General features: G+C 42.4%; 1 protein-coding gene and 1 long non-coding RNA gene across 2 annotated transcripts; one reads left to right on the top strand and one right to left on the bottom strand.

Annotated features, from left to right (window-relative positions):
- Nucleotides 1-11,394: 11,394 nt before the first annotated feature.
- Nucleotides 11,395-27,642, bottom strand: SFT2D1 (SFT2 domain containing 1). Its single transcript, XM_072141277.1, has 8 exons — nucleotides 27,444-27,642; nucleotides 24,226-24,312; nucleotides 22,375-22,460; nucleotides 17,143-17,224; nucleotides 16,580-16,615; nucleotides 15,065-15,123; nucleotides 12,635-12,664; nucleotides 11,395-11,919 (listed from the first exon to the last, which is right to left on the bottom strand). Exons 1-8 carry the CDS (start codon nucleotides 27,504-27,506, stop codon nucleotides 11,880-11,882), a joined length of 483 nt encoding a protein of 160 aa, XP_071997378.1. The 5' UTR covers nucleotides 27,507-27,642; the 3' UTR covers nucleotides 11,395-11,879.
- LOC140121561 (uncharacterized) lies at nucleotides 27,363-40,123 on the top strand. Its single transcript, XR_011854126.1, has 5 exons — nucleotides 27,363-27,730; nucleotides 30,300-30,397; nucleotides 36,200-36,266; nucleotides 36,355-36,446; nucleotides 39,739-40,123. It is a non-coding gene; the product is annotated as an uncharacterized lncRNA (long non-coding RNA).
- Nucleotides 40,124-72,089: the final 31,966 nt, after the last annotated feature.

The following is a 72,089-nucleotide window of genomic DNA, read 5'->3' as shown; positions in this document are numbered from 1 at the left end:
AAGCACTTTTTTTGGACATTGTTTGTTTCTGTAACATCCAGATCACTAAATGAAGCCAGTTTAAGTCATCTTTATTTGTTCCAGCCACTCATCTATGACTTGCTATAAGAAGTCAATTCTTCACTGGTCAAAATTATTCAGATTCCATGACAAATTATGTTGTCTTACAGTTAATGTAGAATCTGCTATGTTGTCTTTTTAGTTTGATCACTCATACAATATTCATAATCCACATTGTACAAGAACAAGCCTGTTTCTTTAAAACGATTTCCTTATTGAGCCATATTCTCACACCAGTAAATTGTATACTTTGTTTCACTTTGAGTGAGGTAAGGTGTCATTTTGTGGAACAGACTGTAGTTTTTCTTTATTCAATTTTGGAATCCCAATTTCTTTTTGACCACTTAATTTTAAATTTTTTTATGGCTGGCGAAATAGTAGCAACCTAGACGTTTTTTTACCAGGCAAAACATTCAATATAAAGAATAATCATGACATTTTCTATTTTACATGACATGTTATTTTTTACATTACGGTCTGCTGGCCAGTTCACAGCGAGCTGAGAAATATGGTGGCCAGATACGTAGCCATATTTCCTATTGAAGTCATGCAGTCTCCAGGGGAAGGGAAAGAAATAATAAGAAAAGATAACATGTGACCTGACCTACCTTCCTATTCAGCAAAGTGTATGATGAATTAACCCCTTATCACCGATATTTGTATTGTCACAGGCTATAAATTTAAATTTTTTGGTAAAGCAAACATATGAGGGATTATTATTTGCAGGGTGAGATACACCGTATAGATAATTAATTGTGGGGGTCTATAGCTTATTCACAAAGTTTTACCAACTGTTTTAAGGGGGACACAAACAAAATTATCAATTTTTATTTTGGATTTTTTGCATTTTTTTTCCTACTCACGATAACATAAAAATAATATTTCATCTGTATTCTCTGGTTCACCAAGATTGAGGTGATACCTCATTCATATAGTTTTTCTCATCTTTGCTCAGTTTTACTGAGCAAAACCAATATTGGAGAAAATCGCATTGTTTTTAGTATCAACAACTTTTCAGGGCCATAACTTCTGTATTTTTCTATTGACATGTCTGGCTGAGGGCTTATTTTTTGCGAAAAGAGTTGGTCTTTTCATGGGGTATTTGATGAAAATTTCTATATTACGTGAAATTTTTTGTGTTTATTTTTTACATCATTCACCAAGTGTGTTCAATATTGATTTAGATTTATTGTACAGATTGATACAAAGGTTATACCAAATATGTACTTTTTTTGTGTTTTATATACATTTATTTGCATTTTAGATGTAAGTGGGCTGATTAAGTGATTTTTTTTTTTATACCAATATTATTTTTACTGTTTTTTTTCCCCACTCTTGGGCTTGAACAAGCGTTCATCCGATCGCTTGTTTAACACCTTACACTGCACATGCTCATTTACTTACAGTCGGGTCCTGCCAGGAGGCAGAATCCGGTGTGAAGAGGAGCCGGCAGCCTCGTGGCACATCCCAGACCCCAGGGCTGCGACAGGTGGGATTGGATCCCCTGGAAAGCTCACCGCGGGGTCCGATCCATGGGGGAACACACTTACACGCTGCGGTCATGCTTCAGAGTTTTTCCGATCTCGGTTGTTAGTGCCTGGTCTGGGCTGTGATGATACAACCAGACACCAGCACTTGCGGGACCCGATGTCCATCAAACTTCTTTGAACACGATGACGTAGAAAGGCGGTGTGTTAAAAGAAGTGCCCTTAATCACTTTGGTGGAGTGGAAACTCCGACACAATTAATGTGTGTCATAGCCATTTTTGGGTGCTGTAAACTGGAGGAAAGTAGACGGAAAGAAATTTGGTCTAGCAGGGAAACAAAACTGTGATACTGCACTTAGCTTATACTAGCGTACCCGTAAAAACAATCGCCACATTAGGATGTCTGCTGCCTGTTCTTCTGGCATCCAATTCCGACTAGAGCTGTTGGACAAGGTCAGCCACTGAAGCATTGCTGCAGCGGCTATTGCTGCACTCAAGGGCAAAGTGCTCATCCTGTTCTCCGACTGCTAGACACCTTTCTGGAGCTCGGGACAGATTTTGGTCCCAGGGACAGAAAATGGTCTCTGCACCAGAAAAGTATCTGCACAGCGCAACAATATTAAATATGTATCTCCTTTCCGAGCTAAGCCCTGAGGGAAAGTATTCACACCAGCTTAAAGCTAGGTTCCAATCTTGCGTTTTGAAAAACTGAAGAGAGATACGTTGAACAGAGGCAACAGCAAATCAATTGAGCTGCTGTTGCTCTTTCATCTTACAAAAAGTTCATACACTAAAAGATTTAAAACAAGTTATTGGATTCAGAATGTGGCAAACAAAATTTTTCTTCATACAAAAAGAAGTGTTAAAATCTATTGAACCCCCAAAAAATTTGATATTGACTCAAGGAATAAAAAGAGATGTCATTTGGAATGCACAGTGAAAGCTTGAAAAACGAAGCACACAAGAATAAAGGCACTAATGCATTTTTGTTAATTCTGTTAATTTCCCCTTATACAGTATTTTTTCCAGCTTCCCAGTACACTGCAAAGAAGTCCATCGGCAAGAAAGTGTTAAATACAACAGTTCTCTATGGAAGGCACGAGGAAAGGCTGTTTTCTTCAAACACACACTTACAAAGGCTTTCCAGGTACTATAAAAGATCGTGGAAGCAATCAGACCTTTAGCACAATCCTAATCACCCAGTCAGAAAAACCACAGGAAGAAGAACCCAACAGCAGAGTTATCAAACTTGGACACATTGGTGCACCTTTGTCAGACTGTGCATGTTCTTCATGGCTAAAACGGCTTGCACAGGTATTTAAAGAAGTGTCTGCGCTACATTGTGTCACACACGACTCTTTTGTGGTGCAGCTGCGGCCCCTATGCAACACAAATTAGGGGGCATGCCGTCGGACAGTATGATTGATTTGGACCGAGCGCCGTATTTGAATTTTAAATTGTGTAGCACACCCTACTTTAAAGGTGCACCACAAAATAGATGAGGAACTCGTCGGGCCAGTGCGGGATAGCGACACATTCATGATTTATGGCGCATGATCTTAGAGAATTGCCTCATGCAGCATTATAGACGTACAATGCACTTTTAGCGAATTTGCAAGTAAATGTGCCCCATTGTAAGAGAAGATTGATACCAATCTGACAAGTGCCAGGGGCAAGACCTTGCTCACAGAGGTCAGATATGAGCCATTAGATATATTGTCTTGTGTCGGATGACACCAGTTCAAGAACCCAAGCATCTTATATGTGGACTGCGCAAACATCCTGGAACTGGTGAAGACAATCACATACCCACTGAGGATCAGTTAACAGAGAAATTTTTGTTTCGGCCAGACCAGAAGGACTAGGTGTCGGATTGGCTGGATTTTTTTCTTGAACAAATAGTAGTAAAATGCTTAAAGGCATAGGCATGTGGATTGTCTGTCCAGTTATATGGAACAAAACAGGTTTGTCCTAAGTAATCACCTTAGCACTATGGTCTCAAGTAAAGGAGAGCTTTATCACAGTGCTTCGATTCTGAGTCAGCAACCCAAACCTTTAATCAAATTGACAGAGCAGATTGCAAGTGCAAAGGCAGTGGAGGGAACGGTAGAGGGAACCTAGAATTAAAGAAGAGAATGCCCAATGTTGTTCCTGCCAGTGAGTAGATAAATGTTGAAAAGCCCAAGAATCAGCTTTAAAAAATATCCTCTTAAGTGGTGTAGAGCACAGATGGCTATTTTAGGCAGGATTGAGCATTCCTTACAAAGAATGTTCAGGCATCAAGTCTTCTGAGAAAAAGAACAATAACCTGGGAAGAACAGGGGTCAGAGAGAAATGAGGGGAGAGGCATTAACAAAGTGGGGGTGTGGAATAAACATCCTGGTACCCCTTATTTGCTGTGTGACTGAAGTAGAGAGAAAACCGCACATCATGGCCTAATAGACTACATTGTAGCACAAAGAAGAAAGGTTACTGGGAGTATACATACTGTATGTGAACTGGGCCTAAAATATATTCCCATAGTGGGACAATTGAAAAAGCTTTTTTTTCCTTTAATAAAAAATAAATAAACTTAAAAAAGCCCTCAAAGCCAAAGCCCCCATATAAATATAAAAACATGAAAACCACACAAACCCCATATGAGGTCCATAATGACTGTTACAATAAAATAATTATTGAACCCACACAATGAACAAAAAAAGTAAATTAAAAAAAAATATATATATATATCGTACTGTTATAAAGCACAACATGTCCTGCAAAAAAATAAGCTACTAGACCAAAAATTGAGTTAATGAGTTAGGTCAATTGAAAAATAGCAATCCAACATTTTTTTCCCCACATTAGGTGCTATTCTACAAAATTAGTCAATTACAGAATTGATGGTCTTTCTACCCCCCCCCAAAAAGGAATACATTTAGCCATCCCAAAATGGTATCACAAAAATGCATCCCATCCTGCAAAAGTAAATAAATAGAAATAAGCCCACACATGACAATATCAACAGAAAAAAAGTATTTCGCCCATGAACCAACTAAAAAAAAAAATAAAATAAAAAATAAAGAAAAAATGAAAAAAAATAAATAAATAAAGAAAAAGGAAAAGAAAAATTCTGCAGGGCAAAACTGGCTAACGCAGCTCCCCCCTTCTGCACCTCACTGTGCACCCATACAAGTAATGTGGGGGGTCTCTGTACTGGGGAGAAATTGCATAACAAATTTTAAGATGGGTTTTCACCATATCTATTGTAAATGTGTAAATACTTCCTTCTAAAATCAACCAATTACATCAATAATTGCAGCTCCAGACCTTGTGGTCTACACTAGAGGGCTTCCCTTTGCTACTGTTGCACAAAATAGCAATTCAGGTTCTGAACGCGGCCAAATATGTACCTCACTTAATTGACACTATAGCTGATTGATATGCCCCAATACCAAAACCCAGCATTGCCGCAACTGCAGGGGCTGTAGGCAGTACATGGGTGGGAATCTGCGGGTATCTGCCTTTTCTCAGATGTATATGCAGATGGGATATTGGCTTCCTTTACAGATTTACAAGCTAAATATGCAGAATCTACAGGTATCTCCAACTACAACATGCATTGTGATCACACCTAATTAAAACCCCTTCCCGACATTTGACGTAATAGTACTGCATGGCGGGAGGTGCGTTCCCGCAAAATGTAGTATTATTTCGTCAAGCTTCAAGTTTAGCTTCAAGTTTAGCAAAAGGGAATTGGACCCCCCCCGCGGCGCTTACCAGGGGGGGGGGGGGGGAGGCGCTCCTCCGATCGCAGCCCCGGGACTGCCGGTGCCCGGGGCTGCGAGATCTTCATCCCGGTGCCGGGTCCCTGCCTTCTGGCAGGACCCGGCAGTAAGACACTGGGCATGCGCAGCATGCTCAGTGTCTTACATTACACAGTGCAATAGATCTGTATTGCACTGTGTAACCTGTAAAAAATCTTGAACAAGTGATCAGAAGATCACTTGTTCAAGCTTAGATGTCATTAACTGTAAAAAAAAGTAAAAATAAAAGTTTTTTAAAATAAAAATAAAAGAAAGTGAAAGTCCCCCCAAACACCACATTTCCCTGTACACAAGTAATAAAGTATAAAAAACACTAAATCACAAAAAAACCCCACTTATTTGGTATTGCTGCGTCCGTAACAATCTGTACAATAAATCCTAATCATAATTGGACCCCCTCGGTGAATGTGGTAAAAAAAAACCCCAAAACTTGCCAAAAATTTAAACTTTTTATCAAATTGCTTTACAAAAAATGTTCTAAAAAGTTATCCGAAAAAGTTACAAGCACCAAAATGATACCAATGAAAATAACAACTTGTCACGCAAAAAATAAGCTTACAACCAGCTCCGTCAACCAAAAAATACTATAGTTATGCTGCTATAAAAATGGAAATACTAAAACAAATGCCATTTTTTCTATTCTAGTTTTCCTTCAATAAAATTGGACAAATATGAAATAAACTATATAAATGAGGTATCACCGTAATCGTAGTGATCCGTAGAATAAAGATAATATATTATTGTTATGCTACAGTGAACACCCCCCCCCAAAAAAAAATGCTAAAAATCCAAAACAAGAATTGATGATTTTATTTTTCTCCACACGTAAAAAGTTAATAAAATTGCTTCAATAAGCTAAAAACCCACTAAAATGAAGGTTTTTTTTTTTTACAGTGCATCTCATCTCGCAAAAAATAAGCCATTATGTGTCTAAATTGCTTAAAAAATAAATAAAGATTGTATCGCCTATTCCCAACGCGCGTTGTTATAGAACGGTGCGGCGGGTAGTGACTTGCCAACACTGTTCAGACACAGTGATCGGGGCAAGATGGCGGCTGACCTGACAGCCATCCATCCTGCCCCATGGACCAGAAGGGTTACGTCCCCCCCACATGATCGCTGCTACTGGCTCATCAATTCAGACCAGCCAATAGCAGCGAATTTACTTATGACGTCAGTAATACCGATCACCATGTCTGTAGACACGGTGATCGGGGCAGGGTGGCGGCTGTTCCTGACAGCCACCAATTTTGCCTTGCGGTCCAGAGGGGTTTTGTTGCCCCCCTCTGTCCATGTTTGCCGCTATTGGCTGGTCGATTTGGTCCAGCCAAAAGCAGCAATATTCGTCACAATGGGCATCGCTAGGGTGAATAAGAGCAAATTTCCCTACGAAAAAAACAAGATTTGGTACAAAAGCGCTGGCCGTGCACATTGTACAAATTATGCTGTACAACTCTTACGAGCTGTTCCAATGTGCAGGTCCTGCCGTATCATTTCTCCATTTTCAAGAGAAAGATATTAGGAAACTAATATTGGGACAAGAAGGACGGGGCCCCAGTACCTCTGGTTTAGATGTTCCTGTGTTTTGCCAGGACAGCATTTTCCCGGTGAATTCTGCTGCTTCTAATGGTAGGACTCAATAAAGAGTCTGTTCCAAAAAAGGAGTTAGGATGGACACTATGGGGCACATTTACTTACCCGGTCCAGTCGCGATCCAGCGGCGGGTTCTCCGACGCTGGTTCAGGTTCTGCTGGGATTCACTAAGGTCCGTGTGCCGATATTCACCAGGTGTCGCTGCTGCGCCGAGGTCCGCTGGAGTTCACCTGCTTTTTTCTGGTGTATGTGAGTGCTTGATCTTGCGACACAAATGGCTTTTTAAATTCTGCGGTTTTTCCGAATCCTTCGGGTTGTCCGGTGGCCACGCCCCCCGATTTCTGTCGCACGAAAGTCGGCGCGATTGCGCCAAAAATCGATCACGTGCGCCACAATTCCGTGAAATACAGCGCAAAGAGGAAATATTCGGGAAAAACCCGACGGATTCGCGGCTGCGGACCCTTAGTAAATGTGCCCCTATATACTACTAAGAGACCTGCGACAACTCCAGAGTGACAAAAGTTTAGTTGGTCCCCTGGTATATTCTACCTCCTTATACGCAACACATTCACAATTCACGCCCAAGCTGTTGTGAATTCATTTCGGTAAAATGAATAATTGTAACAACTGTTAGGTTACGTTGCTCCCTATGCCCCTCCATTATTTCATAAGGGGCGCCACATAACGGGCACTGAACTTTCCAGAAATAATTGCAATTTCCATCTTGGACTCCATTGCACATGATATTTGGAAACCACCTATATGTTCAAAATGCTCATTTCACCACGTGTATTACACTATACCACATATTACACCTTGCTATATTCCCCAAGGGGTGTACATTCAACAATTAGGGTCACTTTTCGGGTTTTCCTCTGTTTTGGTACCACGACGGCTCTCCAAATGTATCCTGACACATATGAAGGATTTCTGTCAAATTTGGCCTCTAAAAGACAAACACCCCTCTTTTCCTCTACTGTGTGCCCATAAAGCATTTTATATGCACATGTGGGGTACTTCTACATTCGGGAGAAATAGTTTTACACCTTTTTTGGGGTTATTTAATATATTATCCCTTGTGGCTTACAAAAATTAGGGGTAAAGTGACATTTATAGGAAAATGTTCACCTTTTTAATGTTTAGGGCCTAATTGGATCATTCACCTGTAGGGGCAAATACATATATTACACATTGCAAAATTCTCTAAGGGGTGTGCATTCAAAAATTAGGGTCACTTTTCGGATTCTTATCTGTTTTATACCACTAGGGTTCTCCAAATGCATGTCAAACATTTCTTTCAAATTTGGCTTCTAAAAGGCAAACCTCCCCCTTTCCTTTTACTGTGCGCCCATACAACATTTTATATACACGTGTGGGGTACTTCTACACTCAAGAGAAATAGGTTTACACATTTTGGGGGGTTACTACATTTTTTTTATTCCTTGTGGCTATAAAAAATTAGGGGTAAAATGACCTTTATAGGAAAATTTTTAACGTTTTCCTATTTAAGTCCTAATTAAATCAAACACCTTTATGGACAAATACACATATTACACCTTGCTAAATTCTCCAAAGGGTGCACTTTCCAAAATGGTGACACTTGTTGGGGTTCCCCTCTGTTTTGGTACCACTAGGGCTCTCCAAATGCATCCTGACACATGTAAAGGATGATTGTCAAATCTGGCTTCTAAAAGGCTAAAGCCCCTCTTTCCCTTCTGAGCCCTACTGTGCACCCATACAACACTTTATATGCAAAAGTGGTGCAGTTCTATGCTTAGGAGAAATAGTTTTACACATTTATGGGGTTGTTTCATCTTTTATCCCTTGTGGCTTACAAAAATTTGGGGTAAAAGTGACTTTTTTGAGAAAATTTTCACCTTTTTCCTTTTAGGGGCCTAATTGAATCAAACACCTGTTGGGGCAAATACACAAATTACACCTTGCTAAACTCTCCAAGGGGTGTACTTTCCAAAATGGTGTCTCTTGTTGGGGCTTTCCTCTGTTTTGGTACCATTATGGCTCTCCAAATGCATCCTGTCACATGAAAACTTTTTCGGCCATATTTGCCCTCCAAAAACGAAACGACGCTCTTTCCATTCCAAGTGCCCCCCTGTGTCCGTACAGCAGGGTGCAGTGACAAAATGGGTATTGGCATACTCAGGAGGAATTGCCCTCAACATTGTAAAATGCATTTTCCTTTTTAACCCATTGTGAAGGTGCAAATTTTAGTGTTCAATGAATCTATAGTAAGATAAAATTACATTTCTCTAATTTCACTTTCATTTATCTTTCACCCTCATGAAACGTTCATAGGGTTAACAAAATTCCCAAAGGTTGTTTTGAATATTTTGAGGGGTGTAGTTTCTAAAATGGTGTCATTTGTGGGGTTTCCTGTCATGTGGGCCTTATAAAGTCACTTCTAACTAAATTGACCCTCCAAAAGTAGGTTTTGATGATTTTCGTGAAAATCTGAAAAATTGCACCTAAAGTTATAAGCCTCCTAACATCCTAAATAAAGGAAAAGATGTTTGAAAAATGATGCCAAGTTAAAGCAGACATATGGAAAATGTTAGTTATCAAGTTATTTTAGTGATATGACCAATTTTCCAAAAAGTAGAACATTTTGAATTTGGAAAACATTGTTTTTTTCAAAATTTTTGCCAAATTTCCATTTATTTCATAAATAAATACTAAACATATTGATTAAATTTCTCAACCAACATGAAGTACAATGTGTCACAAAAAAAAACAAATCTCAAAATCAACTGGATATGTTAAAGTGTTCCAAAGTTATAACCATTTATAGTGACACAGGGCAGATTTGAAAAAATGGGCCGTGTCAGGAAGGTGAAAAGTGGCTTCAGCGTTAAGGGGTTAAGTCCCACCAATATCCACTGATTGGTATATATAAAACACAAGAAGGTTTATTCTCGACTGTCTACATGCATCTCATATCACAAAGAGTTGAGCATTCCTCTTACAGGGTTAAAGTAGGTGGAGGGAATTCATCCTTCCTCTTCAGGATGGAGACTGATGAGGATATCCTCTTTCCTTCTCTGGGTTTCCCCCTTAGTGAATAATGAATGGGACGTGCACCCGACACTGCCCTTCCACTATTTAGGTCCCCGAAAGTCGATTTTTGGCACATGTATCCCCCCTCCAACACATTACACTCTTTTGGGAACAGGTAACAGTTTTCCTTTTAGATTTACTCTCCTTACAATTGCCAAGTAATCCTGAAATATGCCTACTTGGGTTACTGATGAAACCTGGTCCCACTACCCTACCATAGCATCACTACAGGAATCGCTTTTCATGGCCAGAAAATGTATGGTTTGATCCTAATATTCCCACACTAAGGATGTGGAAAACCAACATCTATCAGATGCTCCCCTATGAATCTCTGTTAATTCTTCATTACAGTTTATGTCAACAGAATTTTTCTGCTAAGGGGAACAACATTTTAAATAACAACTAATTACAAATTAGCTTATATTTTAAGGACCCATTTCTATATGAATGATGCCGATTTCTGGAATACCCCTTTAAGGCGCCAAGACGCCCTCCTTCCTTAGACTCCCCTTTCGAATGATTCGGTTTGATACCTGTCTTGGAGGAGGAGAGTTGACACTTGTATCTGCATTAACCTGGGTTTCTTTTAAGTGAGTGAGAGGTTTTAATTTCTGGAAAAATCAGTCTAGAATGGTTTGTTAAATTTGTTTACTGTATTTGCACAATTCTTCGGCTTGGCACCCATATAAATTATGATTCATCTCCGATTACTACCTGAACATGGAGATCTACATATATCAATGTCAGAGCAAAGCAGAACTCTGCACAATCCACTGTTCGTTATCCTTATTTTTTCAATAAACAGTTTAAAAAAAAATTATAAAAATTATGCTATTGAGCCAGAAAGGCGATGGGTTTTTTTTGTTACACCGTCTCTCCCCATCCATCTGCATAATGCAGCAAACACACAATATTTTTGAATAATCCCTTCTCAAACATGTTAAAATGTGAAAACTGATAAACCTTCCAAGGCTAGGTTCACACCCATAGACATAGTTTTTGCCATCTGCACAGTATACATTGCAAAACGTACATTTACAATCCTGCTCCCTACTTTTGAGCAATGTGTTCACTCTGCATAGACCATTGAAATATAATTGGGGTATAGATGCAATGGTACTGCATCTCCAGTCAAGAAGGTGATCTCACTGCACATATAGAGGACAGTAAAGCCACTAGGGAGACACCTGATGTGTACTTACAACGGAATATAAAAACAAGATGTGAATATAGCCCAAGAGGAAATATTGTCTCTTTTGACATTGTTTTAACATAAAAACCCCCACATTTGACACTTGCATTCCCCATATGTACATTGTCTCACATGTGGTTATTTCTCTAAGAAACTTAGAAGTTGACAAAAAGATGGCCAAAAATTTTGCAGTTACAAAAGGTTTAATAGAGGAATTCAGACAAAATCTGAAATATCTACAATAGTTTTATAAATCTAAATGTATGTCTGTCTCATTTATATAACTATAGTACATTTATGGTGCTCTGCTCCTGAAAAAGCAATTTACATGTGCAATCATCATCCACCAAGTAGATTTATTATAACTTCAAATATTTACAAACCTAGTACAACAATTAAACATTTGGGGGACTAAAAGTCCTGAAATAAGGCATTTTGGTCAACATATTAGAAGAGTGCACTTATTTTTGTTACTGCATAAATATGCATGATAAAAAAAAAATAAAAAGTTAATACAATACATTGTTGCTTTAAACAATATCAATTTAGAGAATCAGCACTTTGTTATTTACAAAAAATGTAATATTTTGTTTTTATAGAAAATATAAAACAAAAAATGGTACAAGTGTAACTTCCTGACTTGTGGAGCTGGATTTGCCTTCTTGAATTCTAATTCAGACAGGAACTGAAGCATTTTATCACGGCATCCCTGTTTGGGGCGGGGAAAAAAAATACTGATAAGCAATTTTTATTGTTAAAGAACCAAATGTGTTTGTAAAGAAAGTCTGTGTTCCGTAAGGGGTTTATGTTCTGCCTGTTCTATTGTAAGGCATTTTCTTGCTTTCCAAAGAATAAAATTTAGTTGAAGCTAAAAAGTGTGTGTGTTACATGGTATTAAATACAGTGTGTGAAATTTTACCTGGCTCTGTAATATATTCACCGCTCTTTTGGCCCCCCCCCAAAAAAAAAAAATCATCAGGGGGTGGGTTTGGACAAGCCGGCAGTGACTAGCAGAGTGAATATATTATATTTACCTCTCTCTGGGACTCAAGCTGTGGAATTTGGCAGAAAGCCATGTAAAGTTTCACATACTTTCAAACATCATATAACACAGACGTTTTTTAAAACATATTTGGCATATACAGTACTTTGTCTATAGCAACTTGTCCCATGTGAGTTACCCAAAATTTGCTGTTAAAAATTGGGCACAAACCAATCTAACAAAAGGGCATGGCTTAATGGAGAAATGAGTGTAATGCAACAGGTGTCCACAATAAGTACACCAAGTAATAAGTGGTGAAAGCTTAGACTAAGTGGACCAAATGGTGTGCATCTTTATCAGTAAAATCTTCCCCATGGTCCTGCATGCAGCAGGCCGACCTAGTCTTCAGCCTGGATTTCGATAAACTAGCTTGTGCACTTACCTTGCAAAAGGAATAAAAGATATGCTGTACCTAGAATAGAAAAAAAAAGTTACAAAATACTCAAAGCAAGAAAAAGTTGCCATTTTCATAATTTGACACAACCGGGACTACACCAAGCAGCCAATTTTGATTCCAGTACTGTACACAGAACAGAGATGGAGGAGCACCACCATTATCTGTGTAGTTGCAGCTGTGTGGAGAAATATGAAACTTCAGATCACTCCTAATTTTCCTGGAATGCATATACAGGCAGTCCCCGGGTTACATACAAGATAGGGACTGTAGGTTTGTTCTTAAGTTGAATTTGTATGTAAGTCGAAACTGTATATTTTATCATTGTAGTTCCCGACAATTTTTTTTTTTGCCCCAGTGACAATTGGAGTTTCAAATTTTTTTGCTGTAATAGGACCAAGAATTATCAATAAAGCTTCATTGCAGACAATTTTAAGCTGATTATTGCAGTCTGGGACTATTTTAAAGCATCCAGAGAGCTTCACCAGAGGTCACAGTGGGCAGAGGGGTCTGTCTGTAACTATGGGTTGTCTGTAAGTCGGGTGTCCTTAAGTAGGGGACCGCCTGTACAAGTAAATAAACAAGGCTATCTCTGCATTTTTTTTTTAAACCTTAACTACTTTGCCCCTTTTTTGATTTTGTGTTTCCATCTGCACTCCCCACCTTCTAAAATCTATAACTGTATTTTTCAATGTAAATTGAATTTGCGCCAATTCCTTGCAAGCTTGTTTTTTACACCATCAATGCATGCTCCAATCAACACATCTCCTTTATTCTTTGGGTCTGTAGGATCATGGAGAAACCTAACTAATACAGCTTTTGTGTTTAAATGCATTTCAAAAAAGTGAAAACCTTCTGTACCAATGAAAAGATTCTTCGCTTCATCTTCTGACGCGAACACACTTTGGTGTACAGAGGCGATACCTAGCATTTTATTTGTTTATTTTTATATCAATTCTAAGGAAAGGGGAGTGATTAAAAAATGCAAAAAACCTAAGTTCAAAACTATTACCATTTTTTTTTCGATCCTCTAGTGTAGTTATAGCATACCTTTTAGTGACAGAGTGCCCAAACTACAGCCAAAACCCACTTATTTAGTACAAAGTGCCAACAAGGTATTTTAAGCAGTAACCTATTTCTCCCTGCTCTGACAACTTGCATTCATATCTGCAACCTGAGGACACTAATGCAGTAGAAAGAAATTGGGGAAAATTGTTGCATCATTGCACTTTCCCTCCAGGGTCCCCTGAACAGGAAGAATTGTGGGACCTATATGGGGAATTTTCTATAGATCTGTAAAAGTGTACCACTGGCACACTATTACAGATCTGAGGCAATGATGAAGACTCCATGTTGTAATGGCAAATGGTTGTCACTCCCTGATGAAACAACAGGTAGAGAGACTATCGGATCACACGGACCTGGCTGTTGACTGCTGCCAGTGGCAATCAAAGGGTTAACAGCCATAATCTGTGTGTTAGCAGTGGGTGTTTGTTCCATTAGTTATGTATTTATGTATATTGCAGCAGTTTTATTTGTTTGATTAATCATAGCTGTTAAGAAGTTAAACGATTTTGATATTGGTATCTCAGATTGTATTGACTCAAAAAAAGGGGCAGGTATAATTTTGACTGCATAGTGAAATGTTTATAAGAATATGACAACAGTAATTTTTTTTGTCAGTTGTAATTTGGAGTTTTTCAACATGTGATGTAAGAGACACTTCAACTTTATGCTGTGCATTGATAAAAATGTATGGCGATTCAAATTTTTTAAAATAGTTTTTTATGTTCAGATTCAATTCAGCAACCTCCAGATCATGTTTTTTTCACACCCAGCGTGATGGCATCACCCAGGAAGTCAATGAAGGCAAAGAGTTTAGGAGTGAAGTCCAGCTCTCCTCGCCCCTGAACACCCCCCTCCCCCCCCGAAAGTTAATTTCCCTAACATCATAATTAGTCTTCTGAATTCTGAGTGAATGACATCAATCAAAGCAGAGGAAGCAGTTTTTGGCAGGGATAGATCAACTTCAGCGTTAAACTCTCAATTTCGTGACTTTATAAAACCAATTTACAGCTCATTTCATTTTCTAGATGATGCCAGCTCACTGGTCTATAAAAGAAGGTGCTCTGCTGCTTGACAACACACTGGTAGTGGTTTATTAGGTCATTTTCTTCAGACATGTTCCATTACGGTCTGGGACTGGAGTTCTCTGGCTATTTGTTACAGTTATTTCCCACTAGAGGGAAATTTGAAGTAGCATATTTGACCAGTTTAAAAAGGTGTGAAATATAGAAACAATGCACATATGCATAGTAGATCTACCAGAACCCCCCCCCCCCCCCCCACACACACACACATATAAATGAAATATCAAAAGAGTTGTCATTAAAACATTAAAAGTATAACAACACTTACCAGGTCATCGCTAGGAACTGCAGGATACAAAAGAGAAGTGCCAAACCTTTCTTTTGCCACTAAAAAAATACAAACAACAAAACAGTTGTCAGTTATAAGTATAATAAATTGCATAAAGAGAAGTAAATCCTGATTTTTTAAAAAGCCATCAATCAGATTTATACTATACTAATCATTTAGATACTTTACAATAAGAAACAATATATTCTCTATTCTTCTACAGAAGCTACTATATATGAGTACTGTATATTATGTGGATCTTGTGGTACTTTAGTTCTACAGTTTGGAAGTTGTCAGACTAGCTGAAAGCTGTTTAAGAACAACAAAAAAAGTTTCTATGATCTCCCTGCAAAAATAAATCGGGCACATAACTCATATTATAGGTTTAGATTGGCATTAGAGCGGTCTGTCCTAGTGCAAATGTATTTCCAGCGAGAATATTAAAGCAATGCAAAAATAAATTAGATTTGTTTCCCTATCCTGTAAGCAGAGGGTGAGTACTGTCTTTGGCACCATGAGAGTCCTGGTTTTGTATACACAGGGACGGCACAGTTTAATACCCCCTGCACAAAAATGTGTTTGGTTCATGGAATCAGACATGTGTGCTGGCAGGGAGTCCGTGCATCATATTTCTGTATGATACAAGAACTCCCATCCACTGCAATGTGCTCGCTCTGTGGGATCTGACAGGGGTTCCATTGCATGGACTGGATATGTTCGTGTGCAGAGTCTTCCACAGACTACCCAGCACATTGTTGAATATTGTGTAACAGACAGCTGTCACAGTGTCAGCATACAGAAAGTCATTCCATCATAAAGCACTATAATGCTCGGACTGTCATCCACTCCTGACCAGCACACAGGTCCAACTACACAGACCAAATACGTTCAGTATAACATTCTGTGAAACATTTTTCTGCAGGACAATGCCTCAAATGTATACAGCCACCCGAAAACACTTCCTGTAACAGAGCGTGCCAGTTTATTTCTGACTGTATTATCTGATCCTTTTAGATACAACTGCTCATGTTATCTTCATGATAACTTCAATTCATATCTGCAAGTATGTCTTTTCATAAATCAGGTTCTTCTAGTTTATTTCATTAAAAATTTAAAAACATTGCCACCTTCTTATCCATTCCTTCAGTCGCCGTCAAAAAAGGACAGAAAACTCAAACTTCAATACATTTTGGATCTTCCAATGAGTATTTGGATCTATCACAATCCAGTGATTTCATTTTGTGTGAATTTAAATTTGCATTTATGTGAACATCAGTGGACAACTCTAATAAGCCTTTTATCCATCTTTATGGAGTTGTAAAAGAAAATTATAGAAAATATCAGCCCTGCATAGGCTGTGAAAGGTTTGTGGAGTGGTGCAAAGTTTGCTGGGTGACTAAAAGATGATGGCATTCAGCACTATTTTGCAGGATACTCATTGTGCTCAGTATGCACTTTATAAAACTCAGTAATGAATTATACAAAACAAATGAAACTACTGAAGGTTTTACTTACCCAAAATACAGAGCATAATGTACAGACCAAGCAAAGCTGAAAGTAAAAAAAAAAAAAAAATACAACAAATTAACACAAAAAGGACAGGTAGTAGTTTATGTACTACATAAATCGCTATCTCCTAGCAAATATAATAAACACATACATATATATACACACACACACACGCATTATCTAAATGGATGGCTTTAGCGACTTTGTGGTAAACTACTTCCTATTGTTCTTTAGGTTCCTCTCTACTGTAGCACTCAGAATTACCAAACACCAACTTACACCATTATTACTGTGCTGTACATTACACCAATCTAATGCATTGTAAGTTGGAGGCGACACTGGAAACATTCCTAGATTCTTCCATTCTTCACCAGGACCTAACCCTTATTAAGTGTAAGGCCATCTGAGCCAATTTTAATAACTTCCAATTGAAGAATTATATGTACTGTATATGGCCAATTTATTAAAAGTGCACGCTGATATGAGAATACCCCTTTAAAGAAGGCTAGTCTTATATCAGTTCCCTTCACCTTCTATGCAGCAATTGCAAATATACCTCTTGTACTCACCAGCATAACTATTGTAGCAATCAATCTAGTTGGCTCAAACATCTTCTTAAGTTGCTTAAGCGGACCCATAAGAAAACATGTGCTAAAATGACAAGAAAAAGAGGAGATTATGGGAGTTTCTAACTTTTCATAATGCTGACACACCTCCGTTAGAATTATGGGAAACATTGAAGGTTTATCTCCGGGGATGTGTGAGATCCTCTATATCTTATGTTAAAAGGGAAGCTGCTAGGCAAGAGACGGAATTGGCTCAGAGATGCCAGCATTTAGAAGCAGAGTTTGTAGCTAACCGAACGGTGGAGAATAAAACAGAATGGTTACAAGTAGGCAGGCTATATTTACATATGTATTGCAGGAAATAGCCAAGAGAATACAATTTTTTCAGCAACAGCGTTTTTTTGAACAAGGTAACCAATCCAGTAGTCTGTTAGCTAATCTCGTCCATGAAGGAAGGAAATATTTTATCTGATAGTGGTGCCATAAGGGATAGATTTTTTGACTTTTATAGTTCCTTATACGAATCCCAATTTAATTGCTCAGCTCAGGAACTTATCGATTACTTAGACAATATACCCTTTCCTAATTTGGACCCAGCACAACGGGAGGCTCTTGATTCTCCAATTACCCTGGAGGAGCTTACTGAGGCATTGAAAGACATGCGAAGGGGGAAATCCCTGGGTCCAGATGGCATTCCTGTGGAAATTTTTGATCAGTACCAGGAAGTTTTATTGCCGGTTTTGCTGCAGTGTTATACAAAGGACTTTCGTCGGGGTACACTTCCCACATCCTTTTATGACGCTACAATAGTCCTTATACTAAAACCAGTTAAAGACCCAATGGAATGTGGGTCTTATCGCTCCATTTATTATTGAATTTAGTTTACAAGTTATTAACCAAAGTATTGGCCAAACGTTTAAATTTAGTTATATTATAAACACCCGGATCAATGTGGCTTTATGCCCGGAAAATATCAGACGTGTGCAGGTAGTATCCCAAATTGGATGCCAAATGAAAGCAAACTGGGCTTTGGCATCATTGGATGCCACAAAGGCATTCGATTCAGTTGAATGGCCATTTCTCCAGCAAGTGTTAGTTAAATTTGGATTTGGCCCTGGTTTTATTTCCTGGCTTAATATCTTATATAAACACCCAAAGGCGGCAATTTTGATAAATGGCCTATTATCTTCTTACTTTCCCTTATACAGAGGAACGCGACAGGGATGTCCCCTGTCGCCTTTATTGTTCGCATTGGCAATAGAGCCGCTGGCTATATTAATTAGAGGTGATCCAAACTCTAAGGGTATCATAATTGGCTCCAGGGAAAATAGAGCAGCACTATATGCTGATGACATGATGCTATTCATGTCGGATCTACAACAGACATTACGAGTTGCTATGTCACAGATCGATGCCTTTGGTACATATTCCGGGCTTAAAATTAATTGGTCCTCATTAACCTTTCTTTCCCCGGAGTCTCCATATAGAAGGGTTGGCTCGATATCAGGTTTGAAAATAGTGGACACATTTAAATATTTGGGGATATACAGATAGAATATTCCCACTGCCCCCTAGAGCTTAATGTGATTCCCCTGTTGGAACACTTCAGGGCCAAATTTATAACTTGGGGATCTTTGCCTTCATCGGTTGCGGGGAGAATTAACCTTATTAAACTTATTGTATTGCCTAAGTGTTTATATACCCTGCAGCATATGGAGGTAGCAGTTCCTCACAGATTTTTTTTCCCAGACGAATAGCCTAATTACTTCATTTGTTTGGGGTAATTCCAGAGCTAAATTAAAGCCAACTTCCCTCCAGAGCCTAAGAGCATGGCAGGAATGGCGCTCCCAGACCTTCATATTTATCTAGCAGGTCAACTCAGGTATGTTAGACACTGGTTGCTTAGTGACCCATTGCCGAATTCAGAACATCACCTGGCTCATTTTTTTAAAAGTCGACTGCTTTTTACCGGTTCTTGAGACCCCTCACCTACTCCCAGGTAGATTACTCCCAATACATAAACTAGCTAGATCTGTTTGGCAGCAGGCCGTTGTGGAATAATCTGAAGTTTATCAGAGATACATAAACTGCATGATTTACGAACATGGTTTGCTTTTGGTATAGGTCAGTGATAGCAAACCTTTTAGATGCAGGGTGCCCAAACTACATCCAAAACCCACATATTTATCGCAAAGTGCCGATGCGACAATTTAAACACCAACTCATTACTCCCCGCTCTGTCACATGTTTACATTTCATAGGCACCTGAGGACACCAATACAGTAGAAAGGAGGAGAAAAAAACTTTGGTTATCATTGTAGCTCCTGGGCTGCAAGAGGCCTTGAGTCCTGTCTGGCGAACTCTCCGGTGGGGTGATGGCCGGGTGCCCATAAAGAGGGCTCTAAGTGCCACCTCTGGCACCCGTGCCATAGGTTCGCCACCACTGGTATAGGTGAATTACGTGATCTTTATTATAACTCTATTTTGTATTCATTTGACCAATTGAATGCATCTAAAGACATTCCACAAACGCAGTTTTTTTAGATACTTGCAACTTAGACCTGCTCTTGAGGCACAATTTCCTGACTCTCCTCTTCTTATAGCTAGCTATCCGCTCATAGGGGTGCTTAGATCACAGGGTCCCCGGGGACTAGTGTCTATATTATACTCCCACCTCATTAATGATAAGGTGTCGGCCAATCCTCCGCCAGCATTAGAAAAATGGAAAATACTTATACCCAGCCTGACAGATGAAATGTATGCCGAGGCATTGGAGTCTGCCTTGTATGCGTCTCCAACAGCTAACAACAAACTGATACAAGTATTTTTTCTTAATCAATGTTACTTGACCCCGGCTAGATTGTATAGAATGGGTAGGAAACATACTCCGGGATGTTTGCGATGCCCTGAGGTATATGCGGATGTGTCCAATAATACAGGCATATTGGCAAGAAGTAGCAGTATTACTTACTACAGTACTTAATATCCCTGTTCAACCCACGCCAGAACTTTGTCTGCTGGGGGTGGTGGATGAGGAAGCATGGCAGCATCATATGCGTATATTCCTTAGAGAAACTTTTTTTTTTAGGCAGAAAGGTCATTAAATTAAAATAGATGGCGACACAACCACTTTCTTTATCAACATGGAGGAAACTAGTGAACTCGGTCCTCCCCTTTCATGATCTGATTTATAGAGGGAGGGGTTGCCCCGATAAGTTCAATTAAGGTATGGGGGACACTGGTGTGACTCCTCGGTTACGCTATACTCGGTAAATGCATTTACGTCACAACTAAGAGCATTACAAGCTAGTTAATACTCAAAAGGCAGGTGGGTAAAGCTAGAGTGGTAATATGGCAATTTGATAGAAAGAAAAGTGTAATGAGAAGGAAATCCTGGATTGGTACCCCATATCTGGTGGATCAAATGGACGTGGTCTAGCAGCAGCACTGTACAGTTTGAGTTTGTTTTGAATGTTTTTTTGTTTTTGTTTTCATATCAGCCTTTGTTTTAATAATTTGTGTATGAACAGGACGTAAAGATATAATGTCATGTATTGTGATAACCTTATTTATTGTGACTGTTGTACACTTTCAATAAAACGGGTTTATAAAAAAAAAAAAAAAAAAAAAAGGAGGAGATTATGAGCCCCAAAATACACTTTTTCCCAGTTTTAACTCCCTGAACTCTATTTCATAATTATTCATTATTTATATAGCCTGAATATGAGCAGCAGTATAGCACTAGTGGACTATGGCTTATTTGGTGTAATTTCCAGGTGTTTGGTAGCCTTATGGTTTAGGACTGGCAGCTGTTTTTTGTGGTATAGTACCTGCTGAGCAGGGTAATGCGGCTTTGCTAGATTCCAGTAAATTGAACAAAAAAGGAGCAGAAATAACCTGCACACCCATTACTCTGTAGATAGGGAGCTGTGTACAAGGTGTAGAGGACCTAGTGTGAACATGTGAGCCCCCGTCCCTACCAAACAAGTCAGACCCGATGTACGTAAGGACCTTTCAAATGATCAGGCGATAAAATAGTGAGCATCTGCATTGTAAACAGCACAGTGTAAACAAGGCCAAATGGAAACTGCTATAGATGTCTGGTAAAAGAAAACAAGTTTCAGTCATGCAGTAGAGTAGGTGACAGAATTCATCTGCTGGCAGATGACATGGATGGAAAAAGGCTCAGTTTACAGTCAGTCTGCAGAAGGAATATAAGCAATTACTTCATGAAACCAATAGTGACCAGCCTAAGACATCATGTATGCACTGCTCAACCTAGGGTAAAGGCTAAAAAAGATGATCATAGATTGTCTGTGAACCATGGAAAGTGTTGTGTCCCGTTTCACGGGCCAGCTACAGGGCCAGGCCCGGGACACTGTGCATCATAGTGATATGATGCAAGAAGTTCCTTCTTCCGCATTAAACGGCGATCATAATTACAGTACGACGATGGTCCTCTGTACTGAGGTTGGTCTGTGAAACAGGGCACATCATGGTGCGTACTTCAGAGACTGACCTAAAACAATGGTGTGCAGCCCTTCTAATGAATAGTGTTTGTCACTGAAGGCCTTTCTAAAAATGCAGAGAAATAGTGGTATCAAATTAGCTGCATGAAACACAAATATAAATAAAGGATGGAAAGTTTGGTTAAGAAATTTGTGATCATCAGTTGGGGTTGAGGTTTGTCTAGGGGAAATGAAAAGAACTATTAAACTTTAGAAATGAGACATCAATGGGGTGACTGTTACAATGTAGAAATGCTTGAATGGACAGTAAAGGGATGTGCTTTACACCTTGGCCTGCTGTGATAAGGGGAAGGCGGCTAACATAACCATAGATGGGGCTTCTTTACTTTTACACCACAAAACGGCTTGGATGGAAGTAAAAGTATCACAAGCAAGTTGGAGTTGGGAATGATCTTTTTTACTATGGGCCAAGTGAAACCTTCCTTACAGGAGTTTTTTTTTACAATACCCTAAATCAATGTTGCAGGATTATAGGTTGTTTGATAGAAAGGAGTCTCTAGTAAACTTTATATATTACAATGAATCAATCCAAGTTGCATTCAAGATTTTTGGCAGCAGAAGGACTGTACATGGGCTGCACAAATTTAAATACCGTCGGAACAAAACAGAGCCCGTGTTAAGCAGAAGCGGACCTGAACCACTATGACTCACCACTATCTGGAAGACAGACAAGCAGGATACTGGTAGATAACCCTTATTTTTTTACCTGGCTAATGCCGCAATGTTACCGATTGTATAAAATACTGCAAACAGTTTTATTCCAGCACCGGGAATCCAAAGTAATGCACTTCCCTAGAAGAAATAAAAAACAACTTTCATTAAACACTGTGTATAAAGGACCGACTTTAAAAGGGAAAGACGTGCAAATTTCCATTTTTACTCATTAAAATCAATTAACAAAATGCATCTGTTTTAGTTACTGATTGTAGGATTATTCCTTCCATTTCCTCTCTGGTATTATGGGTGCTGCCATCTTGCCTGATCTCTACTAACAGCATTTAGCAGAAGTCTGGGGAGGACTCATGGAGAAGGGGAATTATCACACGCTGGCCATGTGGCAGATTATTTTACACCAGGCACTATATACTTCGCTACCGCAGGCGCAGGATATACAGAAGGGAAACTTCAAACATGCCCAGATATGTCTAGCTTAAGTAGGGGGACATTTCTGGGATGGCAGGATCTGAATCCCTGCTAGCATAGTGTGTATTGACGTTGGCCTTTGTTACCTTGGTCCGAGCTTTCTGCAGGTCATTCACTAACTCCTAGAAACCCCCCGTGTGTTCTTGTAATCATTTTGATCCCACGGGAAGATATCTTTTTCCCCCCTGTAGCTAGTGTTTAGTTAAACTGATTAGTCTTAATTAGGAAAGGCACACACCAGTCTATATAAGACCCAACAGTGCATATCACACCACATGAGAATTGTCAGGTCTAAGTACCTGCCCAAGGAGCACAGAAACAATTGTGGCAAGGCACATACCAAGGTTAAAAAAGAATTTCTGCAGCACTCAAGGTTCCTAAGAGCACAATGGCCTCCATAATCCTTTATTGGAAGAAGTTTGGGAAGGCCACAACTCTTCCTCGACTTGGCTGTCCAGCCAAACTAAGCAATCGTGGGAGAAGAGCCTTTGTGAGAGGAGCTTCAGAGATGCAGTAAGAATATGGGAGAAAATTCCACAAAGTCAACTATCACTGCAGCCCTCCACCAGTCGGGGCTTTATGGCACAGTGTGCTGATGGAAGACTCCACAGTGCAAGGCATATAAAAGCCGTATACAGTTTGCAAAAAACACATGGACTGCCAGACTATGAACAAAAAGATTATTTTGTCTGATGAGATGAAGATTGAACTTTTTGGTCTTGATTCTAATCGGCATGTGTGCAGAAATCCAGGCACTGCTCATCACCTGCCAAATACAATCCCAACAGTAAAACATGGTGGGGGCAGCATCATGCAATGGGGGCATTTTTCAGCTGCAGGGACAGGACGACTGGTTGCAATTGAAGGAAAGATGAATGCGGAGAAGTACAGAGATATCCTGGATGAAAACCTCTTCCAGAGTACTCTGGACCTCAAGCTGGTCTGCAGGTGCACCTTCCAACAAGACAATGACCCTATGCACACAGCTAAAATAACAAAGCAGTGGCTTCAGTACAACTCTGACCATTTTTGAAGGCTAGTGCCCTGACCTGATCTCTGTATCCCAAAATCCAGGTGTGAAGAACTTGTTGCATCATTCCCAAGGAGAATGGTGAATACACAACTCATAATTCTAGCAATTGCAATTCAGTGAGATGGCCTTTGCATGTTTTTTTTATATAATTTAGCTACAAAAGTGTATTCTAGCACTGTTTATTTATTATTCATTGAGAAGCAGATTTTCTTGAGTAACAGATTTGAAATTTCACCATATAACTACATATTGGGGGACATTTATCACAACTTCTATAGCAGAAAACTGGAGTAGAAGCCCTGAAATAATTGCAATTGACTATCACAATATAAATCTGCTACAAGTGTGTGGAAAAATGGATGAAGGGTCTGGTTTACTTACCAGGATCGAACAGACAATTCCTGAAACAAAGCATATTGCAAACCATTTCACCCGTGTTCCAAAACTTAATGACGATGTATCCAAAACCTAAATGAAAATGTTAAAAAAAATTAAAGTTTTAATGTACTGTTCTTACATTATTTGTACAAAAAGTTCATTACAGTCAAGAATGGCCATACACAAACTAATGTCAGCTGAGCTAACAGATAGCAGCAGGGTTGCCTGAAGTTTAAGGTGCCAGGACACTCTCCTCAGAGAAAACCAGAACGGAAAAATATTTTTAGCCTGTTCAATCTTCCGTGGTATGCAGGCCTCTGCCAGAAAATTCATGGATGAAATTTGCAAGCAAGATTGATTGAGAAGTCAAACAGTTATCTAATGTGTATGGTCCCCTAACTGTGAAAGAACCATCTAAAAAACTATGACCCAACATCTCAGACCAAGGAATTAGATGCAACGTGCATGGTGCTTTACTTTTTTAAATATATATGTGGAAACATGATTATCAATAAATTATTTAAAGCAAACCAGTTATAATAAGCCAACGTTACCTTCTCAGAAGCAGATGTCCTTTGGCAAGCAAGAAAGAAATGAATAAAAAAACAAAACAAATAAAAACAAGCAAAATAAAATAATGATCACACGACAGCAGTTTTATTTTTGGGATACTGCAGATAGTAAGAGAAGATAAAGCACACTTGTTTTCCAACAGTTGTATACAATATGATAATAAGATCCATAGTCACATTTTGCAACAATATCTTGCTATTTTTCAAGTCCTATAGATAAATCAAGAAAGTTGACACAAAAACCACTATATTCAGAGCACATGTTTTTACATTCTGGAAAAACATAAAAAAAGTGTAACTGTAAAGTTACTGAAAACGTTAGCACACCTGGAGAGAGCCTTTGACAACAATTCAAATAATACCTGTATCATGCTGCTGGTTTATTCCTAGCTTTATATACAGCCTATTATATCTATCATCCCTTCTTATAAAATCCTATTCACCTATTCCTGAAGTGGAAAGCACTTCCTAGTTGTGATATCAGCTAATGGCATTGAGGGTACTCACATGAATTAGGACAGTATTTGCAATTGACCGACCTGAAGCAGTCCTGTTTACTTAGTGGGAACTGCTATTCTCCTGCACATAGTCTATTGCTCCTCCCAACAAGCTCTGCCCTCCCTCCAACCATGTACAGATTCCCATGGTAACAGACTGAAACAGATCAGCCTGGGCGGACAAGGTAAAACTTCTGATAGCAGCCAAAGCCTGCAGATTGCCAATTAGAGTAAATTTGCTAATATTTTTGCTTGGTGATGAGTTAGGCAAAAGTTTTTATACTTTACGCTTGTACATTTCTCTTTTTAAAAAAAAAAAAAATTAGGCTCCCAATACTACTTGAATCCAGGGGGATCTAATAACTTAACTTCTGCAACAGTATTTGGGAATGTTGCCAGCAATCTGTTTTGGTCTGCCACAGGCAGACAGTTACATTTCTAACTTTGAGAAAGGATTGGTAGTTTCATAAAGAATCCTGGCCGTCACAGCAACACCCAAATGATCTCACTGGGGGCAATAATCCATTCCAATATTGCGCAGCTGGCATTTAAATGTTTGATCTACTAACAATGCTGGCACCAATCAAAGGTGTTAGTAGCATAACGCAGCAAACACTCAGTTTGTATGGAAAGCACCAAGCTTGTGGCTCTCTCCATACTTCCCTTGGAGCATAACAACTTAATAATCTATTGCTTTGCAGCAAGTAGGTTGAAATATATTTGCCAGGTTTATAACCACCATCATTGAAATGCAGGTCACCAATAAGAGTCGGATCTCTCGTCACCATTTCATCATTCTTCTATTTATTTGGGTTTTCTAAGATCCTTTGATGATCACTGCCGACTGTGTATAAATGATGTGAACTTTATGCTAAATGCACAACATCAAGTCTGTCTAAGTGATCAAATATACTTGGCCCAAAAAGATAACATTGGATTCCTTCGCTCCTCTTCTGCTCTCTATGGCCAACATGGTAACACTCTTTAAAATAAGCAACTTTGTAAAAAGATACATACTGCTTTGCAATTTGTACAAATAAATAAGATTGCAAATAAACACTGCCACATAAGACTTTTCTCACAGTAGTTTTTATCAGCTTTTTCTATGTTAACAGGAAACTTCTCACCGACACAGATAGAAAACTTCCTCCTCTCTTCAGAAACTGGGGACACCTTAGAAACCCTAACTGGAACTTGGCCTATGTTAACCCTCAGTCGTGTGTAACCTAAACTTTCAGCTAAAGAGGAGGCCTACAAGAATGGACCCTAACGAACAATAGAGTACCCCTGCAATATAGTATACCATAGTACAATATAATGGCTGAGTTGGGGAATCTACCATCAAAATTAAGCAGGATGATAAACCAAGCACACTTAGGCTATATTCACACTGCCGTTCCCCGCCCGTACCGTACCGTAGGAAGTAATGGCGCACGGCGCCGTATTACGGGTAAAGATAGGACAGGTCCTATCTTTTTCCCGGGTACGGAGCGGTACGGTGCCGCACCGTACCGCTCCCGTAGGGCGCCGTGCGCCCATTGCCGTCTATGAAGGACGTATATCGGCCGTATATACATCGGCCGTATATACGTCCTCCATACGGTCGTGTGAATGTAGCCTTACTCATAGATCTAGCCATTGTGAGTGTAGTAATCTTATATTAGTTGTCCATGGCTCCCTTCCTTTTAAAATAAACTGTTGATTTTAGAAGGAAGGAGCCCATGATTATCACAGTAATGGTATCTAGATCTATAAGTGTCCCTGGTTTATAATGATGGATTTTTCTGGTAATTTTCATGCAACTACAGCGGCCAATCATTGGTTTTGGTGGCCATAGGAGAAAGAATAATGGCCGGGGGTCACACACCACCCATACCATGATATCTTAATAGTGACTACTGGCTATAGAGTTATTGTATGTCATGCTTGAGGGATGCAGCAGAGGTAGGGGCTTAGCTTCATACCAAGGAGAAATAACACACATGTCTCATAGGGGAATACCTGGAGAAGACCCCCCCCCATTATACCATAGAGTGGGTGAGCAGGAAGCACATACAGCACAGTATAACAGCTGCTCTCCGGACCGCACAGCCCTGCCCCTCGTGTGCCCGGGTACAACGGTGACATCCGCCATGTACACAGCATTATATACCTGAGCTGTCAGCCCCCGCTCCTCGTCCTCATGGCCGTTCAGGACTCTGCGCAGCTTGTCCATGCTTCTCCGCACAACTCTTTTGCTCCACTAACGACCCCGGTCAGCTGCCTCCCCTGCACGGACTGTCACGTGACGACAGCAACATGTGACTCCCTCATCCTGCTGTGGAGCGGCCGTGCACGCGCTGACCCCTCCCATTTCCCGGGTGCGTGACCGTGTACGGAAGCAGCCGGTACCGCCATTACTACCCCGGGAGTCAGGGGCAGTGGAGAATGCGGAAATAGGTTTATTCATAGGGGCCACTTGTACTGACTTTTCATTATAGTATATTCATAGTCCAGGTGTCCACACTGACCGTGCATAACGAGAACGTGTTCTTGTGAAAATAAGAACAGTTTGTCTTTCCCATCCGTTTATAGCTGACAAATAGAGGGTCACGTGACCTCATTTTGGTTTTGTTTATTTTTAAAGACGCACAGAATCAAATGCAGCATCACCTCACTGCTTATGGTGTTCACCTTGAAGATGTCTGATATTTGTTATCCATGGCCTCCTTCCTTCTCAAATCAACTTTTTAAATTATGCAAATGAGTCTAAAGGTCTAGGGCAGTGGTGGCGAACCTATGGCACGGGTGCCAGAGGCAGCACTGGGAGCCCTTTTTGTGGGCACCCGGGCCATCTCCCCAGCACACCAGACATAACTCAAAGAATCTTCCTGCAGTTCCAGGCAACTTAAAAGATGCTGCTTTCAGTCATATTTTGAAACTGACTTCGCTACTTGGGACTGTAGGAAGAGAGAGAATTAGACATGTTCTAATTGGAGGACCTTCTGCTGGCCCCACGATTTTCTCTGTACAGAGGGAAACTGGAAAGAAGCTAAAATGTGTTGCTGTCCTTAGACCTCGCGATAAATAAGCAGGGTTTTGGGTTGTAGTTTGGGCACTCGGCCTCTAAAAGGTTCGCCATCACTGGTCTAGGGGCATGCACTGAACCAATGGCTGACTAAACCCTGCCCCTAATTGGGTAACCACATCCCCTTTAACCTGATTATATTGGATTAAAAGTGGTGTGGAGAGGGTCTACTTACTGGACTGAGACTCCTTATTATACTTTTAATAGAGAGCTGTTCAGGAGCCAGAAGAGCCGGTTCTTTATAGTTAGCGGAGCCTAATAATCCATCACATTAAGAAGAGCTGAACTTCCGACCACTACGTTATGCAATATACAGCCCAAGAGAGATGGGAAGATCTGCATTGTGCCTGTGGCCCCATCCTTTTCATGAATCCAAACTATGAAAAAAATGAATCTATGGGTTTCCTGCCTCGGATCTGGATTGTCGTTTGTGGCCCGTGTCATTGGTGTGTGAGGTCTGCTCACAAAAGCCTGAGCCAAGTTTTCCGACTAGGGCAGTCAGGGCCATGGATGACATGGTTTTGCTTTTGTGTTTTATCTATTAACATCAAGTCAACACTGCGAAGAGGGGCGTGGCTTTAGCGGAGTGGAAACTCAGACACAATTAATATCAATTAATAATTCACATGCTGCAGATTGTAATCGTCCTCCTGCTCCAAATCTGCAGCAATTCCTGGACTGTATACTACTCTAAAGATCCTGTTTCAGGGGGACACATACCAGCATGTGGTACAATGACTTGCAAAAGTATTTTGTCCCCTTGAACTTTTCTACCTTTCGCCACATTTCAGGATCTAAACAGAGATATAAGAAGCCAAATACAGGACCATTCTGGAAGAAAACCTGTTGGAGTCTGCAAAAGACCTGAGACTGGGAAGGAGATTCATCTTACAACTAGACAATGATCCCAAACAAAGCAAAATCTACAACGGAAGGTTCACAAATAAATGTATCCAGGTGTTAGAGTGGCCAAGTCACAGTCCAGACCTAACCCCAATCTAGAATCACTGAGCTCCAGCTGTTTTCCAAGGAAGAATGTGAAAGAGTTTCAGGGCGCTGTGACAAGGGACGTTTTGGCTGCGTTTGCAAATGCAGACCAAACCGAACCCCTGGGGTGGGCTGTGACCTGATCGCATTGGCGTTTCTATGGAAACGTCCGCGATCGGGAACGAGCCACTGTTGCTTTGCGTTACTTTAATGCAAAAACACTGGCGCCTTGTTCCCAATCGCAGGAGTTTCCATAGAAACGCCGATGCCATTGCACCGTGGCCTGCCCCAGTGGGTGCGCTTTGCTCTGCGTTTGCAAACGCAGCCAAAACGCAACGCGGGACAGCGCCATCAGTCTCTAGATGTGCAAAACTGATACATACCCCAAGCAACTTACAGCTGTAATCACAGCAAAAGGTGGAGCTACAAAGTATTAAATTTGGCCTAATAATATTGCATGCCCCACTTTTCAGATATTATTTTTTACTTTAAAATATCCAATAAATTTAATTCCACGTCACAATTGTGTCCCACTTGTTGATTCTTCACTAAGAAAGTACAACTGTATATCTTTATGTTTGAAGCCTGAAATGTGGCAAATGGTTCAAGGGAGCCGAATACTTTCGCAAGGCACTGTGGATTTCCTTTGATACAATGGTTTGTGTGCCCTGTGGAAAAGTGATTAAACCAGGCTAGTTTACTTTCACCCATACTTGTTTGTCTAGTAAGCATCCTGTTTTGCAGCATTGTTTATCATGTTAGATAACTATTGTTCTCCATCTGCTTTGTAAATATTACAAGTTGGGCCTAAACAAAAATGGCTCAGATTGAAATAAATTCACTAACAACTTAAAATAAATATGGTATACCACACAAATATATGTATATATTTTGAATTTTCACTGATCCATTGTCCGTGGAAAAAATTATGAAACGTCCAAATTTTTTTCACAGATGCGGATCACGGAAGGCAATAGAAGTCTATGGGTCCACAAAAAAACTGATGTAACAGTTAGATGAAACTAGTAAAAAGGAGTGGTGAATAGACAAATGTAAGTTGAAACCACATTGATATGTGTATTGCTGATGTTATTGTGCTTTGCAGCCTTGGAGCAATGTCCCTATGCATACTGTAAGGTTGTATTTACATGAATATTTCATCTCCCTGACACATTTTAAATCGTTCAGAATCATCCTATGTGGGATTCCTTTATTTCATATCTATTTACCTTTGATGGTGAAGTGGGTAATTTATAGGGCATCTACCACCAGGATGAAGGATTATAAACTAAGCACACTGACATACTGATGTGTGCCCCCTCTGGTAGGATCGGCTATATATAAATGTATACCATTTACAAAGTCATTTTTTTTTAACTGTAAAATCCACCATGCATATCACACTATGAAGCGGTTAGTTCACACAGTCGTGGTCGATTAAGAAAGTGTTTCATGCACTGCTGTATGATGGAAGCAGCGCCCCTCCGGAGACTTAGGCCGACGGCACACGTGGCGTTTTGAATCCGTTTTTGGGCCGTTTTTAAGCAGTCTGTTAAAAAATGCATGTGTTTTTGAAACCGCTTCTGTTTTTTACCAGTTTTGCCAATTATCTTAATTAGCGCAAAAACGCATGATACATTTTCCTTGAACAGAACACAGTCTCATGACCACAACCATAGAGCTATTGGAGGAGATTTATCAGGGCTTGCGTGATAGTTTTTTGGCATACTAGCCCTGAAATAATCGCACAACAATTTTGTGCCAGGTACATCAGGAGGGGTGGGACTTTATATGATAAATTCCCCATTGTCTATAATACTAAATGTTCCATGTCATTATCATTTTGAAGTATACCAGATATCAATGTGTTAAATCATACAAAGTTTCCTCCAATAGTTTTTCCACAATGAGTAGCCATACACCGGATTATCCTGCTTGGTGGCATGCCAGCAGCAAACTAGGTGGGATTTTTGCATTTGCTACCAAACAGGTGTGTATTTACATTTCTCTCCTAGCTGAGCAACTTTTTACCCAACACAAACAACTTTGTTCTCCATGGCTGCAACACCACTGTTACCCTACAGTGTAAACACATAAATGTACATCCCCCAGTCTTTTCTGACAAAGTCTTGTATCAGCCACTGAAGAGCAAATGTTGCTTGTCTCAGTAAACACAGATTATTGATGTACATCTATGTGGTACGTATGAATACATTGTATGTTTTCTGTAATACATTTTTTTACTTCCTGTAGCTGAAAGTTTTTGTAAAAGTGAACTTTTTAAAATTTTTTCAATATTTACTAACTTCCCTAAACCAGGCATTTCCTTTTCTATCTGGGTGCAGTCACACGGACCATTTTGATTCTGAACGGAATCAAAGCAAATGGGGGCGTGCCATGGCCCAATCGCATATATATTTTTCTAAAGAAATGCATGCGATCAGTAACTAAAGCCTGGTGTCTTGTATTTATACATTACAGGACACCAGATGCTGGTTACTGATCGTATGCGTTTCCATAGAAACGCATATGCGTTCAGGCAGTGGCACACCCCATGCGATTTGATTCCGTGTCTAAATGGAATCAAAGCGGTACATGTGAATGCACCCTCTGTGGTCTTACCCAGAGGCAGCGGTCACACATTCCACTAGCGTTGCATTCATAACGCCCCCTTGTCCGCTAACATGGTGTAATGAATGCAACTCTAGCGGAATGTGTGACCGCGGTCTAACTCTGAAGCAGGCCCACAGCCTGAGGGCGCATTTACACGTTGTGTTTTCATTGCTTTTTTCTCACGCTTTTAAACGCATCCAAAACTAAAGTGGGAGGGGGTTTGACCAAAACACATATGCGTTTGCAATATACCACTGCCACTTGTTTTTTTGGATGCGTTTAAAAACGCAAGAAAAACGTCACGTGGGAAGGCGCCCTGAACTGGTACTCAAAGGCTGAAAGAGAGGGACTTGAAGGATTGCAGATGAGCTTCTAAAACGCTTGTGATCGGGAACAAGCTCCACGTTTTGCATATAAACAATGCAAAACATGTCAAGCTTGTTCCCAATCATGTTTCACTACAAATGCTCCTATGATCGGGCAAGCCCCTTCCTTGAACCCGTCTATGAACGCAGCCTCAGGATGCTGCCACATGTTGCGTTCTTGGAACGTTTTTAAACGGACTGAAAACGTGTTCATTTTTTGTGCTGAAAAACTTGGCTTATGCACGAATATATACGGTATGTTATGATACCAACTGAAATCAGTAAATAGAAAGCAATCCTGCAACTCACTAAAACCTAATTTCAGCTGGTCCAACTGATGGCCTTAAAAATGTCTCTCATTACCAAGTTTCCACAAAAGTAACATCTTATAATAGATAAAACCCAGTGAGCATCTATCATAGTATCACAGTATGTAAGGCTGGACAAAGATGCAAAAGATATTTTTTCTTTCCAGAAAGTCATCCATGCCTCTCTTGAACATGTACATAGAGTCCGCCATAACAACCTCCTGCGGCAGAGAGTTCCATAGTCTCACTGCTCTTACAGTAAAGAGCCTTTGTCTATGGCAATGGTAGAATCGCCTCTCCTATAGTTGTAGACGATGCCCCTTGTCCTGGTCACAGTCCTAGGTATAAAAAGATCTTTGGAGAGATCCTTGTGTTGCCCGTTCAGGTATATGTACATTGTAATGAGGTCTCCCCCAACCCGTCTTTTTTCTAAACCGAATAATCCCAAATTTTGTAATCTGTCAGTGTATTCTAATCCCCCCATTCACCTAATAATCCTGGTTGCTCTCCTCTGCACCCGTTCCAGCTCTACTGTGTCCTTTTTATACACTGGTGCCCAAAGCTGTACACAATATTCCATGTGTGGTCTGACCAGTGATTTGTATAATGGCAAAACTATGTCCTTATCATGAGAAACTATTCCTCTCTGCATACATCACATCATTTTATTTGCTTTAGCAGCAGCTGTCTGGCTCTGGTCACTAAAATTTAGTTTACCATCAACCAATACCCCCCAAGTCCTTTTCAACTCCAGTTTTACCATGTGATCTCAATACATTCACAACCTTATTGTTGCAAAGTATATTTATGGCACTGGTTACGGAGGATTTTCTAAACCACTGAAGGTTCCAGTAAGCACAGTTGAGACTAGAATGCACAAAGAATGTACTGTATATATACTCGTGTATAAGCCGAGGCACCTAATTTTACCACCAAAAACTGGGAAAACCTATTGACTTGAGTATAAGCCCAGGGTGGGAAATGCATTGGTCACAGCCCCCCCCCCAGTATATATCCAGCAAGCCCCCAGTAGTATATAGCCAGGCTGCTCCCAGTAGTATATAGCCAGCCTTCCCCCATGTAGTATACAGCCAGCCTGCCCCCATGTAGTATACAGCCAGCCTGCCCCCATGTAGTATACAGCCAGCCTGCCCCCATGTAGTATACAGCCAGCCTGCCCCCATGTAGTATACAGCCAGCCAGTCCCCAGTAGTACACAGCCAGCCAGTCCCCAGTAGTACACAGCCAGCCAGTCCCCAGTAGTACACAGCCAGCCCACCCAGCACTTAAAAAAAAACTTACATACTCACCTTCCGGCGCCCCCGATGCTTAGCGCTTCTCCTCGATGTCTGCGGGTCTCCTCTTCTCTCTTCCCCACGGCTCCTCTTCTTTCTTCGATTTTCTGTAACAGCCGGCAGAGACGCGGCCATGTTATCTGCCGGCCAGTGCATACTATGATGTCAGCGGCCGCATCATAGTATGCGCCGGCCTGCAGAGTGCATGGCCCCGTCTCTGCCGGCTGTTACAGAAGACCGAAGAAAGAAGAGGCGCCGCAGAGAAGACAGAAGTGGAGCTGCGCTGACCACCAGTGCCACCAGAGGGTGAGTATATAAGTTTATTTTCTTAATTGACTCGTGTATAAGCCGAGGTGAGGTTTTTCAGCACATTTTTTGTGCTGAAAAACTCGGCTTATACATGAGTATAAACAATAATTTCACCTGGTGCTCCCCACAAGATTGTTGGTCAGTGGAGTTGTACAAAGGCTAATTTTAGATAAAACAATAAGCAATACACGGCAAGTGTGCTCTGTGATTGTGCTGTATAGGATAGGGTTAAAGGAAACCTAATAAGGTAGATCAGTGGCAGGTTCCCCTAATCTATAGTATGATAACCCTTTTTAGGGCTAATCCTTTTGTTCCCCAAATGTTTTATAATTGTTAATGGTTCTAATATGCAAATATACTAAAGAGGCTACTGGGGAGTGGAATAGCCAGAGCTGAGGCTACTCCACGTCCCAGTAGCCTCTTGCAATCAGCCGTGGGGCAGGGAATAGCCATGCCGTGTAGCCTCAGCTCCAGATACTCCACACCCCAGTAGCCTCTTTAAAATTCCTCATAATTCAATTTAAATTTGGACACTTCAACTCTTTCCAGTGTAATGCTATGGCTTTTCTTGCTTCTGCTAGCATTCTAACTACAGACCATCTACATTCTGGCGGGATTATCTCCATATTTAAATTCAGAAGAGCAAGTTCCGGACTTAGCTCAATTAGTGGGCATCAGATCTGCTTAATCAGATTCTGGACTCCCCCGCCCCCCCCCCCCCCGAAAATTTTAATACTGCTACAGTTCCACCAAATATGTAATAAATTTGCTCTCTGTCACTTTCTAGCTCAAAAAACTTTGCTAGTCGCGATGGAGATATGTAGCATCTTGTCTGTAGCTTACGAAGACTCTCAATATGGTTTATACAATAATATATTTTATATGGTCGTGACACGGCTAGTTGCCACTGGCTTAGCGAGAATGAGTTCCCCAAATCCTTCTCCCACTTTATCATATAGCCCATTTTTTTTGGTACTCAGTACTTTGCAGGTCTTTATAAACCATAGGAGATTCCTCCCTTCAATATATCCGTCCCATATAGGAATTTATTAAACTTGGAGCATTCCGATGGATTTCCCCTTACCCTCTTCAATAGATTGTTTTTAATGACCCAGCTCTTTAGACCTAGATATTGCATAAACAGTCTATTAAATAACAGCTCATCTTTGCATAATGTGGAAAGAGGGATCAGCGCCCCATTGGCAATTAAATTCTCTAATGTCCTGATGCCTAATTTTTCCCACAGATGTAGATAAAGGTTTAGACCTATTTCCTTCAAAAATTCCAATTTGATGTCTCCATAATTAATATTTATACGCAAATTCTCTTTGTTTTTTTTATTCCAAGTATACAAGAGATCCTTTGTTGTTTGTAAGAAAGGTTCTAACCTAAATGAGGCCAAGTATTTTAATAAAATGGCCCCTTTTACTGTAATCGGGCCAATTTCTGCGTCTTCTATTTTGGTCCAAACGTTGTTATATTTACTGTCCCAAAAAACTTAATTTGTTCAATAATTGCCGCCTTATGATATAATACAATATCGGACTCCCATCCCACCTTTCTCTATTGATGTTATCATAGTTTTTCTATTTTTCCGCGATGCCTTACCTGCCCATATAAATTTTAGAAACAATTTTTGTAATTGCCTCCAATATTCCAGAGGAAACCTAACTGGTATACATCTCACCAGATATAAAAAATGCGGTATTAGATACATTTTTACTAGGTTAATTCTTGCAACCCACGAGAAGAGTAATCTGGCAAATTTATCCAGTTCCTCTGTTAACTTTACCATAAGTTTTTTCTAATTTAGTTTAATAATTTTTTCAATCGATTTAAGCTCCTAAATACTCTATTACCTTCGTAGGCCAAACAAATTTAAAATACATTTTTATTGCAAGGCTTTCGATCTTGGAAGTATGAATCAAAATGATCTGAGACTTTTTTTCGTTCAATTTATAAAGGGAGACTTCTGCATACTCGTCTAGAACCACCCTCAATCTAGACATGGATCTCATTGGGTCTTGGCAGGTAATGATCATGTTGTCTGCATATAATCCAATAGTATAGATACCTGACTTAGTAGTAATTCCCTTGATTTTGCTATCCAATCTCATAGTTTGCACAAGCGACTCAATATATAGATTGAAGATAAGGGGTGACAGGGGACATCCCTGTCGAGTACCGTTCGAAAGGTAGAACTTAGTAGAGGTAAGCCCTGCATTTGTTACTGTTGCCGATGGCTTGCTAGATAATAACATTATTGTGTTCAAATAGCATCCACTGAATCCGAAGTTTTCCAAAGACGCATAAAAGTACCCCCAGTGCACCCTGTCAAATGCTTTTCCAGCGTCTAATGACAGGACTGCACCGGGGGCCCTCGAGGCATCTGCTATCTGGACCAGATTAAGCAGTCTTCTTGTTGCGTCTCTTGTCTGCTTCCCTCTAATAAAACCAAACTGATCAGGTGACAATAATCTATATAATGCAGCCGACATTCTCCTAGCTAATATAGATGAAAAGATTTTCAGGTCCGAGTTTAAAAGTGAGATTGGCCTATAATTTGATGGAATGCAAGGATCTTAATAGGTAGATCCGTGGTGGTAGGTTTCCTTTAATAACATGAACATCAATTCATGTTATTGCTTTCCAAAATTTAGCTACAGATAAAGCCAATATCTACTTTATCTATGAGCTGTAAGTAGCTCCTCTGTGCACCATCCTTCAACTTCTCCTTGCATCCTTCTGGGCGGTGGGGCAAATTTCTGCGTGCTATAACTTTAGATCCTTGGCACCTAAAACCTAGGATAGTGTTTCTAGATGCCACAGATCTGGACATATTAACTGTTAAAGTGGCAATTGGGCTCCTAAAATCCAGGCCATAGAGGGTGCTACCCAGTGAGGACGTATGAGAACCATCCTTTGCAGAGAAAGGGTTCATCTGTATGCTAATGAGGCAGTTGGTACACCTAGGTCATGTCCTCAGTACCAGGAGCACTGCTATTCCCCTGAATCACCCTCATCTTCTTCCATTGTTGTCCCATGCTTCTAACAAGACAAATCTCCTGCTTTCTAATGGAGTGGGTAATGGCCCAGGCAAGATAAAGGTTATCAACATATCCCTGCATTGATCCGATTCTACATAGAATCTGAAGGTCCCTACATATCAAACATAGTGGAGTCGTTTTTGGAAACTTACCTTAAATCACCTTTTATTCCCTACCTGATTGAGAGACGAGACTGACTCTAGGAAAACTGAATTGTATGTGGGATAAGATTTTAGAAGTTGGATCTCTTTTGTGTTTTCACAATCACCTAGTATATAGTATTGAGTAAGTAAAATATATAGTAAGAGTAAATGACATAATTTACTAAAAGTTAATATGTTAAAATGAGTTTATATATTTCCAAATTTTAGCAGTTTATTTTGCTTGTTTCAAACAGTGCAAGAAGTCCACCTTGTCAAACTAGTGCAAAAAGACTGAAAAAACTATCTACGTTTTGTTAAAAGATTACACCCAACTTTAGCAATATGACTGTGGTACAGAGACCTGGGCTAAGAAAATTAGCTCTCTTAGGTTATTAAAGGGAAACTGACATGGTTAAGTAGCATTCCAAAAGTGCTGTTTAACCCATTGATGATTGACATACAGCCATTTACAGGCAGTCCCTGACTTGAGGACACCTGACTTACAGACTACCCCTAGTAACAGACACACCTCTCACTATGATCTTTAGTCCTAGGCCACAATGATAAGCTGAAAGGTGTCTGTAATGACAGCACAACATTTTTTTCTGGATTTACAATGATAAAATATACCCGTTTAGGGTGAATTCACACGACCTTTGGGGGGCGTTTATATGGCCGCTGTATATATATGTCCCCCATAGGCCGGCAATGGGCGCACACATATCTATGTAGAAGGGTGGGGACAGGCAGCACTCACTCACTCCTCTTCTCCTGAGCGCTGATGTGTGAATTCACCCTTACACTTACATAAAAATTCAACTTAAAGGGGTTTCCCCACAAACTAAATTTAGGCCCCCCTAGATCGCGAGAACGAGGGGTCAAATTTAGCGCTTTGACTTTTTAGAAATGAAATCAAAGCACACGGGGGCATGCATTTAAAAAATACAAGTCACCGGATGCTGGTTATTGATTGCATGTGTTTCCATAGAAACACTTATGCGACCAGGCCGTGGTATGCCCCCGTGTGCTTTGTTTTTGTTTCTAAATGGAGTCAAAGCGATACATGTGACAGCACCCCGAGTATATCCAGGTGCCTTGTGCCAGGAATTGTGACATTTTCATGATGCTGCGTTCACATGTAGCATTTACAGTGTGGCTGTAAAAAATGCACTTGCATGTGTCTCTGAGTGCAATGATATGTCTCCATGATGTATGGTGTAAAATGCAAGTCTCAAAAAAAGACCCATTGAGTACAATGGGTCAGAGTGCAATGCAAGTTCCATGCATGAAAAGCACACGCAGAACACACATGTGAAAAACACAAGTGAAGAAGGCGCCTTAGTCCTGGTGTAGACAATTTCAGTTGCCCCAAGACACAACCTTGTAACTTCTGGCTTAGGGTTGGCCACCATCTTGGATTTCTGTGAGAGATCGTGCAGATGAGATTTCTGTCTCTCTCTGCTGTGTGCCTGTGCCACGCCTCCTGCACGGAGCTCAGAGACACTCACATCCTGCCAGCAAACAGATTGTGAGCACAGAGAGTGGAGCTGCAAACTACAAGGAGATAAGTGATCTGGGGGAAGGCAGATACCTGAAAGATGTCACTCTCCGTATGTAGATTAGAGGGGAAAAAAGGGGGAGGGGAACAGAGAGAAAAAAGCGCTAGGGGTTTAGGGGTGCTTCTTGGTGAGAAATGTACTCACTTTTTCTGGTTGTGCTATACACAGGCACAACACTGGTTTAGGCATTTACGGTGAGCAACTGCTGCCACGTCTCCACCCTCTACCTGGGGTAACAAGAGTGTGTGACAAATGGATAGAAGGGGAGATTGCTGGTTGTAAATTCTGAAGTTCTAGAGTAAAGGTTTTCTTTTATTCGGAAGGCAATTTTTTGGAGATGACACGTTTCGCACTATGCAAAAAAAAAAAAAGACTATGCCAGCATGATCCCAGCACAACAAGACCAGACCTGATGAAGCACTTTGCGAAACGCGTTGTCTCCAAAAAATTCCCTTCCGTATAAAAGAAAACCTTTACTCTCGAGCTTCAGCGCCATCCAGACGTCCCTTTTTCCTACATAGGGAGTTACAACCGGCAATCTCCCCTTCTATCCATTTAGCTGAAAGATGTAGCAGAGATCACAGTGTAACAGTGTCAGTGAACCTCTGCCTGTCAGCCTATGTGTAATCTCATGCATCTCTGATCTGTCTCATCTCTGCTTCTATGTGTCAGTGTGTTAGTACAATGTCAGAAGCCAGATGAAAGTGCATATACACCTGTACCCCGATAATCTAACCACATTGTCACCCCACAGAACAAGATGTGTCTGCTTAGAGAGGCTCCGCCCACAACCTGTAATTTTGCACTGAGCAGCCTAATGAGTGATAGGAGCGAAAACAGCAATGAAACTGAGTAAAATTGTAAAGTAAGGGGTTAAAATGATCTTTATCGTGTTAACATCACTTGGGGATTGAAATGTGAGGATTTTCTTTCTTCCTTTAATATTATGTTAACGTTATGTAAACAGCAACACAGTGTTAATACATTTTACTACTGTTATCAAATGCAAATCTTAACAGCAATGTAGTTAGGCCAATCTCCTTCCCTTAGCCGTTACAAAATGCAGTGTAACTGCCACATGTCAATGCTGCCTGATTGTTCTTAGGCCACATGCGCACAGGCCTAACTCGGCCCACAAACACCGGGTCCTTTGTTTGTGACCAGTGTTCCTTTGGCATTTAAAGTCCTCTCATATGCCAATGTCAACAATAAATCCCGTCTGAGCTGCAAATGCATGCAGGAATAACCATGGCCACGAGTGTGAGCCCAGATTTGTTTGATAATTCAAAAATAGCACACAGGCAATAAAAATGTATGCATGGTCCTGAATCCTACAAATTACACAGAGGTACAGTATGATTACACAGATCTAGTTGTGATTGGTCATCTACAATTATGATGCTCTCCTTGCACTTATATGTGCCTATCATGTAGGGCAGTGGTGGCGAACCTATGGCACTGGTGCCAGAAGCGGCACTCCAAGCCCTTTCTGTGGGCACTCAGGCCACCACCCCAGCAGGACCTTCTGCTGGCCCCACTATTCTCTGAGTACAGAGGGACACTGGAAAGAAGCTAAAATGATGCAAATTTTCCATCTTGTCCTCAGAAGGCTAATATGATTGAACGTTGTTGAGGAACAGGGAGCAATAAGTTACTTCTTTAATTTTAGGTTGGCACCTCGCAATAAAAAGGGGGTTTTGGGTTGCAGTTTGGGCACTCGGCCGCTAAAAGGTTCACCATCACTGATGTAGGAGAATACTACATTGGGTAGAGCAGGGTGATGAGGGGAGATGTTTTAGGACTAGCAGGTGAGATTAGAGAAATGCTGATGTAATCCTTTGTTTGGCAGTGTAGTTGCCACAGGGAGAAGGTTGACATCCTGGATACATAGGAGAGCAACCTCTGGACTTAGTGATAAGGTGACTGAGCGGCCTACAGAAAAAGGGTTTTTTAGTGAATGGATGTATCTGAGCTGTATAGACATATTTTCATAGATTTTAAATGAATGCTTTATTTACTCTATATTCTTTATCGCTCTTATGTAAATTTACCAATAAAAAATCAGAACTAAGAGAATGCTGCTCAGTAATAGTATGAATGGCACCCGGAACTTCAAAACACCATGACAATGGAAAAGGGATTTACCTTAGGGAGTGCTTCGCTCTATTAAAAAGAGTACAGAAGATTTTAGGGTGTAGCCTGGTTTTACTGACACACCTACATGTTTGTGCATCTGGCACACCCCGATTCCCTGAAATATCTCTCATGAACATCAAGCATGAGTCAATTTATCATATACAGGACAGAACGCTATACTGTATATACTATAGATACTGCTATACTGTATTGTTTATGGATCTGGTCTCTTATAGAAAACAGACAACACATGTCCCTAAGCTTGGGCTTGAGTGTGAAAGTACCAAGGTTACTCCCCTGGATAAAGCCTAAAATCTACATGTACTTTTCCCCTGGAGCCAGCTTTCTATACTGGAATTTTGTTACGGTTTTTCAACCATTACTGAAAATCACACCGAAGCACCACAGTTTTGTGGTAACTGTTTCAAAACTGCAACAAAGCCACAGAAACCTAAGCAAGAACATCAAAGTTTCACGTTTTATAATTAGTAAAGCAATTCGGTGAATGAAATGTGTTGTGAACCCACCTGTGTATCCTGCATGTCACTCCTCACACTGCTTCCTATCTTTGCTCTGATCACCCAGCCCTTCCTTCCTCCTCTTTTGTAACATGAGTCAGGAAACACCGTATTAAACCTAATGTAAGCTCAGCAGCCTTCAGCTGTACAGCACTTCCAGTATAGGTTTGAAATCCCGGAGTCAGGGTGGATGATGTAAATTCCTAATTCTGCTCATAACTATTAATTATAGGCAATTTTACATTGCAGCCATATTACTTATGAAATTAAATGTATACAATGTTAATATAGTAAAAATGTCCCTCTTTACTATCTTGTGAAACTACGATTGGTTAATATGCCATTATTGAAATTATAATTATTAATGATCCCTATAGCCCCCCTCCCCCATACTTCATTTCCACCACCTCCAATAGCATGTCATTAAGTTATATGTGCCCAAAAATGGTGCAATTAAGAGCTCTTTCACACTGGGGTTATTTTTTTCAGCTGGCACTTGCTTTGTATGGAGAGAGCTCATCCTGTGAGCTCTCTCCATACCCCCATTCACCTCATGCCGGCCCTGCACCTTGATATGTTAAAATTATCGTGACACGTCAGATTCTGAAAATACAGTCTGGTAACTAAGCTGAAAACAAGAGTTGGTGATAAGGGGTTAAGCAGGACCTACATGTGCATATTCTATCACCTTAGGTGTGGTAAGGGTTTGTTTTGAGGCTACAGAAATATCTATGCAAGTTGGTTCTATCCACACTGAAATGGGGCCCAAGTGTTCTTCCAATTGCACCACTGTGTTCTTATTTAAATGTCAATTGCCTGATTTCATTGCTGATCTCTCTGATGTATTTGATAAAAAAAAAACCCTCTCTTTAACAATGCATATACCTAACGAATGTGGGATCGATCTCCACCCAGGGTTTAAATATTCCAAGGGAAGGATTTTCAATCTGTCTCTTCTAGAACATAAGGCCATGGGCAGTCTCCAGAAAACCACATCTGTTTCTCAAATTCACCTATGGGTACAGGTATTTTCTTTGTTGAAAAAAATGACAACTGATTCACATTAGATAGGGGGGCAAGAGGAAGATTGTAGTTTTCTAACAATTTGTTAAAACATTTTTTTATTGATCCTGTGTCAATATGTGCTAGTTTATCTGGACGATGTTCTTATTTTTTCCACCAACTGAACTACTCTTATTGAACATGTCAGGAGTGTTCTCTTGAGATAATATAAAAATGTATTGTTTGCTAAACTGTCTAAATGTCTGCTTGGAGTCCAAAAGATTTTCTGGGTTACATAATCAACCCTGAATCGTTTTTCATGGATCCACTAAAGATAAAGATCACCGCTATTGTGAACTTGGAACGTCTCACCACTGGTGGTAGTCTGTCCTTTTATGCATGCTTGTTACCTCTAGGGGATGATGGCACAGGTTCCAGTTAAATCCAGGGCTCCCGTAATGCTGAGAAAAAGAAAAATATGTAAATTAGCCTGAGGCGCTCAGTCCCACATCACCTGAGCACCTCATGGCTGTGTTGCTCCTTAATTATGCATGCCCCCTGCCTGCTGAGTAACCTGCAGGCTGCACAAGGGACAAGTTCTTGGGCATGCGCAGAATTTCCAGACAGCTGGCTGACAGACATGATGCCAGGAGAAGAAGCTGATATTTCACCCAACAAGTGCTGTGCCTCAGAGGAGAGCTGGCTGACAGAGGAGTGGGCCACACAGAGGAGTGAATGCTAAGCAGGCGGGGGATGTGCACAATTCATGAATCTGGTGCACTCTGCACACCTCACAGGTAAACTGCAGACCATTCTATGCCTTCATGGCATTCCAGAAACTATTGGCCCACATTTATCAAAACTATGGGGTAGATTTATCAAGCTGAATAAAGCGACGGATGCAGGAACTCGGGCGCACAAGCTTCATGAATCACGCCGGACTTCATCCTCATCGGACCATCCGAATCAGGGATCGTGACAGGACCAGGCAAGTAAATCTGCCCCATTGGTCTGTCTGAAAGTCAGAATATTTCTAGTCCTGTCACGATCCCTGATTCGGACGGTCCGATGAGGATGAAGTCCGGCGTGATTCATGAAGCTTGTGCGCCCGAGTTCCTGCATCCGTCGCTTCCCCACTGTCACGGTTACACCCGCGATCCTCAGTACGGATTGAGGGTGTACCCGTGCCTGCTGCCGCGGTCCCCGCTCCCACAGCCCTCACTTACCTCTCCTGGCTCTGGCCTGCACTCTGGCTCCCAGCATGTAGGCCGCATGCTTCTTCCCTGCAGTCGTGAGCTCCCGACACTAGGGGGGGGCGCGCGCGGACTTCTCCCAGCCTTAAAGGGCCAGCTTTCTCCTTATTGGCTCTGGCATTCCCGGCTCGGCTATATAGCCTGGCGACTCCCAGCATCCCCTGCCGGATCTTCATGTCCTGTTACTGAAGAGAAAGCCCGCTGTGTTCCTGAGCGTTTCCAGACGCCTCCGTGTACTCTGTGGTTCCCGCGTTCCTGTGTAATCTGTGATTCCCGTGTTCCTGTGGTGTTTCCCGTGTTCCTGTGGTGATTCCTGTGTTCCTGAATCCTGCGAACGGTGCTGTTATCCTGTGGAGGTCCTGTTATCCTGTGGCGGTCCTGTTATCCTGTGGCGGTCCTGTTATCCTGTGGCGGTCCTGCAGTCTTGTGGCGGTCCTGCAGTCTTGTGGCGGTCCTGCAGTCTTGTGGCGGTCCTGCAATCCTGTGGCGGTCCTGCAATCCTAGTGGTCTTCTGAGGTCCTGCCAGCCATCCTTCCGAGGTCCTGCCATCCCGAGGTCCTGCCATCCCGAGGTCCTGCCTGCCATCCCGTGGTCCTGCCTGCCTGCCATCCCGTGGTCTTTTAAAGTGCGACAAATAAGACTAGTCTGTATGTGCAGTTTGCCTGTGAAGTGTACAGGGTGTGCCTGATTCATGAATTATGGTGATTTTTTTTTTGTGAACTTTGTTTATGCACAATTTTGCTGCACGTCGGACAGAATTGTAGTCCTGCCTTCCCGTGGTCCCCTTGTCCCTACCTTGGCTGCCACCGCGGGCCTAGTTGCACCCACGGAGCGACCTGTTTACTCTCCGTCACAGCAAGACCATCCCGCTTTGCGGCGGGCTCTGGTGAAGATCAGTAGTTCACTTGGACTCCGCTCCCAGGTTGCGGCTAAGGTTGTTATCCCCCACGGTGGTCCTGGGAGTCCACAAGACTTTAGTCCTAAGGGACTATTCCCATAGACTGTGACACCAACCGAGGTTTGCCGGAGTTCACCTTCTTCTTCCCGGTGTAAGTGCGTGTCTTGTGACAAAATTCTGAATGTTACATCTTGCGCATTGTCCGAATCCGTCGGCTTGTCCGACAGCCACGCACCCAAGCATGCAAGCCGGCGCCAATGCGCCAAAATCCGATTGCAAATTCCCGTGGCAATTCGCTGCAAAACGTAAATTGACGGCAATGCGCTCCGCGGACCCTCAGTAAATGAGCCCCATTATGTGCAGTTTGCCTGTGGAGTGTGTAGAGTGGGCCACATTAATCATAACTGGCACGTGTCCACATTTAATAAAGTGTTTGCAGTTTTCTGTCTGACTTTGCACGAGAAAGAACATGCAAAGTGCAGCACATGTATTCATAAAGTGTCTGCGACAGTTTTGTGTCACGGCTGCACTGTGTTAGACAAGACAGAAAAATGTGCACCTAAAGGGGTGTGTTAGTGCTTAGATGGACGGTGCACCACAATTCTGTCCGACGTGCAGCAAAATTGTGTCTGCAGCATAAACAAAGTTCACAAAAAAAAAAATCACCATAATTCATGAATCACCCTGTACACTTCACAGGCAAACTGCACATACAGACTAGTCTTATTTGTCGCACTTCAAAAGATGGGTGCTAGGCAGGATTAATGTACCCATCCCAAATTAATCCAGAATAGAGAGCAATCCAAACACTCCTATAAATATGATGCCAAGTGGTAATTTTATTTACATGAAAACAATCAAAATTCAATTGACATTTCAGCCTGTCACAGGCAAACACTACAAGATATAAGATAATACACAGATGAAATAATGAATATGACTCGATATGAAAACATTTTTCTACAGTAATGAGTTCATATGCATAGAATAACAAGATAACCCAAATTTATTGCGTCCTTGCTTAGAGTTAGGATGACTTCCCCCTAACCTTAAATCAAACACCCTACAAAGAAGGGGAACTCATCGATTATATGATAAAATATATTATTTTTTATTTCATCAATTTAAAACAGAAACACACATTAAAGTAATTTTTACAAAAGTTAAAAAACAGATTTTTTTTTATTTAGAATAACAAGAGTAGCAAAATTACATGTTCAAAATCAATGTTGTATTAGTTGATAAAAGGAGACAGTAGCATCCAACAAGAAAAAGAAAAAGGTTCTACCTGGAGCTCCAAGGTACAGGCATGGGCTCAAATGTAGCACCTCCATACACTAACTGCTACATGGACACCTATGTGAATCAGTTTCTCTGCATCCCCCCTTTATTCAACACACCATGGTATACAAATGGTACATAGAGTACAACTAATAAGCTATTAGAGTTCCACCAGTACATGAATTCTATCTATCCAGAATTACAATTTACTTTACACCAGGACCATGATACCATAAGTTTCTTGGACACTATGGTCACAAGGAACCCAAAAGGCTACCTCACTATGGATCTCTTCCGTAAAGACACTGACCGCAATAGCCTCCTAAATTTCACTAGCTGTCATCCCCCTATGATAAAACAGGCGATCCGAGATCCCAATTTACAAGAGTGAGGCGCATGGTCAGTGACACTACGCTACAAACCTCCTGACTCCATGAGATAGCAGAAAGATTCAGGGAATGACGAGGATACACCTAGCAGGTCATTCACAACAACATGTCTATACGTGCCAACTGACCAGACTACATATAGTCCAATCCCAGAGTACCATTTGTACATAGGATCCCAGAGTACCATTTGTACATAGTAACCATCCAGTGTCCAACAAGATCCTATAAATTCTGAGGTGACACTGGTCGGTCCTCATAAGGGCCCTACCAGACATCCCAGAATTTCAAAATCCCATTTTACCTTGCTGCAAACGCCCCAAGAACTTTATGGTTTATCCTTATCAGAGCAGACATAGGCTCCAACACACGCAAATCACGACAAGAATTCTTGCGTACACCCAAGAAAGGTACATTCCCCTGCCTATCCTGTTCTAAATGTGCCAACTAGAGATGGTTGAAAATCGGTTCGACCATATTCGCCGAAATTTTTTTTAAAAATTTGATTCAACATGAATCGAATCATGACAAATCTCGTTAAAAAGAGGTATTTCCTGGCTGCAGAGAGCCTGTAGTGTGTTGTAGAACGTTGTGTCATGCTTAAATATGCATAGGGAATGTGGTTTGGTCTTCAAACCTGTGTTTTAGTATGACACGCACATGACTGCCGCCGCTCTTAGAATTGCTTCACTCTTCAATTTCATGTGCACTTACAGAGGCCAACTTCACCAAATAAGCAGGAACGCAGCCTGACAAAGTAATGTCTGTGCCAGCTCGAAAGGACTGAGCTGAGGGCCAAGATCCCACTATAACATCAAAGAGTGCACTCTTTTTACACTGACATCAGATGATTCCATAGATTACGACAGAACCTGGTCTGTTAAATGCGGATACATGTAGAAACCCCCCAAAAGAGTGCAGAGGGTGTCGGCAGTAATTCTGCATTGACGTCACTGAACATTTTTCCCTTCATTTCATCCGTTAGTGTCCGCTTTCAATCGGTCATTAATCCATCATCAGTATTGCTAAAGCCAAAAACAAACAGGAGTGGATCCAAAACAGAGGTGACCAGTAAATGAGATATTTGCATGTCCTCTGTGCTCTGTATCCACTCCTGCTTTTGGCTATCAATCCTCAGGCTTTTTTGCATTCCTTCTGACAGATGAAATGAAGGGAAAAACGGCCACAGATCAAGTTTGGCTGCCCAGTAGTCCATGGGATCCTCTACCTGGGGTGGTAAAGTGCTGTCCAAGTAGGCCACCCCCTGCTGGTGCAGGGTCTGCTCCATGTCCTGCTGCTGCTGGTGGAGGCTACCCTCCTCACTAGGTGGGTGAAGGAAGTTGTTCATTAAGGACTCCAGACTTCAGCTGCTGCTGATAGAGCTGCTACTGCTCCTAACCCCCCATCTCACCACAGCAGCAATGGCAGTAGTACGTGAGTGATCCCTGCCAGGAATCCCTCGGTCAGACCTGACAGAGGATGGACAATATTTCTCTATAGTACGCCAGTTGTTCTCCCTCTCGACAGCTGGAAAAAAGTCACCCATTTTTGACAGGTAGCGAGGGTACAAGAGGGTGGAGAGCTAAAAGTCATCCCTATGCCGCATGTTAACTATTCGTCTGTCACAAGTTAAGCAAAGCAGCATGCTGCGGGCCATCTGCGCAAGTGACTCTGAGGGACTCCTGGCCTCCATCTCCACTGTATACTGCCATGGTGCTTCTGAGTCATCTGCCTCGTCTTCTACCTCCTCCGGATGCTCATGTTCCTCCTGAGTGGAAAAACCACTGATTTCACCAAACTGCATGTGCTCCAAATTCCTCCTCCTCCAGTTCACCCCCACCCGGACTCATGTGGGAATGAGATGTAGTCTCCACTTCTCCAGTGCCCTGACCAGACAGATTTCCAGGACATGAAGCAGTGGAATGACGTTATTCATCCCACAGTCCTGGCGACTGAAAAATAACGTGACCTCTTCAAAGGGCCTGAGCAAACGGCAGGTATCACGCATGAGCTGCCAGTGGCAGTTACACAGGGGAGTACTCCAGTCTGCTTGCATCATCAAAAAATCATTAATGGCTTTTCCCTGTTCATACAGGGGGTCTAACGTATCGAGGCTGGAATTCCAATAGGTGGAAACATCGCATATGAGACTATGTCGAGGGAGGCTGCGCTGCAACTCGAGGAGGGTGTGCTTGGCTTTGTAAGAATGTCTGAAGTGCATGCACAGTTTCCTGGCCATTTTAGGAATGTCTTACGGATGGGTGGAAGAATTGAGAAACCTGTTGACAACCAGATTGAACATGTGCGCCATGTGGGGAGCTCTCCACCTCGGTTCGCACACGCCATAAGTTCTCTGAAGGGTGCAGAGTCCACGACTTGGAAAGGGAGGGACTGCAGTACCAACAACTTGGACAAGAGCACGGTCATCTTCTGCACCTCAGGATGGATGGACGCATACAATGGTCTCTTTGTAATCGCCTCTTTCAACTACTGCTGGCTCCATGCGTAGCGAGAAGCAGGAGCATCTGTTGATGAAGGGCCGTGTTGCCAATGTTAGCTCCCTGGACACGCTTCACTTTCTGCACGTAGATTCTACATATACACACGCTCAGCTCCTCTGGTGTCTTATCAAAAAACTGCTGCTGCCTCGCAGACCCCCTTTACCACTGCTTGCTTGGACCTCTGAAGCGGGGTTTGACTCTCGTCCTCGCACTGCTGCCACCCTGCTGACTCACAGCCACAGTAGCGACTTGCTGCCTGCTCCGCAAGCTGACTCTCTTCACCTGACGATGATGAATCCCTTTCTACACCCAGCTCCCAAGTGTGATCGGCTACATCATCGTCAATTTGTGTTTCCCTGTCACTGCTATTTTCCTCAACGGTGTCAGTATGCACAGCCTGCCTACTGCACGAAGCAGCAGATGTCTGCCCCACCTCTTCAATGCTCAGCAGCTGCTGACTGTCCTCAAACACTTTCTCATCGTTGTATAGTGGCACTGAGCCCAGACCACCTAGTAGCTCTCTTGCTGAGGGAAATGAACAGGACAGAGGATGGTTGAAGACAGGTGAGGGCCACTGACCTGCTCCTGGGCCATGCCAACTAATTGTTGTATCTAACAAACCCACAGACACTTGGCTGGGGTTGTCAGATGTTATATTTGAGGAATTGGGTGACCTAGTCAATCAATCAACAACCTTTGGGTTGTTGATCAATACACTGCTGCTAGATGACAACGGCAGTTCTGGCCTCACAGAGCCACCCCTGCTGCTACATCCCCTTACTGTGCTGCAACCTCTGCCTGCTCCACCTGTCACCTTTCTGTCTGGCAAAGTGGTTAATCAACTACGTGGATTTGACACGTATATCTTGCTCTCAACTTCAGCAACACAAATGTATGGGAATTTGCGTTATACAGATACCCCACAACGGACACCCTGTAATTGGAGCGAAAATCACTCTATAAACTATGTGGATTTGACACGTATTTCTTGCTCTCAACTTTAGCAACACAAAAGTATTGGTATTTGCGTTATACAGATACCCCACAATGGACACCCTGTAATTGGAGCAAAAATCACTCTATAAACTATGTGGATTTGACACATATTTCTTGCTCTCAACTTTAGCAACACAAAAAAGTCTGGACATTTGCGTTATACAGTAACCCCACAATGGACACAACCTGGGAGAGGAGCAGATATGTGGATATTAAACAGATTTCTTCCTAGTGGCTTCAGTAACAAAAAAGAACTGCTATTTGGGGTATACAGATCCCCCTAAACGCACACCTGTAGATGTTCTGTGTTGTTCTGTTGAAGTGCCCGGGACTTCTGACCCCATATAGGTGACCCCCAGTAATTATTCCCCTCATGTCCCTGGTTTTACGGCCAGTCCTGGGATACGCACAGACACGGCAGGGCTCGGACCAGTGGACTATTTTAAGTTTTCTTTTAGTGAGGACCTAGTTGGTCTGATGGTGTCCCAGACCAATCTCTAAGCTGCACAATATATTGCCCAGAACTCCACTTCTTTTTATTTGCATTCCCACAGGTGGACCCCTGTGCAGCAGAGATGTAGAAGTATTGGGGCATAGAACTTCTTATGGGACTTGACAAAAAGCCCGCTATCAGGGACTATTGGAGCACAGACATACTGTACCACACCCCGATGTTCCACATGGCAATGAGTAGGATGCGCTTTGAAGCCATACACAGGTTTTTGCATTTTGCCGATCATTTTCAGTGCGCATCCAGAGATGACCCAAGTTATTATAGTCTAATATGGGCTGGACCTTATACAACCTATCTGAGTGGCCGATATACTACAAAGAGGCACATATCAGTGGACGATTCCCTGGTACATTTCAAAGGGAGACTTCAGTTCCGCCAGTACCTGCCCAATAAGAAGGCAAGGTATGGCATGAAGATGTATAAGCTATGTGAGAGTGCATCAGGGTACACTTTTAGGTTCAGGATATATGAAGGGAAGGACTCTAGAATAGTACCCCCTGAATCCCCCCCCCCCCTTCCTGGGAATTGCTGGAAAAATAGTTTGGGATTTGGTGCACCCACTATTGGACCAGGGCAACCACCTCTACCTGGACAATTTTTATACGAGCACTACCCTGTTCAAGTGCCTGGCATCCAAACAAACCGCGACATGTGGCACTGTTAGAAGGAATCATAGAGGTCTCCCTAAGTCACTGCTAAGGGAAAATCTCAGAAGGCACAAGAGCAGAGCACTAAGCAGCCACTCAGTATTGTGTGTTAGGTACAAGGACAAGAGGGATTTCCTTGTACTAACAACAATACATGGGCACACCACCACCCCTGCCCCTGTACGAGGTACCAGTGCAGAAGCCCCCAAGCCGGACTGTATTTTGGATTATAATAGGTACATGGGAGGGGTGGATTTGTTGGACCAGGTACTTCAACCATATAACGGCAATCGGAAGTCGAGGGTGTGGTACAAGAAGCTGGCAGCGCACATCCTGCATATGGCACTGTATAATGCTTACACTGATGTGCAGGCCAGAGGGGAACTTTCCTGGAATTTCAAGAGGTGGTAGTCGAGCAGTTGATTTTTAGAGACCAGGAAGTGGGGAGTGCTAGTACGCCAGGAAGCAAGTCCACACGGATTCTACCAGGGCAGCACTTTCCAGGAGAAGTTCCCCAAACTGCCAGCAAGGGAAGGACGTAGAAGAGGTGCAGGGTTTGTTCCAAAAGGGGCATAAAAAAAAAAACCATATACCAGTGTAACACATGCCCTGAGAAACCAGGGTTATGCATGAAGTAGTGTTTATAAGGCCTATCTAGAACAAAAAAAGCCAATTTACTCGACTTATATGTGAAAATACATCTTTATTGAAATGACACATGTTCGACAAACATTTAAAAATTGCTGGCAGGTTTAAGAGAAACAAGGACACTACAAAAATGTTCAAAATTACAACCAGATAGTCCAGGGTGATGCATGGGGATATTTAGAAAACAACAGTAAATGTATAAGACATCAAAGACAGCTTAAAAAGTGCATGGTGCATGTGAGGACAGATGTCTGGGATACTACAATTGTAGTTAAACCAAAAAAGTATCCGGTGCTATGAAAGTGCACGGATAGTACGATTACCGGATATCGTCCACTGATATAGCACTATTTAGTATGCTACTTGTGAACAGAAGCGCATGTTCAAGTCTAATCCTGTAGCATAGTGGTATACCATAACATATTGCACATGCCCATTATCATTACTACATGTCTAAATACGTAGTACAAAAGAAAGTATATTGCACATACCCATGGTAAATTGTCCACCCGCGTCTGGTGTAAGAAAGTCCCCCTGAAGTAGTGTTTCCAGATTTACCACACGTCCCTGGATATATAATTGTACTCTGATGCACACAGCTCACACAGCTTATACATCATGCTGCATGCCGAGCCTTCCCTGCTGAGCTCTGCCATGTGCCCAGCCTGTAGAGTATTGCCACATATGGGATATTGCCGTACCCGGGAGACCCTGTATCATGATTTTTGGAGTGTTTGTCTCCCGTGGCAGGAGCTGGGCACATGATGACATAATGGATAATTTGTACTATGCACTATACATTATGCATCATCCTTGGGGTCCACCTGTGGGGTTAAAATGCTCACTACACCCCTCTATTTATTCATGGAGGGATGTAGTTTTGAGCATCTACCTTGCCGATATATCAGGAGGTCTTTGAATTCCTGAGATTCCCTGTATACCACCCATGGTTGCCACAGTTTCAGGAATTTCTCAGTAGTACCCTGAGAATCAGCCATGGATTCCTCCATTCTATATATGTGTAGGATTTCCTGGATCCAGTCTGAGATGGATGGAGGAGTAACAGAGCGCCATCTGCGGGGGATGACTGTCAGGCTGCTATTAGGAAGAATCTCAAGAGATTGCTTTTTTGCATCCGTATAGCACCTGGAAGGATAGAGAGCAGGGCTACCTCTGGTGTTTTGGGGGGTATCATGCCTGTCACTTTGGAGGCCACTTCGAACACCTCGTTCCAAAAACAGGTTAGCTTTTGGTATGTCCACCAAATATGGACCATATCGCCTCCGTCTACTCCACACCTCCAACACGTGTCCTGAAATGAGGGGTAGATCAAGTGCAGCAGCGTTGGGACTCTATACCATCTAGAGAGGATTTTGTAATTCCTCTCTCGAGCTGTACATGCAATTGAGAGTTTGTGGGAGAACAAGAAAGCTTTATCCCAGTCCTCGGGTGTTAAAGAGACCTTCAAATCTCTAGCCCATTTATCCAGAAAGGGCGGAGGTGAATTATATGTTTCCTTTATAAGGAGACCATGGGGCAGATTTACTTACCCGGTCCACTCGCGATCCAGCGCCGCTTTCTCTGCGGAGGATTCAGGTTCTGCCGGGATTCACTAAGGTAGTTCCGCCGACGTCCACAGGGTGTCGCTGCTGCGCTGAAGTTCATCGGAATGCACTGGAGTTCACCGTCCTATCGTGGGTGCAGGTAAGTGCGTGTCAAGCTACACTTTTTTTTTTAAATGCAGCGGTTTTTCCAAATCCGTTGGGTTTTCGTACGGCCACGCCCCCGATTTCCGTCACGTGCATGCCGGCGCTGATGAACCACAATCACATCGGGTGCGCCCAAATCCCGGGGCAATTCAGGGAAAATCATCACAAAGCGGAAATTTTCGGATAACCCGTCGGAAAAACGCAATTTGGGCCCTTGGTAAATGACCCCCCATAAGTCTGAGAGATGCAATGCAAACAGAGACTCAAAAGGTGTGAGTACGGAATTAAAGTTGGCTGTGGCCCCTGGTTGTTTGAGGAAAGCTCTGAACTGTGTCATTTCCAACCAGGAAAGTTTAGATGAGGTAGCTTAGGCTAACATCTCAGTGTGGGATGGGATTGGGGCCTCCCCCATGATGTCATGCATGCGCAAGTCTTCATGATTTGAGCGACCTAATTACATGGTTCTCGAGAAGGCCGGTTGGAAGTCCGGATTATAAAAAAGTGGCGTGAGGGGGCTAAACGGGCGGGAGAGAACTCTCCGCTGAATCAGGGATCTCCACTGTCTCAGGGTGTGGGCGAGAAACAATGTGCACGGTTCTATCTCCACGTGCTGGGAAGATACTCATGGTAGGGCGCATATAGGGATCGAGGAGCTATACTGTTCCAATATTACCCATTGCTTGGTGTGCAGGTGATAGTGCCAGTCTATTAACCGTATTAAAACAGAGGCCTGGTGGTAGATTTTGAGGTCGTGTAAACCCACCCCTTCCGCTGATTTTGGTTGTATCAGGGTCTGCCATCCAATCCGTGGGCGAGTAAACCCCATATGAATCGCAGGATTATTGAGCGGAGGGACCTGAAGAACAAAGTCGGTTTGGCTATCGGGGCACCCTGAAAGGTATAAAGAAATCGTGGCAAGATATCCAGGTCTTGAAGTATCTATCTTTAATCACTGGGAAGTGGCCGGTTTTGAAATGTGTCTCCTGCAAGAATAAGATTTTTACACATTGTCTGTACATACCATAAAGAATTTGTGATCTTTTTTGAGGGACATTTAGCCCTCTTGCATTCAGGGATCCGAATTTCACTGTCTCCATTAGTGGGACACTGGCAGAGCGCTGTGTTGCGCGTGGAGTGGCTCAAGATAGGACAAGGGGGTATGGAATTCTGGAGAGAACACTAGGAGAGAACACAAGGAGAAACAAACACAAACGGCTGACCAAACTAAAGGGCTAGGGTCAGGGAAGAACGAAAAACTAACAAAGTATAAACAAATACGTTACATGGGTTACGTGGGTAGACCTGCTAGCCACGGAATCCCCGGTCGGTAGTAAACCAACTGTGGAAAGCGAGGCCACCCACCTCTCTACAGCCTGAGATGATGCATCATGAAGAGACATTTTTGAAAGCATCCAGCATCATAAGGGAATAGGGAAAAGTGGGGGGCGGGGAGTGTAAGGACAGAGAATACAATGGAGCAAAGGCCAGAACCCATATTACAGACCCCACCAGTTACTTAACAACAATTGTAAACATCTATAGTAAAGGTATCTGTCATAGTTTGGGTTCTTCATACACTTCCCAGGGCCCCTCCCGCACACCTGGACCCGCGGGTCCCTCCCTGATTTGGAGGAGCATCTGCGCACCAAAGCGTGCCAGAGCAGCCCGGTCAGCGCACCACATACAATGTAACATTATTGATCTGGTGGAAGAGGAGGCGGTTGAAGTTCTGGTCTGCGATTCATGCGTACCCTCCCTTGTCCAGGGCCACGGCGTGCGCGCCCTCTAGGGGGGCCACCAAGAGGAAGGGGGGCACCCCGTTGCATCGGTAAGGGAAGTGCAGGCCATTCCGTTATAGCAAGGAAGCTCAACTCCGCCGCCACAGTTGGGATCTCACTGGGATGGTAGAGAACAAATCTTTTATCTGCCCATGGTATCTGAAGATGGAACGGAAATCCCCATGAGTATGGAATGTTTCGTTGTTGTAGTACAGTGAGCAACGGTTTGAGGGATTTTCTCTTTTGCAAGGTCAGTCTGGAGAGATCAGGTAGTAACTGTAGTCGTGCTCCTCCATGTATAATGTCACCCGCTAGACGAGCCTTGGACATAATAGCGTCTTTCAGCTCGTAGCGGTGTACCCTGCAGGGTTGTTCTTTTGGTGAGGGACGAGCTTGTAGAGAGCGGTGGGCCCTATCCAGCTCCAGTGGTGAACCTGCAGGGACCTCTAAGACCGAGTTAAATATTTGGCATAAGGTTTCATGTAGTTGAGGAGCTTCCACCGACTCGGGCAATCCACGGATCCTAATATTATTGCGGCATCCCCTGTTCTCTGCATCATCCAGTTGATCTGCCAAGCATTGCAATTGGTAGGCATGGGTAGAGGGAGTGACATCAGGAGCATCCAGGCAGTCGTTAACTACTTGCTGGGCTTCTATTGTGGTTGTTCGGACTGCTAGTTGGTGGACCTCCTCTCAAACACCATTCAATTCAATAGTATAAGATTGTCCCAGTCTTGCCACATAACTCTCCATGTCATCTCTAGTAGGTATAGTGCGAAGATAAGAGCTCAAAGCACGTAGCTCAGCAAGGGCGCCCAAGTCCTGTGAAAATGGTACATGTTGTGAATCTGGAGAACCTCCTGGGGAGAAGGCTGGGCAAGTGGCTTGGCTTGCAGCACGGGCAGTGAGGCTAGCGTCTAAGTCTTGAGACTGATAGGGGTCAGGGGACATGGGATGTGGAGTTGGAGAGTAGGCTGATGGGGTGACAGGCCATTCCTCCCCTTGTTCGGGCCACAGTACAGGGGACTGAGGGGCAGACAACAGCCCCTTCTTCTGGTCGCACTTCTGTGATTCTTGTCTCTGACACCCTCCCCCTTGCCAGGAACCCATTCCCCCGAGTTTTGTCATGTTCCCTGTTGGTGTGTTGCATGGGGAATCTTCGCCTCGGGGGCCTATAGCTGCTGGTGCCGGGCAAGCCCCTTTGCTGATCCGTATTCCCCTCTCTGGGGTCAGGGGGAGAGGAGACAGTACCTTGGAGGAGGCAGGAAGCGCCTCCAGGCAGCCCGATGTCAGTTTTTTTTTCTGCCTGCCCGCTGCACTATGCGGACCTGCTGTCCCAGGGGCCGGGTGTATCTCCGCGGTCACTAGGTGAGTCCTGGGCGGTGGAGTTACCCTCTCTCGGCCGGGTGGCAGCGCCGCGTGTGCCTCCTCGCTGACGATCCCCCCGACAGTCGCCATCTTGGCTGCATGGAGTTGCGGGGAGGGTAGGGGAGAAGCAGGCCCCACCACTTCTGCCTGCTGTATCGGGGGAGCCAGACCGCTTACCGGAGCTGCGGCTGACCTATCTCCTCTTGCCTCTCGGGCTGGTGAAAGAGCGGCCGCCATTTTGGTCGGGCGGGAGCAGGGCGCATGGGACCCAGCGCTGGTCAGATACTTGCCAATTCCCCGTGTCAACGGTCTTCCCGCTGGTACTGAAGGGGTCTTGACTGACACCTTACTTCTGGCACCCATCTGGGGATGAGGATGACGCTGGATGGCTTAGCGTTGAGGTTGCAAAACGAGGTGGGTGCAGGAGCTTCTTCAGTGTGCTGCCATTTCTTTCCACAGCCAGGCCACGCCCCCCCAAATGCCTTGATTTTTGAGGTGCTTATCCACAGTGGAATGAGTTGGGCTGATTTCATTTGTCACTACAATGACACATTTGAGAAAACATTGCAATTTTTACGCTGACCCATTCACTTTGTATTACATTTGGGCCAGCATCTCGGGGGTTAAAATGCTCATACAACTCTAGATTAATACATTTAGGGGTGCCCTTTCCTAAAATGGGGTAGCTGCTCAGGGGTTTCTATTGCACTGGTACCTCAGGGGTACCCCAACATCAGTCTAGTGAAAATTTCCCTCCTACCCTTCTCAGCCCTGCCGTGTGCCCAGCCTGTCAATTATTGGCACATGTGTGATATTGCTGTACTCGGGACAACCCACAGAATGATTTTTGGGGTGTTTGGCATTAAAATTACATTTTTGTGATAAAAACTAATTTTTTATTCTGCACCATTTACTTTGCATTAGATTTTGGCCAGCATGTTGGGAGTTAAAATGCTCACCACAACCCCAGATAAATTCTTTGAGGGGTCCAGTTTCCAAAATGATAACATCTTTGGGGGTTTTCTATTGTACTGTTACTTCATGGGCTCTTCAATTACACTGTGGCACCACAAAACATTTGCAGCCAAATTGGCCTTCCAAAAACGCAATAGTACGAACTCTGTTCTGGACATCGCTGTGTGACAAAGCAGCAGTAGACATCCACATGTCTGATATTTCCATACTCGGAAGAAGCAGGGAAAACATTTTGGGATGTATATTTACCTCAAATGTGTCCATTTTAGGGCTAAATGAGAAAAATTGTAATAAAAAATTGAAATTTCCAAATTTCAAATGCATTTTTGTTTGCTTCCGTAAAAATAATTAAAGGGTTAAAAGACTTCTTAAATGCTCATTTGAATAGGTTGAGATTTTAAGTTCATAAAATGGTGTTACTTGTTGGGGGTATATGGTACAAAAGCCTTTATAGGGCACTTCCAAACTGAATTGATCACTAAAAATTTAGCATTTTTCAAATTTTCAAGAAAATCTGAGAAGTCGCTTCTAAAACTTCAAACTTTGTCACATCTGTAAAAAAATGGAAACGTAAAACAAATAATGTAAATAAAAAGAAGACTAATGGCAAAATGATTCTACCAGACTTTTTGTCTAAAAAGTATAACATTTGAAACTTTGAAAATTTTAATTTTTAAAAAGTTTTTCAAAAATTTTGAACTTTTACCCCCCCAAAAAGGAACAGATGACCGAAATGACTCTACTAACATAAACTACAATGTCTAAAGAGAAAACATTCTCAAAATCACAGGGATATCTTAAAGCGTTGAAAAGTTATTACAAGAAAAACCACTGGTCTAAAAAAAGGACCGAGCCTTAATGTACAAACAGGCTGCGTCCTTAATGGGTTAAACTCCACTTATGTTCACAAGCAACTTAGAAACACAAGCCAAAATGAGCAAGCTCAAAACAGCTTGATGAATAAAAAAATAAAAAAAGATATATATTAACCAGAGACTCTAATGCTTTATTGCCTCTTAAAACTGGGCATGTGTCATCTGTGTTATACCCCAAATGCCATGTCAAATACAAAGGTTATGGCTCTCAAAATAAGGCAATACAAAAAAATTATTTTGACAAAGACAAAACAAAACTATATAAATTTGGTATTTCGGTTACCGTAACAAGCCAAATAGTAAAACGATCCTATGCTCATAATAACGTACTTAATACCCAAATTATAAATAAAGTCTCAAGACAAGTATTTAATGGAAGACAATGGCCGCAATGTTTAATTATTGGATAACCAAAACATTTACATATTAATAAATAATCTTTCATAGTAAATGTTATATAATTTAAACTTCCAAATTTAAAATACTAAAACATTTTATCATATATACAGTACAACATAGATCCATGTGAATATTAATTATTCTTAATCCTGGAATACCCCTTTAAGGTATTAAAAATGCCTTGAGCAGTCACTTGCCCTCTTTAAAGATTGCAATCATTCAGATTTATTTATATTAGTGTACCAGTTTTCTGGGGCAAAAAGGGTGGTACCCCTTCCTTTCAAAGGCAATAAAGATCCTTTTGAAGCTGTAGTTTTAGATATGTCCACAAGGTGTCACTGTGTTTTTCATTTTATAAATCCATATGAGTAAATGTATACAGTAGTATAAACCTATTTCTTTTTATAGTTTCAACCCAGTAGCAACCAAGCACTATAAATGTATGTCACGTCACGTCACCTCATCTCAGTGAGGTGTGAGACACTTTATAAGCCACCCAGAAATATCCTTCCTGTTTCTAAGCCATCTGATTGAATTCCTTCATGACCCTTGTGCACCAATAAATTCATTTGCATAGGATAAAAATATATTTTTCTATAAAGTGAGAGACCACTGTCAAACGAGAAAGGTCTGTCTAGAAAGAGTATAAAATGCTATTTTAGTGTAAATTAACAGTAAAACCACTGCTTCTACAATCTGACACGAGCAGGTCTGGTTTCTCACTGTGATAGGCAGTCTAGGGATATCATTGGAATGACAGAAGTGATATGATAGCGTATGCAGCCAGACACCACCTCGTAGATAGTGTATACAGCTAGACACCCCCTCATAGATAGTGTGTACATCAAGACATTTCTTCATAGATAGTATATACAGCCAGACATTTCTTCATAGATAGTATATATAGCCAGAGCCCCCTCATAGATAGTATATGCAGCTAGAGCCCTCCATAGGTAGTATAGACAAGCAGGACCCCCATAGATAGTACATACAAGGAGGATCCCCCATATGTAGTATACACAGGAAATAACCCCCATAGGTAAGTGATAAATCTTCAAATGTAGTATAGCCCTTGCAAAAAATTAAAATCACCTTCACCTCCCTGCCTCACCATCTCTCCTCCTCTACTCTTGCTTTCACCTGGCAGCTACGTCGTCTGTGTCATGTAGAGTGGTACAGGTTTCTGCTCTGCCTGTCAATTACATCATGTAATTGATTTTTCTCTTAGTACGGACTTGCCAGCATTTGACAAATCTGTACTACTGGCAATTTGCCACCTCAGGGTTCTGCAGTCTGCCGCCTGAGGCTGGATTTTCTGCTCGCCTCATGGCAGATGTGGCCCTGATTGTAGCCTGTAAGGAGATGCACAGTATAAACTTTGAGTCAGTTTCCCTATTTGTCGTCATTAGACAGAGGCTAGATATCAGTTCTAGCATTAGGATTAAGCTTATTCTTAAAATTAAGCTGCATCACATGGGACATCAATAGAAACTGTGATACCCAGAGGCATGTACAACTCATGGGGCCCCATAGCAAGTCTGGTCGGTTCCTCCTAAAAAAAATGTTTATATAGTTCCCCCTCATGTACACATATACCGTATATACAATAGCTTGTAGCAGGTCCCTACTCTTGGTAGTTGATGTTAGAATTCTTGCCTTTATTCGGAATTATTACCCTGTTTCGATAATCATATTAGGCAAAGCACACCCCAGGATGTAGAAAGAATATGTAGCATTGCAGAACTGACTCTATCCACACAAAGCTGTTTTTACCAGAATAACACAAGTAAATATTAAAACTTTGTTTGACAATGAGTTAGTTATTTATTTATATTTTTTTCTGATGATGATTGGGAATCAGCACTTTTGTGCATCGGCATAGATTTCCAATGACCATAAAATATAGTCACCTAATACTTTAATGCCAATAAATAGAAGTAGATTCAGCTCATATCCTTATCTCTCTAAAATACTTAACAAAAAAGTGTGAAACAACTGAAAATATGTCTTATGCTCACCTATATTGTAGCCTCTTCCCCTCTTGGTTATTAAAAAAAAAACATTACTCACCTTTTCAACGTTCCCGACAGTCAAGTTTCCTCCTCTCTCCAGGGCTCCAAGATGATTAGAAAATGGGGGTGTGGCCAGTCATCTCGGAGCCCCGGGGAGAGGAGGAAGCAGGACTGAGATGAAAAGGTGAGGTATTAAATGAGGACCGAGAGGCAAAATATTTTGAGGAATGATTCCCAGGGACACCAGGGGCAGAATTATGTATTTTAGTTTTTTTTGCTCAGAATGACAGTTACACTTTAAACAATAAAAAAATAAAGCAATGAAATTTTTAAAAAGAAAAGAAAAAGATATCTGTTATACCATCTAGTACTGCCATCTAGGTTCTTGCCAAGAAGAAACTTGGGAGAGGGTTGTTGAGGCAGCCACAACTTGCCATGGAGCGAATAAACTGAGGAAATTAAACCTCAGTTAAAAACTGGAAACATGATTGAGGCATTCATAGCTTTCTTTGCAGAGAAATGGTTGCTACAATAAGGAAGAGTCCCTGAGGAAATATGGATTATGTATATATGTGAGGTGGAGTGGATTGTTAAATGTATGAATATAGAGAGCTAGGGATCAAAGTGTAAATGTGCATAAAGGGCATAACAGAACTAAATCAGTAAAATAACATAATATAAGTTATGCAAAAGATTAGAAAGAGTGTTTGCAGTAAAATTAAGAGACAGAGCATTAGCTGCTTCCTTGAATATCACGTGATGATGTACCTGGAGGTCAAAAGGAAAGTAAAACACCCACAATATATAAAACACAGACAATATATAGCTTTGCAAGCAAAAATCTAAAAGTTTTGGCTTGTAGAAGGAGAAGAGTGAAAAATGGAAACACAAAAAAACTATGGTCTTGAGGAGTTAAAGGAGACTATCCTGTAGAACTTGATTAAAGAATGATCATGGAATCCCACAACTAAGCGTTAGCTTGCTTGGGACAAGTTAGTGGGGCTTGACATTCAGGGATGAGACAATGAGAGGTGTCACATCATGGTTTGTTTTGCTGATTTGTGTTTTATTTTACTGTAAGACCTTTCTTGTTCTATCTACATCACCCCCCAAACATTGCAAGATTAAGCTACAACCCATAAGCTACATACAGCCACCTCATCCCCAGTAACACAGCTACATACAGCCGCCTCTCCCCCAGTTACACAGCTACCTACAGCCGCCTCGCTCCCAGTAACACAGCTACCTACAGCCGCCTCGCCCCCAGTAACACTGCTATATGCAGCCGCCTTGCACCCAGTAACACAGCTACATACAGCCGCTTCGCCCCCTAGTAACACAGATACATACAGTCGACTTGCCCCCAGTAACACTGCTACATACAGCCACCTCACCCCCAGTAACACAGCTACATACAGCCACCTCGCCCCCAGTAACACAGCTACATACAGCCGCCTCGCCCCCTGTAACACAGCTACATAAAGCCGACTTGCCCCCAGTAAAACAGCTACATACAGCCGCCTCGGGCCCCAGTAACACAGATACATACAGCCGACTTGCCCCCAGTAACACAGCTACATACAGCCGCCTCGCCCCCAGTAACACAGCTACATACAGCCACCTCGCCCCCAGTAACACAGCTACATACAGCCGCCTCGCCCCCTGTAACACAGCTACATAAAGCCGCCTCGCCCCCTGTAACACAGCTACATACGGCCACCTCGGCCCCCAGTAACACAGATACATACAGCCGACTTGTCCCCAGTAACACAGATACATGCAGCCGCCTCACCCCCAGTAACACAGCTACATAGAGCCACCTCGCCTCTAGTAACACAGCTACATGCAGCCGACTCGCCCTCAGTAACACAGCTACATACAGCCGCCTTACCCCCAGTGACACTGCTACATCGCGAAAGCGGGGGTAGGGGCGGCGATCGTGGGGGGACACTTCCACTCTACACAGGTCGCGCAATGACATCAATTGCGCGACTTGTGTAGCTGAATGTAACATACAGGTGCAGAAGCAGCGGTCACTGGGGGAATTGCTAAGTCCTCCCTTGGTAGGAGGGATTGATGCTCTGCAGCCAGCTTTCACAGTCACAGCTGACTGTGTTCTAGGATGAGAGCGGCTGGCCATAAGTGCACCTCGCGCCCTGGGAGCCCTGCCTATAATCCGGCCCGGTCTGAACCATCAAAACAGTGTTAAATGGAACCCCACCTCCCTTTCCCTCCTGACCCGATTTCCATATCCTACAAGGTCTTTCAAACTATTGTTTGTTTTCTTGAGCCTAGCACAGGGTTTTGATTTATACTATAGAAAAAAAAACAGTAAACTCCTTTAACCACTTCCCGCCAAGGTCGTTTTTAATTTTTGCGTTTTCGTTTTTCACTCCCACAAAAAAAATGAGGGCTTTTTTTCTGCGTAACAAACTGCACTTCTTAGTGATGGTATTAAATATTCCATGTTATGTACTGGGAAGTGGGGAAAAAAATAAAAATGCTGTGAAATTGCAGTGATATTGCGCTGTTTTCTTGTGGGGTTGGATTTTATTGATTTTACTGTGCACCACAAATGACATGTCTACTTTATTCTTTGGGTCAGTACGATCACGGGGATACCACATTTGTGTAGTTTTATAATTTTTTCATACATTTACAAGAATTAAAACCTCTTGCACAATATTTTTTTTTTTAATTTTGCCATCTTCTAGCCCTAATAACTTTTTCATACTTCGGTGTACGGAGCTGCAACTTGTTTTGTTTTCAATGCTACCATTTTTAGGACTGTACAACCTTTTGATAACTTTTTATTGCATTTTTTATATCTTTCCAAATTGCAAAAAATGTGCCAATTTTGATTCCTGGCGTAATTTTCCATTACGGGGGTTAAACAAAGTGAAAAACCGTTATTATATTTTGATAGATCGGGCATTTTCAGATGCGGCGAAACCTAATGGGGGTCATTTACTAAGGGCCCGATTCGCGTTTTCCCAACGTGTTACCTGAATATTTCCGATTTGCGCCGATTTCCCCTGAATTGCCCCGGGATTTTGGCGCATGCGATCGGATTGTGGCGCATCAGCGCTGGCATGCATGCGACGGAAATCGGGCGACATGGCCGAACGAAAACCCGACGGATTCGGAAAAACCGCCGCATTTTTTTTAAAAAATGTGTCGCGGAGCTTGCACTTACCTTCACTAGGAATAGGCCGGTGAACTTGAGTGCGTTCCGATGGTGGACGTCGGAGGAACTGCCTTAATGAATCCCGGCCGGATCCGAATCCACCGCAGAGAACGCGCCGCTGGTTCGCGAATGGACCGGGTAAGTAAATATGCCCCAATGTGTTTTTTCATGTTTATTTACATCAGTTCTAGGGAAAGGGGCTGATTTGAATTTGTAAGTTTTTTTAATATAATTTATTTTTTAACTTTTTTTTATTTTTACTATTTTTCAGTCCCCTAGGGTACTTTAACCCTAGGTTGTCTGATTGAGCCTACCATATACTGCATACTACATTATGGCAGTAAATGGAGATTTTCCTCCTCATTCATTACAATGTGCTAATCACACATTGTAATCAATGGGTTAAAATGAGACACCCTTGGGTCTTTGAAGACCTGAGGCTGTCATGGCAAACGACTGCCACCCTCGATGATGTCACAGGATGTCACAGAGTGCAACGATCTTCGCCAAGATGGCTGCGCCCGTATGCACCACCATCTTCTTGAAGCCGCCAGCAGCTTTACCGGCTGTGATGGATGTGTTTACAACCGCTTTACTGGTACCGCGTTACCGGTGTTACTAGTAAGTGTTTGCTGCAATAATGTGCAATAGATAAATATGCTTCCTAATATGATGCTGCTTTTTACCTAAATGAAAGCTGCCTGTAGGGGAGTAATGGAATAAATTTATGTGTGATAAAAAGTTTCCCTATTATAGTAATGTCATTACTGTTAAAATCAATTTATGAAAACATAGTTTTATATAAAAGGTGAGAATGATTCACATAATAATTACGATATATATAATCCTACTATACTACTACTGTATATATATTATAGAAATGCTGTAATATCACTGATTTGAGGCGTGTAAATTATGCTGTGAAGTATGCATCTGTTAAAAATAGTAATGATATTTCCAGTGGCTAGTGAAGTATGCATTTATTAAGGTTGTAGTCACATAACCAATGAATTTAGATGGTGAATATTTCAATTTCCTTATTTAAACTATTAATGTATTTAAGTCAATGACCCATTTTGTCTCAGCTTTAGACAAGGACTTTATATATTTGCCTCCTCTCCACTGATGCATGCCCTGTTTAATGCCCCAGAAATGGTAGCCTTGAAATGAACTGACCCAACATTTGTTTGCACTCCATTAGTCAGTTTATGCTGAGCTGGATATCCAAGCAGATGATCCTGTGGCAAGTGTTCAGGAGTCGGTTGCAAGTGTTGAAAATGCCTCATGGTATTGGACTATAGAGAAAATATCCAAAGAATTGCTGGAATACTGATTTGAAAATGGCAGCAAGTGTTGCCAAGATCCTGTTGCTAACTTTAAAAACCCGGTGGCCACATTTCCTAAAAACAGTGCAAACTGTACTGACAGTGGCGCCCGTTCTTCATGAATTTGGCGCTCTCTGCAATGTTATGACAGCACCACTTTTTTCTTTGGTGCACCTTTAACATGCGGTGTGTGAGACACTTCTGTTGGATTTTGCGTGGCACACGTTCCGACTGAGCACAGGATTGTCCCAATTTCAATGATGATATTTGTTCCCAAAACTACTGTGTCTATTATATATAGCAGGGCCGGCTCCAGGTTTCAATAGAAACAGAGCCTCAGTGGGCCCCTTAACAGTGAACTCATGTGGCGGCATTAAAAGAGAAACTTAAAAAAACAAATATGAAAAATTTTATTTAGATGCATTGTAAAGAGGTAAACTTTAACCCATTTGGGATGCAGCCATTTTGTAGCTTAAGGCTCAGTCCCATTTTTTGGATTCTGACTTGCGTCGCTTTATATGGTTATAACTTTTGAACACTGTTAGTTATCAAAGTGATTCTGAGATTGATTTTTCCCCACATGTTGTACTTCATTTTAGTGGTAATAAGTTTTGCGTTTATTTACAAAAAAAAAAATGATGATTTTTTTTTAAAGATTTGCCATTTTTTTAATTCAAAATCATCTTGTTTGCAGTCAGATAGATTAACCACCTAAATAAGTTGCTGAATAACATTTACCATATGTCTACTTTACATTTTCATAATTTGTGAAATGTTGCGCGACTTACAAATCGAATATTGATTTTCCTTTTTTTCAGAATTCACTATTTTGGGGATAAATACAGTTTTGAATGAAATTTTACATATTTAACATCAAAACCCTCTATATAATCAACCCATTTTCAAATCTCCACCCCTCAAACTATCAGAAACAGCTTTTAGGAAGACGGTTAACCCCTTGAGATATTCATAGTAATTAAATCAAAATGGAGGTGAAATTTAGAATGGTCAAATTTGGTCGGTTAAATGTTCATTTAGCCCTAAAATTTACACACAATTTTATTATGCAATTTATCCCGATTACAGAGACCCCCCACATGTGGCTGTTAGAGATTTTTATCTAGGGCCTAACTGCCCTTAACAGTTGTACAGGCGACTTTCAAATTAACCCTTTCATGACTGCCCCGGGGCTAGAACACAAAATCAAGACACGTCAGTCTCTTAGTGTATGTAAAGATCTTCTCCCCCGTTTATATCACAGCTGCATGTATAAAAAGACAGAAAAATCAGCATTCTTAGGCGTGACAAGTAGAGATGAGCGAACATGCTCGTCCGAGCTTGATGCTCGTTCGAGCATTAGCGTACTCGAAACTGCTCGTTGCTCGGACGAATACTTCGCCCGCTCGAGAAAATGGCAGCTCCCGCCGTTTTGCTTTTTGGCGGCCAGAAACAGAGCCAATCACAAGCCAGGAGACTCTGCACTCCACCCAGCATGACGTGGTACCCTTACACGTCGATAGCAGTGGTTGGCTGGCCAGATCAGGTGACCCTGGGATAGACTAGCCGCTGCCCGCGCTGCTCGGATCATTCTGTGTCTGGATGCCGCTAGGGAGAGAGCTGCTGCTGGTCAGGGAAAGCGTTAGGGTGTTCTATTAGCTTACTGTTAGGCAGGAGTGATTCTCCAAGAACCCAACAGCCCTTCTTAGGGCTACAATAACGTTCTACTTTTTTTTTTTTTTATTTGCATCTAGTACCATTTTGTGAGGAATTAGCAGGGGGACTTGCTACCGTTGTGTTTAGCTCTTAGTGGCACACATATCCACCTCAAACACCAAAGTGGGAAAATTTAGTAGGGGTTGGATTTCAATTAGGCACAGTCTGCCATTTTTCCTTTTTTATTTTACGTTTATTTTGTTTAATAACTCAGTGTCATCTCATCTGGCATAGTAGTGTGCTTTCATACTTGGCTAGAAAATAGCCATAGGAGAATCCAAACGGCTTACGCCTACAGTAGCGTTATATATTTGATTTCTGGTTGATCTGCTGGTGGCTGTACTTGCTGCAGTGCATCTACTAGCCAATTGTGAGCAATTTGTAGTGAGACTTGCGACCGCTGTGTTTTGCGCTTAGTGACGCACATATCCATTGCAAAGACCGAAGTGGGAAAATTTAGTAGGGGTTGGATTTCAATTAGGCACAGTCTGCCATTTGTCCTTTTTTATTTTACGTTTATTTTGTTTAATAACTCAGCGTCATCTCATCTGGCATAGTAGTGTGCTTTCATACTTGGCTAGAAAATAGCCATAGGAGAATCCAAACGGCTTACGCCTACAGTAGCGTTATATATTTGATTTCTGGTTGATCTGCTGGTGGCTGTACTTGCTGCAGTGCATCTACTAGCCAATTGTGAGCAATTTGTAGTGAGACTTGCGACCGCTGTGTTTTGCGCTTAGTGACGCACATATCCATTGCAAAGACCGAAGTGGGAAAATTTAGTAGGGCTTGGATTTCAATTAGGCACAGTCTGCCATTTGTCCTTTTTTATTTTACGTTTATTTTGTTTAATAACTCAGCGTCATCTCATCTGGCATAGTAGTGTGCTTTCATACTTGGCTAGAAAATAGCCATAGGAGAATCCAAACGGCTTACGCCTACAGTAGCGTTATATATTTGATTTCTGGTTGATCTGCTGGTGGCTGTACTTGCTGCAGTGCATCTACTAGCCAATTGTCAGCAATTTGTAGTGAGACTTGCGACCGCTGTGTTTTGCGCTTAGTGACGCACATATCCATTGCAAAGACCGAAGTGGGAAAATTTAGTAGGGGTTGGATTTCAATTAGGCACAGTCTGCCATTTGTCCTTTTTTATTTTACGTTTATTTTGTTTAATAACTCAGCGTCATCTCATCTGGCATAGTAGTGTGCTTTCATACTTGGCTAGAAAATAGCCATAGGAGAATCCAAACGGCTTACGCCTACAGTAGCGTTATATATTTGATTTCTGGTTGATCTGCTGGTGGCTGTACTTGCTGCAGTGCATCTACTAGCCAATTGTCAGCAATTTGTAGTGAGACTTGCGACCGCTGTGTTTTGCGCTTAGTGACGCACATATCCATTGCAAAGACCGAAGTGGGAAAATTTAGTAGGGCTTGGATTTCAATTAGGCACAGTCTGCCATTTGTCCTTTTTTATTTTACGTTTATTTTGTTTAATAACTCAGCGTCATCTCATCTGGCATAGTAGTGTGCTTTCATACTTGGCTAGAAAATAGCCATAGGAGAATCCAAACGGCTTACGCCTACAGTAGCGTTATATATTTGATTTCTGGTTGATCTGCTGGTGGCTGTACTTGCTGCAGTGCATCTACTAGCCAATTGTCAGCAATTTGTAGTGAGACTTGCGACCGCTGTGTTTTGCGCTTAGTGACGCACATATCCATTGCAAAGACCGAAGTGGGAAAATTTAGTAGGGGTTGGATTTCAATTAGGCACAGTCTGCCATTTGTCCTTTTTTATTTTACGTTTATTTTGTTTAATAACTCAGCGTCATCTCATCTGGCATAGTAGTGTGCTTTCATACTTGGCTAGAAAATAGCCATAGGAGAATCCAAACGGCTTACGCCTACAGTAGCGTTATATATTTGATTTCTGGTTGATCTGCTGGTGGCTGTACTTGCTGCAGTGCATCTACTAGCCAATTGTCAGCAATTTGTAGTGAGACTTGCGACCGCTGTGTTTTGCGCTTAGTGACGCACATATCCATTGCAAAGACCGAAGTGGGAAAATTTAGTAGGGGTTGGATTTCAATTAGGCACAGTCTGCCATTTGTCCTTTTTTATTTTACGTTTATTTTGTTTAATAACTCAGCGTCATCTCATCTGGCATAGTAGTGTGCTTTCATACTTGGCTAGAAAATAGCCATAGGAGAATCCAAACGGCTTACGCCTACAGTAGCGTTATATATTTGATTTCTGGTTGATCTGCTGGTGGCTGTACTTGCTGCAGTGCATCTACTAGCCAATTGTCAGCAATTTGTAGTGAGACTTGCGACCGCTGTGTTTTGCGCTTAGTGACGCACATATCCATTGCAAAGACCGAAGTGGGAAAATTTAGTAGGGCTTGGATTTCAATTAGGCACAGTCTGCCATTTGTCCTTTTTTATTTTACGTTTATTTTGTTTAATAACTCAGCGTCATCTCATCTGGCATAGTAGTGTGCTTTCATACTTGGCTAGAAAATAGCCATAGGAGAATCCAAACGGCTTACGCCTACAGTAGCGTTATATATTTGATTTCTGGTTGATCTGCTGGTGGCTGTACTTGCTGCAGTGCATCTACTAGCCAATTGTCAGCAATTTGTAGTGAGACTTGCGACTGCTGTGTTTTGCGCTTAGTGACGCACATATCCATTGCAAAGACCGAAGTGGGAAAATTTAGTAGGGGTTGGATTTCAATTAGGCACAGTCTGCCATTTGTCCTTTTTTATTTTACGTTTATTTTGTTTAATAACTCGGTGTCATCTCATCTGCCATAGTAGTGTGCTTTCATACTTGGCTAGAAAATAGCCATAGCAATAGGATAGCATTGTTTGGTTTTAAAAACTCAAAAACACAAAAAAAAAAAAAAAACACAAAAAAAAGTTAAAAAAAAATTAAAGCTATAACTCTCATTTTAAAAATGTTTAACCCGAGGGCTAGGGGTAGAGGACGAGGGCGGGGACGTGGGCGTCCAACTACTGCAGGGGTCAGAGGCCGTGGTCCTGGCCGGGGTGAGACACCACCTGCTTATGAGGGAGCAGGGGAACGCCGCAGAGCTACACTCCCTAGGTTCATGTCTGAAGTTACTGGGACTCGTGGTAGAGCACTGTTGAGGCCAGAACAGTGCGAACAGGTGATGTCGTGGATTGCTGACAATGCTTCGAGCAATTTGTCCACCAGTCAGTCTTCCACGCAGTCCACCCATGTCACCGAAATCGCCACTCCTCCAGCTCCTGCACCTCAGCCTCCTCCCCCCCAGTCTGCCCCCTCCCAGGAAAATTTGGCATTTGAACCGGCATACTCTGAGGAACTGTTTTCTGGACCCTTCCCACAGTCACAAACCACTTGTCCGGTTGCTGCTGAGCAATTTTACGATGCCCAGGTTTTCCACCAGTCACAGTCTGTGGGTGATGATGACCTTCTTGACGTAGTGGAAGTGTGTAAAGAGGTGTCCGACGATGAGGAGACACGGTTGTCAGACAGTGGGGAAGTTGTTGTCAGGGCAGGAAGTCCGAGGGGGGAGCAGACTGAGGGATCGGAGGATGATGAGGTGACAGACCCAAGCTGGGTTGAGAGGCCGGGTGAACACAGTGCTTCTGAGACGGAGGAGAGTCCTCGACCAGAACAGGTTGGAAGAGGCAGTGGTGGGGCCAGACGGAGAGGCAGGGCCAGAGCTGGTGCATCAGCGCCAAATGTGTCAACTAGTGAAGCTCCCGTGGCGAGGGCTCTTGCGGCGAGGGCTAGATCTTCAGAAGTCTGGAGGTTCTTTAAGGAAACACCGGATGACCGACGGACTGTGGTGTGCAACATTTGCCAAACCAGGCTCAGCAGGGGTTCCACCACTACTAGCTTAACTACCACCAGTATGCGCAGGCATATGAATGCTAAACACCCCACTCAGTGGCAACAAGCCCGTTCACCTCCGGCCGTGCACACCACTGCTCCTTCCCCTGTGTCAGCTGATAGTCAGCCCCCTGCCCAGGACCCTGCCACAAAAACCCCATCGTCGCCTCCACGATCCTCCACAGCATCCACCAGCGTTCAGCTCTCCATACCCCAGACGCTGGAGCGGAAACGCAAATATAGTGCAACCCACCCGCACGCCCAAGCCCTTAATGTGCACATCTCCAGATTGCTTAGCCTGGAGATGCTGCCCTATAGGCTAGTAGAGACCGAGGCCTTTCGCAACCTCATGGCGGCGGCCGCCCCTCGGTATTCGGTCCCCAGCCACCACTACTTTTCCCGATGTGCCGTCCCAGCCCTGCACCAGCACGTGTCAGACAACATCACCCGTGCCCTGACCAACGCCGTTTCTGACAAGGTCCACCTGACCACGGACACGTGGACGAGTGCTGCCGGGCAGGGCCACTATATATCGCTGACGGCACATTGGGTTAACTTGGTGGAGGCTGGGAGCGAGTCTGACCCTGGGGCTGGTCATATACTGCCAACGCCGAGGATTGCGGGGCCTACCTCGGTCCAGGTGTTTCAGGCCTACTATGCCTCCTCCTCCTCCCACCCCTCCTCCACCTCCTCCTCCGAACTACCATCCGTGGGCACGGCGCCATCAGTCGGTAGCTCTAGGCACAGCAGCAGTGCCGTTGCTAAGCGACAGCAGGCGGTGCTCAAACTGCTGAGCCTAGGCGATAAAAGGCACACCGCCCAAGAGCTATTACAGGGCATCACGGCGCAGACTGATCTGTGGCTGGCACCGCTGAACCTGAAGCCAGGTATGGTTGTGTGTGACAACGGCCGTAACCTGGTGGCGGCTCTGCAACTCGGCAGACTGACACATGTGCCATGCCTGGCCCATGTGTTAAATCTGATAGTTCAGCGTTTCCTCAAGACATACCCCAATCTGTCAGATTTGCTCATGAAGGTGCGCCGCATCTGTGCGCATTTCAGGAAGTCCAGCACAGATGCTGCCACTCTCAGGGCAGCGC

The sequence above is a fragment of the Engystomops pustulosus genome, chromosome 3 (assembly GCF_040894005.1).
Source record: "Engystomops pustulosus chromosome 3, aEngPut4.maternal, whole genome shotgun sequence".
NCBI lineage: Eukaryota > Metazoa > Chordata > Amphibia > Anura > Leptodactylidae > Engystomops > Engystomops pustulosus.
Note: the sequence above shows the minus strand (reverse complement) of the source record. Positions and strands in the feature narration are given on the sequence as shown.

Coding starts and splice junctions, on each gene's coding strand:
- SFT2D1 (XM_072141277.1), bottom strand. CDS start 27,506: ATGGACAAGCTGCGCAGAGTCCTGAACGGCCATGAGGACGAGGAGCGG. Junction 22,461..24,225: donor GAATTGTCTGTTCGATCCTG/GTAAGTAAACCA, acceptor TATTTCTTCTAG/GGAAGTGCATTACTTTGGAT. Junction 11,920..12,634: donor TCTTTTATTCCTTTTGCAAG/GTAAGTGCACAA, acceptor CGCCCCAAACAG/GGATGCCGTGATAAAATGCT.